The sequence below is a fragment of the Coffea arabica genome, chromosome 11c (genome assembly GCF_036785885.1).
Source record: "Coffea arabica cultivar ET-39 chromosome 11c, Coffea Arabica ET-39 HiFi, whole genome shotgun sequence".
NCBI lineage: Eukaryota > Viridiplantae > Streptophyta > Magnoliopsida > Gentianales > Rubiaceae > Coffea > Coffea arabica.
Window position 1 is genome coordinate 27,874,086 of NC_092330.1, and position 72,089 is coordinate 27,946,174.

Here is a 72,089-nt window from a genome sequence, read left to right on the forward strand (position 1 = left end):
GTTTGGACCCTTTATAAGGAGTATTAAAACCGGCCAGCTTAATGTTAAGTTGGGTCTTAATTAGCTTCTTAGTTAGTTAGTTAGATGGTTTAAGTCCTGGCCCGTTTAGATTGCAACTTGGCTATAAATAGCTGACTTTTAAAAGATTAATGGAATGAATTGGTGAATTTTTTCAGCAATAGTTTCTTGAGTGAAACAATTCTTTTGGGTTCTCAAAGCTTCTTTTGAACATGTTAGAGTAGTTTCCAAGGTGCTCTTCAATTTATCAATTAAGTAGTAACCTTGATTGTGGCATCATCCACCAATCTTAACGTTCTTGAGCTGTCCCTGTACATTTTGATTTTCTACTACCCAAATCTTGGTATCCATTCTAGATCCTTGGCGCTTGTTATGCTATGTGTAACATCTGAAATAGGCCGTAGAACATATCAACTGGCATCAGAACTAGATGAAGGTATCAAAGTTATTTTTTGTGTTTCTTGTCCGTGTCTTTGTCATTCTTATTCTAGAGTTTTTAGGGTTTTGAGTTTTGAGTCCAAAAAAAATTTGTTACTGTTCATCCGTTGTTATTGTTCATTTGTGGTTACTATTCATTCAAAAAAAGGAATTCCTATTTGTGTGCTATCTTTCTTGTGTGTTTTTGTATCTAGTTCAATAAAAAAAAAATCTACTGTCCAAGTTGTTCTTGTAAAAATCCAAAGGTTACCTTTAGGGTTTCTTCACTCTTTGTGTTGTTTCTTGGGGTGTGTGGGCTGTTGGCAATTGATTCTTAAAATATTGAATCAAGATTGTGCATTTCTAGAAGTTCTTGATTGAGTAACAATCAATCCTGAAGTTTCTTGAAACCCTGAATTCTGTTTCTTGAAGTTCTTCAAATTCTTGGAGAAAAACTTAGCTGCCCATTGGTGTTTCTTGAATCTTTCTTGAGATTCTTGAATTTCTTGATCAAAGTCCAACAAATCTTGATCTTGAAGTGTTATTTGGTCTTTTTGGAATGTTGATCAAAAAGTCCAATTGGGTTCAAGCAACTAGAGCAAAATCCAAGTTTTATCGAACCCTAGTTCTTGAAGTTCATGGTTGTTCATGAAAGAAAGAAAAAAAAAGATGTAGCCACAATTTGATTTTCCAAAAACACTCCAAAATACTTGATAGTTGTGTTTTGGAAGCTTAAAATTTGGTTGGACAAGAACTAAAACAGCTGCCCCTTTGTTTTTCCAAGTTCCAATCAGATTCACTTTCCAACTTGCTTGTTTGTCCACCATTGTCCTAAATTTTTTTTTGGAAACAGCCAATTGGGAAACTAAATCCTTGTGTCACAAGGAAAAGGGTGTATTTCTAGAATTTTTACCCAATTTCAAAGCTCACACATATAAATTTCGTTGTTGAGTCATTAGGTTGTAGCCTAGTGTCCGTTTCTTCATCCTTGTGCAATCGAGTTCTGCCATTTCTTTCACTCATTAATTCTAGAAAAATTCCAGCATATTTCCAGTACTTGTATCATCCAATATTGAGTCATTTTGTCCAATTTTCAGTCCTAATTGTTTGTTACTTCATAGAGTCTTGAAACCCTAATTCTTGCCGCAATCTTGGGGACCAATTGATCGGTTGATTCGCCTTGAGGAATAACTCTAATTTCTTCAAGAGGAGCAAGTAAGAGCCTTAACAATCTGTTTTGGTGAGACACGAGTGATTAAGTGTAAACACGTGAGGGAGTGAAGTGAGGTAAATTTTCTTTATTGTACTAACCTTTCTTGCAGGTTTACCTAAACATGGATGAAAGTGAATCAAAAGTTGACCTTGTACTTAAAATGAAGGGATTATTCAGAGATTTCTCTAGGCTAATTAACAACACCATTGAGGCCTTGCATGAGTGAATGGACAAGTTGGAACTCACACAAACTTCATCTAAAGGTGGCTGAGATAAGACTTCAATTGCTGAGACCAAAATTTCCAGCAATGACGAGGAGGAAGTTGCGAGGCATACAAGGCGAGAAAAGGATGTAGTTGGCCATGGTAATGATGCTGTAAAGAGGGTTAAACTTAAAATCCCTCCGTTTCAAGGGAAATCAGATCTAGAGGCATATTTAGAATGGGAACGTAGAATTGAGATGATCTTTGATTGTAGCAATTACACAGAGGAGCAAAATGTGAAGCTTGCTGCCATTGAGTTTACGAACTACGCATTGGTTTGGTGGGACCAACTTCAAACTAGTAGAAGGTGAAACAGTGAATGACAAGTTGAGATGTGGGAGGAGCTTCAAGGGTTGATGAGAAGGCGTTTCATCCCAAGTCATTACCATAGGGATTTACACCCAAAGCTACAATCTCTCACCCAAGGTAGTAAGTCCGTGGAAGATTGCTACAAAGAAATGGTGCAAGGCCCAAGTGCAACCTAAGAGAGAGGGTGAATTAGGTTGATCACACAAACTAAGCAAATAAAACAAGTTTTCATCCAGCAAAAGCACTCCAACTAATTGCACAAATTCACAATTATAAAACAAATGTAGAGCAATAAAGATTGCACAATTAAGTAACAAAAATGAAAAGAAAGACATAGAAATCTAAACCAAAACTTCCAAGTTTCTTCCAAACTTGAAGTTAACTCCAATCCAATAGCCTCTTCAATTCATGGTGTTGCAAACCACCTTGTACATAAGAAGGATCACTTTTTGCTCACCCTGAACACTTTTTAGTTGAGTCACAGAGTTTTACAACTCTTCTAATTAATCCTCACTATGCTACAATTGATTGCCAACTAACCAACCAACCAAGAGCTATTATACAAGTAAGACTCACTTTCACAAGGTTTTAGTTCTTCTCTTAAGAAATCTCACAAACCCAACTTTCTTCACACCTATACAACAATGAAAGTATTTTTCTATCCAAAAATCCCTCTAGAAAACTTGTATTTTGTGTAGGAAAAAATCTCTCTTCTTCTCATACTGGAGGTATTTATAGATGGTGGAACATTACTCCAAAAACTTCTCCAATAGTCAAAAAACTAGCTGTTAGAAAACAAGCTGTTAGGAGTATCAGACATCCGATCCTCTAATGTGTGCATCCGATAGTATACTCTCAGTTCTTATCGGACAACCAATGGAATTTTTGCGTCCGACAGAGATCAGAATGTTGAGATGTTCCCTTAAAATTTATTGGACGGTCTATCCAAGAAGTTTGCGTCCAATATGACTATTTGATAAATCTTTTTGACTATCAGACATCCTATACTCTTGTGAAGTGTCTGACAACTTTCGTTAGAAACTTTCTCAGTAATTATCAAATGTCCGATGCTTTGATGCGAGCATCCAAAACCTTCATTAGTTCTTTGCTTCATTTACTTCAAATCTTTTTCTCATTCTTTTAGACTTGATAACTATTCTAGACATTTTTTCATATAAAACCATTATTTTAAATCATCAATTTGTTTCATTATCATTTAAACCAAGGATTGATTAACGTAGGCTTTCAATCTCCCCCTTTTTTATGATGACAAACAAAGTGATGATTTCTTTGATGAAACAAATTCAAATAAACTCCCCTTGAGTACAAACCAACCTTCAAAGAAATATCATTCAATCTATTTCCCCTTTTGACATTATCAAAAAACAAATAAGTATAAAAGGATATTGTACATAAAGAAGAAATTTCAAGAAACTCCCCCTTTTTTTTACAAGTCATAAGCTAATTAAGAAATTGGGGTTAATCAATGACGTGCGCGGGGTATACATATACAATAAGCACATCCACAATTAAGTTTTACATTTATAATTCCTAAATACCCCACACGCGATTATCGCAAGTATATGAATCGTGAGCGATTATAGGGTATTAAGCATTGATCCCACAGGGAAGATTGCAATTACCTATGATTTTCAAACTCTTTTATTATTTAGACTATAATTATGAAGTAAAAGTAATATAATTAACACTAGAAAGCTCCTAGAGGTATGGAATTCCTCACTACTCTTGCAAATGAAATTACCGGTTAAGTGAATGTTACTATCTTGGCTAGTTATGGCGTAATTTCCTAATGTATGTGAAACCTATTCTTGTAGTAAATCAACTATACTTGTAACTAAGCCATACCAACTTTCGTGGTTATGAAATTAATTACAAACTCATTTCTTCTAGAAATTACATGAAACAAGTCACTTAAGTCACATAGGTGCACCTCTACTCTCGTGAGTGTACTCCCTAGGTTTATCACTTTCTTGAACTAGTTAAATTCCAATTCTCATTGCAAACTTAACACCTTTAGATAATCACAATTAATGGTCTATTAATCATGATTAGAAAAGCAAAAGTGATAAATAACTTGCTCAAAATAATATCATCAAATAACCAAATAAACATCACTTAACAAGATATAGCAAGTTCATCCATAACTCTAGGCATAAATTTTAACTAAACATGATAAAAAAAACACCAAACTTGTATTATAGTTAAACATGAATTCAAATACAAAAGAGAAAGTGATAGGAGAGATGCCACCCTTGTCACATGAGCTTCAAACTCTCCATTTTTGCTCCTCCAATCTTCATCCAAATCTAACTACAAATACAAGAAGGAAACACTATACTAACTACTCTATACTATCCTAACTAATGAATTAAAGAAACTCTAGTGAAGACTACATTTTCGGTGGAGTTTCTCTAGCCTTCCAAATTTATGAAAATGTTCTCCAAAGGCCTCTATTTATAGAGAATTCAAGTTCAAGATGAATTGTTTCTAGTTGGCAAAATTGACTCTTGAAACTCTCTTGAGTTGTTTCTCCAACTTTCTAGCCTTTTCTTGGTCAAATACATCCAGAATTGCTAACTGGAATTGAGTTGGAAAAGTTGTGTGAAAGCAAGGTAAGTTGATGAGCAAGTTGCAAAAAACAGGTGAGAATACACGACTGCAACCCACGTTTTCATTGAGTCGCGTTTTCACTTCTACATCCCTTCAACTGCTATTTGTTCAATGATGGAGGCCGAACTAACTCTTATGCAAAACATGAAAGTTGTAGTCGTTTCCGTTATATTTCCAATGCCTCAAGAATCATCTAATTTGGAGCTCTGTGGACCAAGATATGATCAAAATACCAAAAACTAGTTAGAGCTCTGTTCCAGCTTACGACCACAGAATTTGTGCTTCTGTATTCCGACCTTTTGATAATGAAAACGATTGAACTGGATTTTGATGTCTTCATACCAAATGTAGATATCTCTTATCTTCAAAATAGTTTAAGAATCACCTGATACGAATCTCGTTGGTGAGGAGATACGCGACCCAAGATCGCTTGTTGGATTTGACGTTGGATGCAAGAAACGGTGGCAGCGGAAACCCTACGACCCCTCTAATCCCCGTGACTACGAACTTGTTGATACTATCTCAACCCGTAATCAAACGAATTAGTGAACCTCAGGTAAGAGTAGAAGGCGCCACAATTCAAGTGCGATTCTTGAATTGATAAGCCGAACAAGAACACTAGAGTATAACTCTAAGTTGTTCAAGGTTTACTCGAAAGCTATGGAGAAAACTCTCTCAATATTTTTTTATCATAAAAGTGTCTGGCTTTGTGGGAGTAATGGGGTGCCTTATATAGGCTACAAGTAAACCCTAAACTATGAAGGAAAAAGGGACTAAAGGTGTGCTAATATGGGTCCTCGATGAGTCGGGCCTCATGTGGGCTTTCCCTCCAAGGCAGCTCACCTTAACAAATAATGATAACTAAAAAGCAATCTTACCCTTGGCATTTCTATGTGCAACATGCACTTAACCAATTATTCAATCTAATCAACTAATGTGGAATTAAATGACTATCATGCGAATCTCGCTAACTAGGGTTTGGTAAGACCCTAATACTCAGGTGTAGCTTCAATGCTCAATACCGGACCGCGATCACCTTCACTTGAGTATATGAATCCTTCAAAGAACTTGTGTATGGCCTGAATAAGTACACTGAGTTGCTCAAGAAGTCTCTTTGCTCGAGCTCTAGTAATGGATCCACTTGGGGCTTGCACGCGATCCTCACCCCCTTGATCACTCGAGCCATTGTAGACGTGATCACGTACTATGATGCTATCATTCCCCTCCTCTTGAGAAGGATTTGCCCTCAAATCAAAAGCATCATCCCGTGGTTGTAATTTGTTTCTCCTTTGAACTGGAAAACGTTCCTTGCGCATGTGTAACCACACCCAATCTCCAGGTTCAAGAATCAACTTTTGGCGACCCTTGTTAGCTTGCTTGACATATTGAGCAGTTCTCCTCTCAATGTTGGCCCTGACTTTCTCATGCAGTTGCTTAACAAACTCTGCACGTTTCTTACCATCCAAATGTGCGCGCTCATTACTAGGTAATGGCACTAGATCAAGTGGTGTTAGCGGATTAAAACCATAGACACATTCAAATGGAGAGAAACCAGTAGTAGAATGGATAGCCCTATTATAAGCGAACTCAACATGAGTAAACACTCTTCCCATGATTTCAAGTTCTTTTTTATGATGGCACGCAACAAAGTACCTAATGTACGGTTCACCACCTCAGTTTGGCCATCAATTTGGGGGTGACTAGTGGTAGAGAATAGCAATTTGGTGCCTAACTTAGACCAGAGTGTCTTCCAAAAGTAGCTTAGAAATTTAACATCTCTATCAGATACAATGGTCCTAGGAATGTCATGCAATCTCACAATCTCTTTAAAGAATAAGTTAGCAATATGAGATGCATCATCCGTTTTATGACAAGCAATGAAGTGTGCCATTTTAGAGAACCTATCCACTACCACATAAATGGAGTCATGGCCATACTTGGATCTAGGCAAACCAAGTATAAAATCCATAGAAATATCTACCCATGGTGCACTAGAAATAGGTAATGGGCTGTAAAGGCCATATGGGTGTACCTTGGATTTAGCTTTCTTACAAGCTAAGCACCGTTCCACTACCCGTGCAACATCTCTCCTCATGTGCGGCCAATAGAAGTGTTCCTGCAGCATGGCAAGAGTCTTATCAACCCCAAAGTGTCCTATAAGTCCACTTGAGTGGGATTCCCTTACCAAGAGTTCTCGGAGTGATCCATGTGGGATGTAAAGCCGATTGGTACAAAACAAGTATCCATCGGAAATGAAGAACTTACCTTGCCCAGTGTGTTTGCAAGAAATGTAAAGCTCACCAAAGTCACTATCTTGGGTATAGACCTCTTTAATCAGCTCAAACCCTAACAACTTAGCATCTAAGGAGGTGAGTAGAGAGTACCTTCGGGAGAGTGCATCCGCAACCACATTAGACTTACCAGCCTTGTATTTAATCACGTACGGAAAGGACTCCATGAATGCAATCCATCTTGCATGCTTCTTGCTCAAGGTGTGCTGGGCCTTAAGGTACTTAAGGGACTCATGATCAGTGTGTATCACGAATTCCTTAGGCCTTAAGTTGTGTTGCCACACTTGTAGTGCTCGAATGAGGGCGTACAACTCTTTATCATAAGTTGAATAGTTTAGTGCAGCCCCATTGAGTTTCTCACTAAAGTAGGCAATAGGCCTCCCACCTTGGTTCAACACAGCTCCAACTCCAATACCTGAAGCATCACAATCAATTTCAAATGTTTTAGAAAAGTCAGGTAAAGCAAGTACAGGTGCGTGCGTGAGTTGGTGCTTTAAAGCGCGAAAGGCATGTTCTTGAGATTCTCCCCAATGGAAGTTCTCATTCTTCTTGATCAACTCGGTCAAGGGTGCAGCAATGGTGCTAAAGTCCCTCACGAATCTCTTATAGAAACCCGCAAGTCCATGGAAGCTTCGAACATCACCCACGGACCGTGGTGTCGGCCACTCTTGAATAGCTTGCACCTTTTGATCATCCACCTTCATTCTCTGTGCACTTATAATAAACCCTAGGAACACAAGCTCGTTAGTGCAAAAATTGCACTTCTTGATATTGGCATAGAGCTTCTCTCTTCGAAATACATCCATAACAGCCCTAATATGCTCTAGATGCTCATCATAAGACTTGCTATAAATTAAAATATCATCAAAGTAAACTACCACAAATTTTCCTAAGAATGGACGCAGAACATGATTCATTAACCTCATGAAGGTACTAGGTGCATTAGTTAGCCCAAAAGGCATTACTAACCACTTATACAATCCATACTTAGTCTTGAAGGCAGTTTTCCATTCATCCCCCTCCTTAATCCTAATTTGATGGTACTCACTTTTGAGATCAATTTTGGTAAAGAACACAGCCCCATGTAACTCATCAAGCATGTCATCTAAGCAAGGTATAGGGTGGCGATACTTTACCGTGATGGCATTTACGGCTCTACAATCGATGCACATTCTCCATGTACCATCTTTCTTGGGCACCAGAATGACTGGAACAGCACGCGGGCTTAAGCTCTCACGTGCCCATCCTTTACCAAGCAACTCATCCACTTGCCTTTGCAACTCCTTAGTCTCCTCCGGGTTGCTCTTGTAAGCTGGTCGATTTGGCAATGAAGCCCCAGGGATGAAATCAATTTGATGCTCAATGCCTCTAAGTGGCGGCAATCCACTTGGCATATCTTCGGGGAAGACATCAGCATACTCCTGTAAAAGAGACTTAATCTCGAGAGGTATGTCAATATCAAGTTCATGCACATTCAGAGCTACTTCTTTGCTAACAAGCATAAGAAGTGGCTGCTCATCTCTCATTAACTTCCTCACTTTCTTGGCTTTTATCAGGAGCATTTGTTTTCCCTCAGATTTTACCTCACTTGCCGAGCTATCTATAGACTTTTTCCTCTCTTTTTTTGCCTCGACTCTCTCATTTTCTTTTCTTTTTGCACTATACTTCTCAAACTCTTGTTGCAATTTCAATTGGTCCTCATTCACTTGTTTGGGGGAAAGGGGAACTAGTGTGACTTTCTTACTGTTGTACAAGAAGCTATACTTATTAGTCACACCATCAAAAGTCACCTGTCTGTCAAACTGCCAAGGCCTACCTAGTATAATGTGACTAGCCTGCATAGGAACAACATCACATAATATTTCATCAGAATATTTATGGATTTGGAAGGATATAAGAACCTGCTTGGTTACTCGAACCTCCCCAGAGTTGTTGAGCCATTGGAGTTTGTAGGGTCGCGGGTGATCCCTTGTAGGCAACTTCAAGTTGTCCACCATGAGTGAACTAGCAACATTTGTGCAGCTCCCACTATCAATAATCACACTACAAAGTACTTGGTTGATGAAGCACCTGGTGTAGAAAATGTTCTCCCGTTGAAGCTCGTCCTCCTTAACACGTGCAGTTAATGCTTTCCTTGCAACCAATGCAGTCCCAAAATGACCCTCGGGTGCACTAAACTCCTCTTCATTTGGCGATTCCCCATCACTACCTCCGTCAAGAGGTGGTATGCCTTCGTACTCGGTTTCGTCCTTACTCACGATCTCACCATTTTGCATCATAATCATAGTCCTTTGATTGGGACATTGACTAGCAATATGGCCTCTACCTTGGCATTGGAAGCATCGAGTATCACGAGCTCTAGTTTGTACCCTAGACTCCTCAAATTTTGGAGTAGAAGAGGGCGGCTTACTAATACTAGGGTTGCCCACCTTACCTCCATCGAATCTAGGTTTTGGTGTAGGAACATTTGGTGAAGGCCGAGAATCATTCCTTGGTTGGAATGGGCGGTTGGTAGAGTAGGTGGTGTTGCCGAAATTCGATCGAGTGGTACCCCTCCTCTTGAGCCTTTGCTCGACCTTAATAGCCTTGTCTACAAGCTCATGCAACTCCATATAATGTTGAAGTTCCACTCGTTCAGCAATATCGGGTTGTAACCCGCTCAAGAATCTCGCCATGGTGGTTTCAGGATCCTCCTGTACATCCGCTCTAAGCATCAGGATCTCCATCTCCTTATGGTACTCATCCACACTCCGGTTGCCCTGGACTAAGGTTTGTAATCGGTGGTACAAATCCCTAGTGTAATGTCCAGGTACAAAGCGGGTGCGCATCATGGCTCGAAGCTCGGGCCATGGGACGAGCTCAGGTAGCCCATTTCTCCTTCTAAATTTCTTGATTTGGTCCCACCAAACCACCGCGTACTCAGTGAATTCCATGGTTGCCAACTGTACCTTTTGCTCCTCGGTGTAGTTTTGGCAAGCGAAGACCATTTCGATCTTGGATAACCATTCGAGAAAGGCTTCGGAGTCGGACCGTCCTTTGAATTCAGGGATGTTCATTTTGATTCCCTTGAACACATCGGTATGTCCAGTCTGGTTCCTTTGCCTTGGTCAAATTCGAGGTTCCTCGTCATCATCATCATTGTTGGAACCATCGGACTCCTCCACGTCCCTTCGCCTTCGCGTGGACTTAGAGGTTTTTGGTGTCCCAGAAGCTCGGAGTTGCAGTAACTCATCTTGAATGGGTTCTAGCATGCGTCGAAAACGCCTCTCCATCTTCTCTATCATCTGTTCAAAGTTCATGGGATGGGAAACTCCTTCGTTTCCACTAGACATGGAATCTGGAGTGTACCTGCAGGGGTTAGTAGCAAGAAAGGGGAAAAAAGCAACCTTTTTTTTTAATCACTTCACTCCCTAAGTGTATACGCTCACACTCGTGTATGGTCACTCAGATCACTCTAATAAGCTCACCCAAATATTTTCTCACAGCCCCTTGCAAAACCTTGAAGAAAGTAGAGCTCCTCAAGTGCTCAAATTTAGCTTAAAAATCAAGTTCACGCTAGAATTTGAGGTTCGTAAGAGTGGGGATTTTCTTGGAAAACAAAATTAGGACACTAGGAATGGAGTGGTAGAATATATTCAAGACTAAAAACTGGGAAAGGAATTGACACAAAAGTTGAAAAAAATTAAGAACGACACTAAAAAAAAAACTCTAACCGACAAGGAAAGTGGTCCTTTTGCTTTGTTGGAAATTTTTTTTTTGGGCCGTTTGCTAAAATATAGCAGGTGATGTAGCTAAAAGATAGGCAGGAGTTTAGGCACTGTGCAGCTATAAAGTTAGCTGCAAAAGTTAGCTAAAAATTAGCCTATCAGATGCGGCTAAAAGTTAGCCTATCAGTTTTGGAAGTCTTTGGCTTTTAGAAATCTTTCGGGTTTTGGAGACTAGGAAGCTGCCTTTTCTTTTTCTTGCTTGGTGTTACCCGATTCCCCTTACTGGGTTGCGGAACAAGATGGGCAGTTTATTTTGTTCCTTTCAAGATCAAATTGGCTGCTGTAACAGTTTTTTTTTTTTTATACAGCCAAAAGATGAACTATGGGTTCGGCTCAAACACACAAATTTCCAGGTTTGGTTGCAGCTTTGGTGCGGCCTGTTTTGGCGATTTTTAATGTTTGGGTAGGTTGTGATTCTTGGTTCCCAACAATTAGAGCTCAAAGTTCAGGTATGTTTCAATGTCACGCGCAAGAAAGTTTCAAGAATTCAAGATCAAACCACAATTTCCAGCAAATAACTTCAAGAATATCAAGGCTAATTTCCAGATTTCAAGAATATCCAAAAACCCTTCAAGATCTTCGTGAAACCAGCAAATTTGGTGCAAGAATTTTAAGAACAAGGTACCAATACTTTCCTAGATGATAAGCAACTCAAGAAAAATGACATGAACAGATTTGGAAACGACTAAAACTCAACAAGAAAGACGAACAGATTTTGGAAACTATCGAAACTCAGCAAGAAGGAATGAATAGATTTCTTCTTCCTTTTTTTTTTTTTTTTTACACCCAACGATGTAACTACCAAACAAACAGCCTAAGAATAACACAAATAATTCCCAGAATTTCCAGAAATTAAAAGCGGCACAAGAAAGTCACAAAATATTGACGGGCAAATTTTTTTTTTGCAAAGAATAAGACTGGCGGTCAGTTTGCATGTGGTTGCGGACAGTTTGCAGACTTGAAAACAAAGAAGACTTGAAAACAATGCCGACCAGACTTGAAAACAAAGAAGACTCAGACCCCTACACGATGTTCCTGGTTGTTTGTACACGACTCAAACAACACACGACGCCACACGCATGAAACCAGCAACGGGACAGAAACTAGAGCCAATGAAACTCCAACAACCTGATTCAAGGCTACTTGGTGCGACTCTCCTTTTTTTTTTTGTCTCTTTTTTTTTCTTTTGTTTTCTGAGCAGGACACGAGGACAGCAAGGAACAACGAGTCTAGACACAATAAACAACAACAAACGTGGTGACACAAAACTGAAGACTAACGCGAGACACGATGCACACAACCTGGAAAATTGCGGGCAGCAGCGGAAAAGACAAGGAACAAAAGGATTAGATACTATTTTTTTTTTTGATTTGATTACTTCAAGATCCAAACTCATTGAACTATGTCACAACTAAAAGGACAAGAGTCGCAGCAACCACACGAGAAAATAACATGGACAGGAATGGGAAAAATTGCGGACAGCCAAGGTAAAAAGAAAACTAGCGATTGGAATTTTTTTTTTTTGAAACTAACGAGACAGACCGAATTAAGACACCAAAGAGAGGGATAAACGATGTTACCAACAAGCTAGCTCTAATGCCAGCTGATACGAATCTCGTTGGTGAGGAGATATGCGACCCAAGATCGCTTGTTGGATTTGACGTCGGATGCAAGAAACGGTGGCAGCGGAAACCCTACGACCCCTCTAATCCCCGTGACTACGAACTTGTTGATACTATCTCAACCCGTAATCAAACGAATTAGTGAACCTCAGGCAAGAGTAGAAGGCGCCACAATTCAAGTGCGATTCTTGAATTGATAAGCCGAACAAGAACACTAGAGTATAACTTTAAGTTGTTCAAGGTTCGCTCGAAAGCTATGGAGAAAACTCTCTCAATATTTTTTTATCATAAAAGTGTCTGCCTTTGTGGGAGTAATGGGGTGCCTTATATAGGCTACAAGTAAACCCTAAACTATGAAGGAAAAAGGGACTAAAGGTGTGCTAATATGGGCCCTCGATGAGTCGGGCCTCATGTGGGCTTTCCCTCCAAGGCAGCTCACCTTAACAAATAATGATGACTAAAAAGCAATCTTACCCTTGGCATTTCTATGTGCAACATGCACTTAGCCAATTATTCAATCTAATCAACTAATGTGGAATTAAATGACTATCATGCAAATCTCGCTAACTAGGGTTTGGTAAGACCCTAATACTCAGGTGTAGCTTCAATGCTCAATACCGGACCGTGATCACCTTCACTTGAGTATATGAATCCTTCAAAGGACTTGTGTATGGCCTGAATAAGTACACTGAGTTGCTCACGAAGTCTCTTTGCTCGAGCTCTAGTAATGGATCCACTTGGGGCTTGCACGCGATCCTCACCCCCTTGATCACTCGAGCCATTGTAGACGTGATCACGTACTATGATGCTATCATCACCTCAATCTGATCATTGTAGCTCAAGATAGAGCAAATTATTCGGCTGGCCGTTAAACTTTTGCAATCATCGAGTTTTGGTCACTCAACTATTAAAAGTATGGTTTTGGCCACTAAAATGTATAAAGTTAAAACTCGTGGCCATTCTGTTAGATTTAGCCGTTAAGTTTGTCGATCTGTCTGTTCACACGATTTCCAAGACAAAATTCAGGGTCAATTTAGGAAGTTAAAAATAGCACTTGCATCTCTTCGTCCTTTCCTATGCATTTGTTCTTTGCCCTCCTTTTGTTTTTGCTTAAACCCAAACATCAAACATTTGAGAAATGAACAAAAACGGTTCTTGGTGATTCCTAGAACCACTCACAGCACCATTGCCAGTGGGAAGGAGTCACTTGTGGTACTCGACACCAAAGGGTCATTGCTTTGACTTTGAGGAGTAAGCAGTTGTCTGGAACTATATCTCATCAGGTCAGAAATCTAAGCTTCATGAGGTTTATCCAACTTGGGGAGAATCAATTCCATGGTAGGATTCCCCAAGAATTCGTTCGCCTCCTCAGGTTAAGAGTCTTGAACTTGTCGAGTAATGCACTTAGTGGAAAAATCCCAGAAAATCTGAGCCACTGCGCAGAGATGATAGCTATTGACCTAACCAGTAACAAGCTAGAAGGGAATACTCCAATCGATCAGCTAAACAATTTGAAGAAGTTTAAACCATTATATTTTACCAAAAGCAATCTGACAGGAGAGATTCCCTCTCCCATTGGGATCTTATCATCATCATTGATCGGACTTGGCCTTGACTTCAACAATCTGGAGGGAATTTGCCTCTGGAGGTGGGGCTTTTGAAAAGGTTGGTTCAATTATTTCTCGAATGAACGGGGATTCAATCCACTGAGGCTTCTCTCGAAATGGATGTGAAGGCTCAGACTTCTTGCTATCTTCCCAAGCCAGTTAGTGGATCGAGAGAGCTCCGCCCAAAGAGTGCCTACAGCCCGTGCTAGCCCAAGATCCGTCTAAGCATCCCACAGGTGATGAAATAGTACCGGCAACTGGTGGAGCTTCTAGGATCAGATCTGCAACTCCTTCTGTAACAGCTTAGGGTGGATTGGTTTGAATAGCCCTATTGACTAGGAGAGTCAGCATTCCGGCAGCTTTGACTCTGTTGCAGGAAGGACTACTTGGAGTTCCATACCATGACTTCCATGGCAATCTCCCAATTGATGTGGGTCTCACCCTACCAAATCTAAAACTAATAGCTGTTACGGAAAACAATTTCTCTGGAATCTTTCCCACTTCAATCACCAATGCTTCTGGGCTTGAGGAAGGAACTTGAGGAACTTGCCCTAAAGAAGAAGATGCTATTTTTAACTTCCTAAATTGACCCTGCATTTTGTTTTGAAATTCGTGCAGACAGACAGATCGGTGAACTTAACGGCCAAATCTAACAGAATAGCCACGAGTTTTAATTTTATGCATTTTAGTGGCCAAAACTAGACTTTTAATAGTTGAATGGCCAAAACTCGACGATTGCAAAAGTTTAGTGGCCAACCGGATAATTTGCTCCTCAAGATATAGCCGAAATACCACAAGGTGTCAAAGCTGTGAAATTTTTCTCCTTTTGTTCTTGATTGCATTTCCTCTTTTGCACTTCATATTCTCTTTTAACCACTTCAAATCATCATCAATCATCAAATTATCTTCTCAATACACTCCATTTGATGATTGAATCATTAAACCTACAAAACATGAAGTTTTTACCATTAAAATCCATATAAATGCAATTTTCACACTTTAAACTACAAAATGCATACTTTCACTAGATTCCTAGTTAATTAGCTATAAAAGTAGTTAAAACACACCAAAACTAACAATAAAGAACACTAAAAACATGTAAAATATCTACTTGTCAATCAAGATCAAGCAATTATATGTTCAAAATCATCATTTTGAAAAATATATTCACACATAGAATATATATGAATAGAATTTCAAAACAACTAGGCATTCCAAATTCATGTGTTCTATTCTCATAAGAGTGAAAATTAGGATATACATCACTCAAACATTCAAGTATCACCTATTTGCCTCATACATAATTTGAGGTAAGAAAGTTAAGTTTTAAAAGCATCTCAATAGCATTCCATCTATACATTGATAGTTTATCACTTATTTCTTTAATGCATCCCATAGATATGTTTAACTATAGGACACTTAACATTCCCAAACGAATAAAGTTTCTATATTTTATATTTCCACTTTAAGTAACTTTCCTATTTTAGAAAGTTTTTTCTTAGAAAGTTACTATTTTTCGTAAGTCTAACAAAATTTGGAAAGCATCCCAATTTAGGTCAATATTCTTGGAAAGTCAATCATTAAGAAAAGTTTAGTTAATTTAGTTAAGTCTTTCTTTTAGGAAGGCCATGCATTTAAAGAAATTCATAACTTTAGAAAGTCACTTATTTTTGAAAAATAGCTTTTATTTTAGGAAAACTTCTTAAAATGTCAATGACCTTGAAACAATTGTAATTGTTGCTATAACCTAATAGTAACTTGAGTACATTAAAAGGTTTAAAATTTAACCTTTATACTAAATGAGGCAATTCCAAAAAATACATAATAATTATGAAACTAGGCTGCTATATTAATAGTAATTAATACTTTTCTCAAAAGTGCTTGCCACTAGTAACGTCGTTAACGAAAATCATAACAAGTTGTTGTTGTCTTAGTAGCCTTTTCTTTTCAAATGGGAGTTTGTGTTTTCAAAAGAAACTTTAATAAAGCATTCAGGTTCACCTTTTCCTAAGATGCTACCACAGTCATTAAGCTAAGGATAACTAGTAATGATCATAAAATAACTTCGGAACAATTGTAACTTGTAATAATAGCAACAAGAATAGAACAGTGAATGCTGAAAATTCAGCCTTACACATGAATAGTTTAGATGTGATGACACTAAAATAGTTTACAAGGTTTCGGTCAGAGACTATGGATTGCTTCAGATTCGCATAATTTATAATCTATTTAAAAAAAGCACTAAAACTAAGAACCAAATTTGATTCATACTAACTATAGTAAATGTAAATGAATTGCTTCATTCTATCGACAGTAGTCCAAAAGGGCATTCGTGAACATTTGAAGCTACTGGTTAGAGACTACTCCAAAGATTACTAGTCGTCTTGTTACTTTATTCTGAATCCGTTTATAATTGGACTTCTACCAGTAATCATAATCCATGATAAATCCAAATCCATGTAATGAAATGTGCACAGTAATAAGAAAACTACTATGGATGAGGTGTGACCAATCATGTATGAGTTGCGTTCTTAAATGGTCTCACGGTCCTAAAACGATCTCTTAAGGAATTAGTGATATTACCATATTAATCAAGGCACATTCAAATAGATTGATCATGACACGAACTTATTAAGTGATTTAATCAAAAATTTCTCAAGTTTTGATGTTCTATTAGTTCTATTACAATTCATAGAGTTAAAATCTGAATTGACTTTACTAGATGAATAAAAAGAATGAAAATCTTAGAGCCTTGTGTTGCAGTCACGAGTTATTATTCGACTTCGAAGTTCCTTCTGTTCCCTCTTTTCCTCTTCTGAAAGCTTGCTTACCCTCTCCCTCAAACTCACCTCTGTGTTTGTCAATTTGACAGAGAAAGAAATATGATTCAGTTTTATGTGTAGAGTATATAAATCTAATGCTTACTTTAATAGGTGTTGTTTTGGAGAAAACAAGGCTCGATTGAAAAGGTAATACCCTAATTGCTGGTTAGTAATGTCATGTGAATGGGCTTGATTGATATTTAGTTGGTAATCAAATATTGATGATACTAAATGTAATTAGAATCTTACATTGAGAATTAAAGAATATGGACTGACAAGATTCATTAAACCTTATGACTAGTGTTTAGTAGTATGACAAGTGAATGATTTTTAGTGATATTACACTTGTGCTTAATAATCATTTATTATACGGTGATTAAAGCCTGAAAAAGGAACACTTACACGGGAAATCTGTAATATAATTGTAAATCTCACCAACCATTAAAGATATAGGAGCTTCAGTGCATAAGGCTACTCGTGTGCCATCAGATTTTTCTTTAATGCTACTCTGGACTTAAACTATGGTTATTCATGCTGCAAGTGCAAATCAGATTTTAACAAAGATAACTTTATCACATTTGACTATGGTGTTAAGAACATGGATACTTTTGATATTGTTGGATTTCAAGGTTTGAGTCTCTCTAGTTCGTTATGCAGTAACTGGCACTCAATTGTACTAGCTTGTATCGATTGTTCCATGTTTTTCTCGAGAATAAATTCCCCCGGAAAGATAAAAAACCATAATGGTGTCAAGGTCTACTAGTTCAAGTTGCACAAGAAACCTTTAGCTGTTGAATTGGGGTACCTATAATAGTGAATACATCTTAAAAGGAATATGGTATCGTAAAACTGTCCTTCCAGGTGTGTGCTGGACATGTGTGTATATATATATTGAGTAGGGATATGTTATGAAGGCACATATATCTTGAAAGGAATACGAGATCATAAACCTTCTATTTCTTCATTTTTATTAACCTCTCACCCTTTTCCACACTATTCTCACCCCCAACTGTTAAACTCAGGATTTAAATCCTAAACTTAATAGCGAAAAGAATTCTAAGAGCATTTTTGTGACTACTTGGCCAACTCCATTAGTTCATAAACCTTTTATTCCAGTACTTTTTCTTATATATTGAAAATAGCATTTTTCTTATCCTGATGGCGGATCACTCCACCAAATTTCACATACGCAAACAGATTTCGCAAATTCAAGCAAAGTTACACACTTGAAATTGGTTTCACACACTAGATTATCATGAAAGTAAAGTGAATGGGATGGCATATATTAGCACAATGAAGCATCGATTTCTACAGGTTGAAATTGTTCATCCTCAAGCAAGAACGACTGTAAGGAATTGGAATCAAAAGCAGATCATTTTTCCGCCTCATTGTCACGCCAAATCTTGCAGCCATGTTTAATTCCTCTTGTTTTAGATCACCAGGGAGCTTCCAATCAAAATGGAATAATAATTGTGCAAGTGTCAGCTCAATAGATGCCTGAGAAAATGATATGCCTGGGCAAATCCTTCTTCCAGCTCCGAATGGGATGTATTCATAATCATCCCCTTTAAAATCAATTTTCGAATCAAGAAATCGTGAAGGGTTAAATTTCTCAGCTTCACTCCAGTAATTGGGATCTCTGCCAATTGCCCATGCATTAACGATGATTCTTGCCTTCGCTGGCACTTGAAAACCATTGATGTCGCATTGTTCAGCACATTCTCTTGGCAATAAGAGTGGAACACTTGGTTGTAGCCTCAAGGTCTCCTTAATGATTGCATGCAAGTATTTGAGCTCATGAAGGCGTGATTCATCAACATTTCCTTTGTTATCAAAGTGATTTCTTACCTCATCTTGTGCCCTTTTCATTATTTGTGGGTTTCGAATCATTTCAGAAATCGCCCATTCGATGGTTGCTGCTGATGCCTCACTTCCAGCAGAGAAAATGTCCTGAAACATAAATAAGAATATGTGCGAATAAATATCACATATTCAACACTTAGATCCCTAAATGAACTCATGGTGTGATGATTGACTAAAATAATTAAAACTAGAATCTGGTTTTTTTTCCTTCTTTGTCTAAAGAAAATAAAAATTTGTCACTCGGACCATGTGACTATTCTCAGATAGAATATCCAATCACTTTGGATGTAATTGGACTTCTGGATTTGTTCCTTCTGTTGTTCACCTTCAAAAACTTTTGAATTAGGTTTCTTAATTGTTTATAATATATCTTGGTAGCAGTTTCGGTTTTGGTAATTCGATCATTTTTATGCACACATAAGGAATGGAAATAATTCGATTCAGAAAGGCGGCATGATCAACTAGATCACCTGTAAAAATGATTTTAGGGCAGTGAAAAATGTGTTGAAAAATTTTAGGAACTAATAGTGAACAGGATCATGAGGAGATGTTCTAGGATGCACTGTTCCGCTGTAACATACATCATGCATCTTTGAAGAGGGTTCAGTGAAGCTGTATCAATTTCGTCGTGCCACACATTAAGTAGGGGTGGCAATGGAGCGGGGGTGGGGCGGGGGAGATTGCCAGGGGTGGGGCGGGGGATCCCTCCCCCACCCCCTGCCCCGTTGCCTATTAATTCCCCCCGCCCCCACCCCCCGCTTGCCCCGTCCCACCCCGTTTCCCCCGCGGGGGTATTAAGTGTAATTAGGAATTTAATATAAATGTATTAATAAATTTAGTATAAATAATTAATAATTTTTATTAATAGACATGTATAATTAGTAGTATAATTGATAATATCATTATATATATAATTATGCACATATATATATATATCTTTTTTTTTTTCCCAAACGGGTGGCGGGTCAGGGGTCTAAACGGGGGGAAAAAATTCCCCCCGCCCCAGCCCCAATAGACTCCCACGGGCACCCACACTCGTTGCCATCCCTAACATTAAGTATATATCTACTTGCATGTTAATTTGCATGCAGCAGCAATAAAGACCTCAAAGAATCACTTTAATTTAATCATGTCTTCCTCCCCAAATTTTAGTCATTTTGTCATCAGCTGCTATATAAATTAATTTCGTTCACACATGGCTTAAGAAAACAATTCGCTGACGTCCATCTACAACTATTGTGCAAATCTCCCCGAAAATGGCTATAAATTATGTATCCATGAAAAATGATGCTGGTCGATCACCGCGGTGGAGCCAGAAATAAGTTTCACTGGGGCAAAAAGAACACACAATATGTTTGCTTATTGTTTTCCTCCAAATATAGGACATACCAACAATATTTGAATAATAAATTCAAAATAATAATAAATTCAAAATAATACAACTTTTTTTAAAAAAACAATACAACTATTGCATGAAAAATTTCACTTAAAGTGACATGCACAAATTCACTAATAAAAAAATTGCTTTCCTTCAAAAATTATATAGAACCATTTACAATTGTTTGGACACATTATAGATTTTAATTACAACCCAATTATATTGACCTGCTCAAATCCATCTACTAATAAGTGAATTTGGGTATGCAATGAACTTTAAATGGATTTAAATGGGTGACTCAATTAAATCCATTTAATTTGGATTGAATCATATTATACATTTATAACCTTTTGAAAATAATTGCACATTCAAATTCAATTTTGGGTGTTAAGTTGATTTGAATTTCTTACCAACCCAATAAAAATAAAATATCATTATTTCTTATCCAACAACATCCAAAAGAAGGCTAGTAAAATTTCAAGTCAAAAATGGGTAATTGAATATACTCATATCTATTTATAAAATGAATTAACCCAAAATCACCTATTTTGACACTTCTACGATAAATTTTCAAACTTTTGCACTTCAAAAAACTTCAAATTGTTTGCAACTCCACGAGAAGGTGACGGGGTTGAGGAGATGACTTGAGGAGAAGAAGAAGAGTTGGTCAGAAGATATATAGTAGATGCTTGTTTGTGCTGTAACAATAGATTGCATAATAAACTAAAGGAACACAGCTATTTCTAGGCAAATTAAATTTTGTTTTACTTAAAGTCCGTACAACTTTCAGCTACAATGCTTGACTTTTACGTAATAAGGTACAAGTTAAAGAGAAGCTAAATAATTAAAGCAAGAGGTTATTGGATTTCCAAAATCCATTTCCATCAAGTTATGAAATTAGATAAATGTGAAGTTTCAATTCTCAATTAGTGGGGGCAAAGATTAAAAGGTTAAAGAACTATAAGGGTAATTACACAATTTTGAAGGGGCCAGTGCATGTGCCCCCACTTCCCTATTGCGTGCCCCCAGTGTAATTCTGCCTCTGGTCGACCAATAGTTCATGGAAGAAAGGTCGGAGCCAAATGACAGAATGGCGGCTTTTATACCAATGGACCAGTAGTCAAACATATGGTTATGATCAACCCTAGAAAAAATATAAAAGTGAAGTGCAAAGCTTAAAAATCTAGTGATTTTAAGTTTAACTTACCAACATGATCGCTTTGATGTTTGTATCAGTTAGCTGAGGTTCAAAGTCCCCGCGTTTCTGAATATTGACAAGAACATCAACGAGATCCTCCTTGCATTCTCCACCCCCCTGTATTGCCTCTTTGCTGTTCCTTTTATGCTCATTGAGAATATTTTCAAGTATTTTGTCACTCTCCTTGTGTGCTTTCTCCAACTTAAATCTCATCGGAGCCATCACTTGAAACAACTTAACAGAAGGATACATATCAGCTAAGCTAAACCCTGTTGCTAAACCATTGGTTTCATCTAGAAGTTGTATAAATTCTTCTGTGTCTTCGTTTCTTTTGCCAAATGCTGAGCGGCTGGTGATGCTATAAGTGAGAGAGAAAATGCTTCTGGTTAGATTCATAATTGATCCCTTTTGTGAAGAAATCGATTTAATTACATTGAACACCTCATCTTCTCTAATTGATCGGAAAGATTGCACGGATTTTGCACTAAGAAGTTCCATGTTGCAGATTTTTCGTAATTCTCTCCAATATTTTCCATAGGGGGAGAACATGATATCAGCGAAATTATAAGAAACAATCTTGAATGCGGGATGATGAGAGGGTCTTGAAGCAAATGTGATATCATGTGTTTTATAAATCTCTCTGGCCATCTCGGCTGAAGTGACAATGATGTTTGACGTCTCACCAAGCTTCAGGTGCATCAATGGGCCATATTCTTTTGCCAAGTCTCTCAGCAAGTGATACAATGGGTTTGGGGAGCCAAAAAGTTCATGTATGTTTCCTATGATAGGCAGTGGATTAGGCCCGGGCGGAAGATTCAATCTTGAATTTTTCCCAGAGGGTCTTTTGAGAATTTTGACTACCATGAAACAGAAGAGAAGGAAAGCAAGGAGTAAAAGATTGACTGCCATTGAGGATTGAAGCGGGAAAAATGCAGCTCAAGTGTTGTTAGCCTAGTGATGCATTGAATTTATAGAGGATGATATATAAATATCGGTAATCTTTAGAAAGTGTAGGGGATTTGCACAAAGCATATTACAAGGGCTGTGTATCTTAACTATATCGGTATTTTTCAAGAAATTTTATATTGGTCCAAAATAACAACTTAACATATCTAATAGTTAGTCTAGAATCAACGAAAAAATTTTATGCAGATGTATAAAAGCTCCACTTGTTAATTCACATGCTAAATGGGGTTAATTTGACATGTTAAATAAAACCAAATGGAACCTTGTATACTCGCATAGAACTCCTCCTACAGCAACTACCATCTGACATAAAAGTTTCCGTATCGTTACTATAGGCATATTCTTGTCTTTCCTCAAGTCTCTTAATCTGTACTTTTAATGCAAGGGTAATCTCATTTTGGCTGGTGGTCCTTCAATCATTGGAAAAGGCATCCTTTTCACCTAAAAAGAATGAAATATATAATGCTTATGATATGCATTCCATGATAAAGTGTAGCGGACATATACTTTTACCTGAAAATTGGTATGTGAAGCGTGGCTTGAGGGGACGAACCATGACAAAGTACTGTGATATGTCATTTGCTTCTTTTGTTAGGTCAATTAGTTCCGCTAGGCTGTAATTTGTTTACAAATGAAACAAGTGAACTCTTTATTTCGTAGGAGAAATGCAGGTTTGTTTGGATAGTGGATTATTTTCCCAAATATATTTGCTTACATCACCATTATAATTTCTAATATAGCTTTTTATCTTTCCAATTACCTTTGTATCTCACATACATCATATCACAAAAAATGTTACAGTAAAAATATCTCGAATAATTTACAATCCCAACAAGATTGCAGTTTGGTCTTCAATAGTGGCACTTGTGTGATTTTAGTTCCTAAAATTTTGACCAAAATAAATACGATTCCTTATATTTGGCACCTAATGCAACTTTAGCCCCTAAAATATTGACAAAAAACAAGCCTGATCCCCAAACGTTTTTATTTTGAAACAGATTTAAGACAATTGATAGATTTTCCCAATTACTAATGTGATGACTATGTACAGTTACGTATTTGTAAAATTAATTTTTTTTAAAAAAAAAAAGAAGCAAAACGGCGGCTAACTTTGAATGACAACAATAACTCACATGATGATAAATCAGTAACTAATTCACAAAACATACAAAGAAAAAATGAAATTTTGTTAAACTATTTGAAGAATTTGAGTGTTAGGGCATTTTGCTTGGTGGCGGTAGGGATATAAAGCAATATTGAATCCTGGATCATGAATTGGACGCTACATCTAGCTTCAATTTTGTAGTTTAACCAATTTCTTTTCATTTGTAGTAGTTAATTAGTTAGCACGTGTCTTTTTTTTTTTTTTTTTGAGCAGCACGTTTGTTGCTGATTCTTAATCTTATTGTTTAAAGTTAGCACCATGTTGCTTCTTTAGTCCTAAACTTCATTAAATGCACGCTTTAGAGTACATGACTAAATTTTATTAGTAATTGAGAAAAATTCTTCAAATGTCCTAAATTTGCCTTGAATTGGATATGGTGGAAGCCAAATTTATTCTTAACAAAACTTGGAGGACTAAAACTGCGTAGGTACTAAGTAATGGTGACCAGATCTGCTTTTTGTTGAAACTTTAAGGACTGAAACAATAGATATGTTACTTATTGGGGACTCAAATTGTATTTTCCTTTAGTTTGGTTGTTCAAAACTTGGCTTACTTGCTTGCCTAGTCATTCTCCAATTGCCATTACAATTGATTAATATACGCAACGAAAATTGCCATCGTTAAGGTATTACCAAAATACTCGTAGACTTTGTTCGTGGCATATAGTGCAAAAAGTTAGAAATTGTGAGGTTATGATCAATGTCATTACATTAAGCATGCATTTAAAGCAAATGTATGCTTTTCATTAAGAGCTATAAAGGATTTTATATCTTTTGGAAAGAAATGGTCAAGATTCATGAACAAACTGGGTGGGAATAAATTTCTCGGAGCATAGTATGAGGAGAGAGACAAATGCATTGTTCAAAAGTTTCCGATGATAAAAAATAATACTTTTTTACTTCTTGAAACAACAAAATGAATTAAAAAGTACTACAGCATCTGTTAGATCACCAATCCCCTTTAGTGTGGGGTGGGAGGTCAAGGGTTCAACCCTTGTCTCCCATCAAAAAGTGTCACTTAATGTGGTTTTGCACTTAATGTGGCTTTGCTTAAAATCCATATGGATGCTGTGCACCCGTATGGTTCGATGGTGGTTTAGTCCCCGTCGGTTTTCCGTGGCCCTGTTGGTTCACCTCCCTAGATTAGGAGTAGGAGTAGGTGTAGATGTAGATGATGACAAGTGACCCAAAAAAAAAAAAATTTCTGTTAGATCATCAATAATTGATATATATGTCTACTCTCTACTCGATGCTGCAAAGTAGCTAACAAATATTCATATTATATTCGTGGAGTATATGTCTGTTAGTATAAATTAAAAAACTTTCCCCATTCTGTTCATTTCTCAAATACTCTAAAAAATAACTAGATTTTTGTCAACTAGATGCACAAAAGATGTAGTAAACTTTTCGAAATTTATACTTCAGGAATCACATTTAATTTATGATAAAATTTTAAAATTTTTATTAGAATAAATACATATGTTATGAATCATGTAAAAAAATAACAAAATTATTTGTGGTAGTCTCTTTATCATATATATATATATATATATATATATGCAGAAAATATCAACAATATAATAAAATTACAACTAATTTAATATCTCATCCACAAGAGTGTGAGTAAAAACTTGTATTAAATGGCATAACATCTAAATTCATAGCAAGTTAACCCGTACTTTAATTCCGAACTTTATATATATACTTGTGCTATTCACAAATGATTTTTCATCTATAATGCTATCGAAAATTTATATAATATTGGTCGTACATTTAAAAAATATATGTGTAATAATATTCGTACATAGAATTTTTTCAGAGCTTTCAGTAGAAAAATCAGTATATGGATAACGGACAAGAGATCAAAACGACAAAACGAGTTAGTTAAAACAAATCAAATTGTTTAATAAAATAAACTTTTTGTTGTGCCGACAATAATCCTCGTGTCATCTGCTGTCTTTTCTGTGATTGCCGTCTATGCTTACTTTTTCGGGCGAATTATGGATAGACTAATAAAAAATAAACGAATCATTTTCTTTTCCGTGATTGCCGTCTATGCTGACCTTTTCGGGGGAATTATGAATAGACTAATAAAAAATAAACGAACCACGTTGGCCAGCTTCGAGATCGTTGGCTTTTTTGTCTTTTTTCTTTTGGACTAGAAGACATAAATGCGCTTCGCGCGATGGAAATGTAAAATGCCCTGTCCACTTTTGTATACATGCAAAATAAAATATATGAAGTAATAAAAATTGTAATTTATGCAGAAAAAGTATGCGAATTATTAATAAAATTTAGAAGGAATGGATCCTTAAACAGGTAGTCTATGGAGTTAAACCGGTAGTCCATGGAGTTATGTCTGTTCCATGCTTTGTTTTGCATATGAAAACCATTTGCAAGAGAAATGGCAATAAATTGTATCTACGCTCAAGTACGACATCATAGCCATTTCTTTGGTCTCCCTACCCCACTTACCTTCATCTTTCCTAGTAGAAAACCAAGGCAGCCATTCAATTAATTCATTCTTGTGGAGATTATACACCATCCACATTTGTATATGGAACTTTGTTTCCGAAAATACTCTACAAAGACGAAAACAACGCTTCTGTAAACCACATTGTTATATCAAAGAACTTCCAAATTGCTCATCCATAGAAGCTACGACATATCCCGCGTAGAAAACACACACTCAAGTCAGGGGCAACAAAATTGACATTGCACGTAAACAAAAATTGTTGGAAACAGGTACCGCATCATCATTTTGTCAACATTACTTTCATTAAACACAAAACTCAATGGCCAATGCCTCTATTAATATTACAAAAATACCAAATCCGCACTAATTTGAAGGCTATGAGGGGAAAAACAGATTTTCTAGTCTTCAATTGTTTAAGCGATAAACAAATAGAGAGAACTCCAACATAGTACAAACTTAGTAACCCCCTTTGAGATCATTGACCACATTTTATGGAATTGGAGTTACAGTCTCCAAAGTTGCACCTTCTACCATGAAACCTGGTTTGGGCCCTTCAGGTTGCCTCTTAGTATTGTTGACCTCACCTCTTGCCTTTGCTGCAGCCTTCAATTCATCATTTTTTCTGTTCTATACTTGATTTCCTCATTGCATCGAGAAGGCTGAACATACTCTACGCGAACATGAATCCTCTTCCTGATAATCATATTATCAACCTGCAGGTAAAATTTGTGGAAGCAAAGATTAGCTTGCTTTCAAGATAATGGAATATAAAGTAACAATGTCATGATGTTGTGGAACAGGACCATAGAAGATAGATGAATAGAATAATTAACATGCAATTCTTGATGCATAAGGTCCAAAAGAAACCATACCAGTAACAAAATAACAAAGTTAGGCTGGATCTGTGTTGCTGGATCTTCATGATCATGTCCGTCATCTTCACTCTCATCTTCTTCATCCTTCCTCTTTTTATTAAGTTTCCCATTCTGATCTCTGTTACCTGTATTCTGATGCCCGTGACAGACATCTCTATTTCCCTGAACAGCCTTGTCTTCATAAGTAGACTTCCCTTGTTTCTTGGTATCAAACTTCTTTTTCCTGATAACATGTTGCCAAATATTCCTCAGCTCCTTAATTCGAACAAGTTTCACCAAAGTCACATGCACCATGCATGACCCCTTTTATTACAAGCTTGGGATCACTGTTTGCTGATAACACTGGCAGAATTCAAGGAAGTATTCATATGGAATGATCAAAGGGTTTCTATAACATAATGCCCAAACACTCAATATGCATATATTTTGAAAGACAAAATAGTAAAACGTTCTTACTTTACGCATTTGAGCAAATAATGCCAAAACAATGCAGATAAGTAAAATGACATGCTTCCTGTTCCCAAATGCACTCCAGAAAGGAGTAATCATAACATTCTCGAATGACATAGAAGAGAAAGTTTGTTTGCTTACTCATGACAGGAAGGTCCATTTCAAGTCCAACAAGCTCCAAAAGCTTATAGCCATCCATGTCAGGCATATGAACATCCCTAAGTACTAAGTCAAATCGGTCCTTATTTTCCCTCAACATCTTCAACACGGCTTGCTGGGTATTTTGAGTACTGTAAGTTGAATGAGACTGAAGAAAAGAAAGAAAAACATAAATGTTTGTACTAAAGTGAGCACTGTCATCATGAAGTTGAAGACACTTCAAATTCAGTGTGGAAAAAGTACCTGATACAGCCTTTTTTTGTTGTTTCCATCCCACACACTAACATAACCATCACAATCCCCAGTAGCAAATGTACCATAGCTGCATATTTAAATCAGTTTTGAGATAGATTACGGGAAGAGGCTAAAGATATTCAATCAATAGAAAATTGTAATAGATCCAACTCAATCATTCAACATAAAATAAATCAAGAAAAGATAGCTCCACTAGTGAAATATCTTAGCATTGATTTTCTTTCTTAACAAAACTTGAAAAAAAAAAAACAAAAAGGCCATACAAGCCAACTTCCAATGAATGACTGCTGAACAATAATCTCTTTATTGTGGATAAATGTATATGCAGCACTTATATGAGATGAAATGCAATTGAATTCAATGGGGTAGACAATGTCCCTTCCAGCTCCAGATTTTCGATGACACTTGAATGCATACCTACACATATAAACCATCATATAGTAGACAATTATCAAGGTCTGCCTGTTTCATTCTTGTTGAATTCTTGATATAAGAAATTTACTCATCTTATTCAATAGCCAACAGAAGTTTTAATCCACCAGATCATAAGGAATTACACACATGTCAATATCATTGCACCATGTTTAGTTCTCTAACAAGTAATTTTAAGGTGAGATGCAAGCAAGTAATAGTACAAAAAATTGGATAAGAGCCTCTATGAAGAGCTAACAAATTGAGGAGGACCGAACATAAGAATGGTATTGGTAAGGTACCATAATAGCTTAGTTCCTCATTTCTCTCCTCTATATTACTCTTCGAAGCAAAGTTGCCATAACAGTAAAACTTATGCAGACACACAAACTAAGATTGATCATACCCTTTATACTACTCCAAAACCGCCGCCTCCTATTCTAGTTTGAGGAGAGAAAGTGTCCTGTTGCTGACCTCAAAGAGTTGTATGAGAATAGCCTGACATTGCTGGTAGCAAGCTCTAACCATGCAGAAGCAGATAGAAAACCAGAGAATCAGAAGTGATCATATACAAAATCATGGAAAAGAGTTGTAGATTAGTATATGCACTATTCAGATGAAACCATAACACCCATCCTAAAATATGCAGCATAAATCTCACAAAAAAAATTCAGGTTCTTATATCTTTGAACTGAAACTGTTATCTAAGTTGTGAGCAGCTAAAGGCACTTATGTCCCGCTTAGATTAAGCTCAAACTGAAACCTGACTTTGGAGCTTTTTCTGATGTTAACTTTTTCTGAACCAAACAACTCTAAACTGGGTAACATAGCTACCTTAAGAATACATGGATCGGCTCCACTTATCAAGTTAGAAAAAACAGATGTTTCCTAAGGACGCATAGTTATGATGAGAAGCTTGAAGGTTGTGCTTGCCTGGGGAATATCTAGAGTTGAAAATTGGAAATCGGGAAACATAAATTCAGGTTCAATTGCTAATTGTAAACTGTTAAAGTTTTGAGCATGATATTAACAGCCTAATTTGTAGTTCAAGTTTGGAGACATTTGCTTTAGCAGATGATAACTAACAAAAAATTTCATGGCAAATCCCTTTTCACTCATTAATACCTCTCATTTTCATGCGTACAACACGCAAATCCCTCAAGAAAACAGAAATGGCTTATAGAGTATTTCACTTTCAACAAGAATGTTAAATCCAATCAACAAAATTATCACCATGCTCAAATTTAGCAATAATTGGGAAAAACCTCCATTCAAGCCTAAACTAAAAATTGAAATATTCTTGGTTCTTACCTCATGGCACATGTGCTTTATTCGTCCCTTGCAAGAACCAGATGCACTGAAACAGCTACTAAACCCCATCTCTCCTTTTACGCATCTGATGACAAGACCCCACCAAGAAAAATCTTACAATCGTTGATGCACCTGCTTCAAATCCAGACCCATTACCTCGTAAGATAAGACAACAGAGTATGAAAAACCGATTGAGGAAAAAAAAAGGCAAACCTTTATCCAACTTCCCGCAGGTTGTTTTGGACGGCAGATGAGGATTATACTCGAATTCGAGTGCCGGTGAATAAAGAAGTAAACTGTATGTAGTAAGATGGGATAGGGAGAGGAAAGGGCAGGGAAGGGAGAGGAAGTGTGAGGAAGAGCGGCGAGGATGAAAGGCGGGTCAGCTTAGGGTTAGGAAAAAGGGAAAAGGAAGATGCTTTAATTGATCTCTTTCTCTGTTTCCTCCAAGCAAGGATGGTCTGGAGATCTGGAGGAGTTGAGCCTATAAAGGGTGAGGGTCTGGGTCCGGAGGGTCTGGAGATCTAGGGAGGAAAGGCAGTGAGAGATGCCGATGATGGCGAGGATCTTGCTACGGAATTGAAAGGCCTCTCAAAGGCTGAGAGATAAACGAGAGGAAGAAGGTGCGGCGGTGGAGGAGAAATGGTATAAAAAAAAAGGGAACAGCGAGGCTGAACTTGAAGCAGAAGGAGGCGAAAGGGGAATCCCAGGGCCAGTGGGAGAAAGCGGACCTCTGATGCTAGGTAGAAAAGGAGGCGATAGAGGAGAGGGAGACAGTGCGCCGGCGGAGGAGGAGGAGGAGCGAATGGACAAAGTATGAGGATGTACGTAACCCTAGAGGAAAAGGGAGAGAAATTGAGAGGACAGAGCAACATTGTTGTGGAAAGAAGAGAAAGATAAAAGAGGAAAACAAATGACAGAAGAAAGAGAGAGAGAGTAGCTGCAGAGAGAAGGCAGCGGGAAGAAAGAATGCAGCAGAAGCACATGAGATACTGGCAGCGAGGCCAGGTGGGAAGCTAACGCGCGAGGCGCGAAGGACTAAATGCTTCTAATCCACATGCCGGGCACGTGAGAGGACGACGAAAGTTTTGGCTGAATTCTGTTGGGACGTTATCTACTTATGTTGATAAACGTCAAGAATAACTACTCATATATTATGAAAGAAGGGAACAAGCCTAACGTGACTATTGAAAATGGGAGGAGACTAAACTACTTCTAAATTAGACGAGTGTATTATAGCATCCGCTAAATTTAGAAAATTAAGGTCTTGTTTGGACAGTCATTTTTTGTCGAAAAATTGCTACTTTTTTCATGAACATATTTCCCTTTCACCTTTTTACCTTACATATATTAAATTGCTATAGCAATTTTTCTATAAAAAATTCAGAAAAATGCAATCCCAACACAACCTAAGAATATCTTTCATTTGATGCTAACTATGAGATTTGATTTCCCAACCAACATTCCAAGAGGGACTGTCCCTACTGGTGGCCAAAGACAAAGAGCTCGTGGGCTTTTTCGTGGTTTTGTGGTTTGGTAGAATCTTTAACCTAACTAAAATTTTAATAATATCAAAATGCAGGCCACCAAAAAGCATTTGTATTATTGATATCTACTTCGGTAGCCGAATTCTTTTAACAAAAAAGTAAAGCATTTGTACTTTATTAGCAGGTAGCAACATTCGAAAACAAAAAGATCCAATTCAAGATGACTGCATATCTTAATGGGATAATTTCAGAAACCTCCCTTGTGGTTTTCAACAATTTCACTCGGCTCCCTTGAGTTCTACATAATTACAGAAACCTCCCTTGATATGATAAAAATACAACAATGCCCTTCATTAATTGTCAACTCATTAAAAAATTTTATCAAATATTAAAGTTTTCTCATCTATTATCAACTAACAATTTAAACTACAGTCTTTTCTATTTAACTATCTATCGTCTTTCTTTTACATCTATTTTCCTTTTAAACTAATTTATTTATTATTATCAATCAAATGTGTACTATAACCACTAATAAAATTATCATACACACTAAAACACCAATACTTATATATCTTGGTATCTATTCCCAATTCTCGATTTTTCATTATTATTAAATAGTTTTCTTGCACCCATTTTTGTTTCCAATTTTTGATAGGCATTAGCAAATTGAAATTGTCAATGACAAATTGAGTGTTAATTTTATTATCAAACTAGATGGAGATAAAGATAGTGACAGTGATAAAAAAAAATAAAAATTAAGAACAGGAAGTGGAATAGGGACTAAATATAAGTTATACTATTATGGTTGCCATGAAAAAAAAGTGTTCTTGGTATATATTTATAACTGCATTGTGTTTCTATATTTGATTTACAATTATTGATGTTATTTCTATAGAGAGAATTTGATTGATTTTGAACTATGTGCCAATGAAGTATATTGGATATTGATATTAGCAGTAATGGTTTACATTATTTTGTATTAAAAAGGTGGCAGTCATAAAATTGAAATTTAGGGATATTGATGAATATTGTTGTGTATTAAGTAAAATCTGATTTTGATATGAGATTATAGGTAATTTTTTGGGCATTTGATGTAGCATTTTATAGTTGATACAATGGTCTGCATCCGAAATTTTTAGGTAAAATAGGAATATTAGAACAAAAATTAGTATTTATTTAATGGTGATTTGGATGTTAATGAAATAGAGATTGTAAACCATTTTTTTCTTTATTTTTTGTCGTGAATTATAGCTCAAGGGTATTATAGGAATTGTGAGAAAATGTATAGCTTTTTGGGCCTAAAATGTTACTTAAATAGTAAAAATAGGGAAGATAGGTGTAATTTTTAGAATTCGAGGGGAGCTTTCTATAATTGTTAAAAACCTCAGGGGAGGAATGTGAAATTAACCCTATCTTAATTCTCAATCATTGCGATTGAAGCCCCTTCGCGTTGGAACCGAATAGATCAATATAGTATGCATTTTACATTAATCTAGAAAGTTCAAGAATTTATATGCCTTAAGGTTAGGTAAGAAGATATAAAATACGACTATGATTAAATGAGTTAAGTGATAAAGATAAAAGCAAATACCCCAGTTTATAACCATCCCCTATTTTTTATCTCTTCTGTGGATAAAGTTAATCCTAGAACTAATAGTACTATTTGTTATGGAATCTGATGTTGATGTTTGGCTTAGTATAGTAATATTATAAAGTGAATATGTTTATACACTTATAACTTTGATAGAGGTACAAAAAGCACTACAAGCTCATACAATTTTATTGGTAAATGTACCCAAATTCCAATTCCATCCAATAGTCTCTCATATTCATGGACATTTTTTTCCCTTCGACGCTTTTTTCCATTGACTGTTTTCAAGTAATACGCAGTCACGTTTTTAGAAGAACCTTTCCTTTTAATATTTTTGTGAAAACAAATTTCTGCATAAATGTGGGCTTTAATCTTAATAAATTTTTATACAATTTTGCTATTCCGTTTGATCTATTTTCTTTCATGGAGAGATAATAGCAAATCTTAATGGTAATATGAATAAGGATAGATGACCGATGATGTTGCAATAAATGCAAAAGATAGATCAAAGGATGGACCAGTCTAACAATTTGGCTCAGTCTCATATGCATCTGTCTAGAACCTTGAGAGGCAAGTAGGTCAGTTGGCTGAAGCAATGACTAAAAGAGAATCGGGGAGATTGCTAATAATACAGAAATGAACCTAAAAGAGGCTACTATAGCAGTCGTTTGGGGAAGGTGTTGGAGAACCTTGTACATAAAGCTAAAGAGAGACCTATGAAGCAAGATGAAATTGAGAATGAGAAGAAAAGTGATGAAACTGGGAGTAAAATGCAAATGACAAACAAGGAAGTTTATAAGGAAGATCACTCTATCAAGATGCCCAAGATTAAAGCATATGTGTTATCCATTCAATATCGTCAAAGTTTGAATTACAAGGCAAACAAGGGTCATTACTAAAAGTTTATAGAGATGTTTAAAATGCTTCAGGTGAACGTCCCATTTACCAAGGCTCTTGCAAATATGCCAAATTTCTAAAAGAAATTGTGTCTAATAAGCAAAAATTAGAGGAATTTGTTGTAGTTGCCTTGGTCGAGGAATGTAATGCTGTGCTACAGAATCATCTTCCTACAAAAATAAGGGATCCAGGGAGTTTTACAGTGCCATGTTCTTTTGGAAATTTTTTTTGTTAATAGGTGCTTATGTGACCTTGGGTGTAGTATTAGTTTGATGCCTTTATCATTTTTTAGAAAATCAAAATTTAGTAAGCTTGCTCCTACAATGATGGTGCTTCAAGTTGCGAATCATTGGGTGAGATATTTAGTAGGACTGGTAGAATATATGCTCATTAAAATTAGTAAATTTTATTTTGCTACTAATTTTCCACTTCTTGAAATGGAAGAAGATATTTGCAAGCCTATTAGTTTGGGTAGAGCATTTTTAACCACCAGAGGGACTATTATTGATGTTTTAGCGGGCAAGCTTGCACTAAGCATAGGTAAAGATAAACAAGAGTTTAACATTTTTAAAATACTTAAATGTTCTTCTACTAATGAGTCTTATTGACAAATTGATGTGTTAGATACTATTTCTAACGAAGGTTTAGCTTTTAAGTCATTTTATGATTCATAAGAGAGTGCCATTGCATTAAGTTTAGATGAGAATATAGAGGACATTAAGCTCTTAAACTTTTTGAAGCTCTTTTAGAAGGGTAAGTAGAGCTTTCATATGTAAAAAGTCATTGGTTTGAAAAAATTGCCGTAGTTAATGAAAGTTTTTATCCCAAATTGGAACTTAAATCTTCACCTGCACATTTATTGTATGTTTGCTTTTCTAGAATCTTATGATCTTGTTATTATTTCCTCTTTATTAAGCCAAGTTGAGACTAAAAAATTGTTAAGAGTGTTACATGAACATAAGATGAGTATTGCTTGGAGCATTTTAGATATCAAATGTCATATGGGATTTTAATAGGGGAAAATGCTAAACTTTCAGTTGAGAATCGGAGAAGACTCAACCCCAATATGAAAGGAATAGTTTGTGCAGAGGTAATTAAATTACTTGATGTAAAGATTATTTATTCTATTTCTAATAGTTCTTGGGTAAACCTTGTACAGGTAGTATCGAATAAGGGAAGAATGATAGTGGTAAAAAATGAGAAAGATGAACTAACCCCCACACACATTATCGCTAGATTGCGTGTCTGTATTGATTATAGGAAATTGAATGCTGCCATAAGGGAGAACCATTTTACACTGTTGTTTGTCAATTAAATTCTAGAAAGATTCGCCGGCCAGAAGTTTTATTGCTTCCTACATGTTTATTTGAGTTAAAATCAAATCCAAATTATTCTAGAGGACTAGAAAAAGACAATCTTCATTTGCCCATATGGTAGATTTATGTATAGAAGAATGCCTTTTGGACTTTGCAATGCGTCAGCTGCCTTTCAACGGTCCATGATAGCCATTTTCTCTGATGTGATGGAAGATATCACTGAGGTTTTTAGGATGATTTTTTTGTATATAGTTCCTCTTTTGATGCTTGTTTGAATAATTTGAATAGTGTCATACAAAGGTGTAAAGAGTCTAATTTGGTATTAAATTAGAAAAAAAATGTCACTTTATAGTTTGTGAAGATATTATTTTGGGCCATAAGTTTTCTAAAAAAGGCATAGAAATGGACAATACAAAGATAGAGGTAATTGAGAGATTACCCTTGTATAGCTCTATCTATGCTATTAGGAGTTTTCTTGGTTATGCTAGATTTTATAGAAGAATCATAAAAGATTTTCTCAATGTAACTAAACCTTTATGTGCCTTGTTGCCTAAAGTTGTAGTTTGTGTCTTTGTTGATGCTTGTCTTGAAACTTTTAATAAGATAAAGGAAGTGTTTACATCAGCACCTATAATCATTGCACTTGATTAGAATTTACCTTTTGAATTAATGTTCTAGTAAAGTTCTTAATGAAGTACATGTGAATTATGCTAATACTAAGAAAGAGTATCTAACTATTGTATTTGCTTTTGAAAAGTTTTGCTCTTATTTTGTTGGTTCTAAAGTTATTATCTATAATGATACTTTGCTATCAAGTATTTGTTGTCTAAAAAGGATGCAAAACCCAAATTGATTTGTTGGATCTTATTATTGCAATTGTTCGAATTGAAGATAAAACATAAGGACTCGAATTTAGTAGCAGGCCACTTGTTAAGATTAGAACAAGTGGATACTTTCGATGATTCACGGATAGAGGACAAGTTTACAATTGAGCAATTATGGGCCATTCATCATGTTAAGGCACCTTGGTTTACTGATTATGTTAATTATCTTGTATCTAATATTATACTTCATGATTTAACTTTTTAGAAACAAAAGAAATTCTTTGCCAAGGTGAAGCAAAATTTCTAGGAAGATCCTTAATTGTTTTGATAGTCTCCAGATAGAGTAATAAGAAGATGTGTACCCGAGGAGGAGATATCCTTAATTCTGGAGCATTATCATTCATCTTCTTATGGTAGTCATTATGGGTTAGAAAGAACTATAGCAAAGATGCTATAATTAGGATTCTTTTGATCAAAATTATTTAAAGATACCACATGTTTTTTTATGGCACGTGACAAGTGCCAACACACTGTAACATTGGTCGCAGACAGGAGATGCCACAAATTGGAATTTTGGAAGTTGGACCATTTGACGTTTGGGTCATAGACTCCATGGGCCATTTCTGTCTTCTCATAGGAATCTGCATATTTTGATTGCAGTGGATAATATTATGAAGTGGATAGAAATAGTGGCATTGTCGGATAATAAGGGCCAAAGTGAATATTTTCACAAGTTTTAGAGTGCTCTGTACAATATTGTATGAATGAGGATAGATGACCCAAATAGCCACTAAAATTTTTGCTTAACTACACTTTATCCTCCAACTTTATGGTAGTACTAATACTATATTGTTATAATATATCGTAGTAATAATAGCATGGAAAATACGGTTAAATTTCAATAAATAGTGTGACCATCTTAAAATGGTTATACATGACAAGAGATGTGGGAGTTTGGCTGCAGAAGCCACAATGAATACACGAAAAGAATGACCCTGGGCAGAAAGTCTATAAATATTATCAATTTTTGAACTTCGACACTCACACGCCTACCCACTGGCCCATTCTAAATGAGGGAAGTTTTTATGGCAGGGGTTTGAAACATGTATAGTTGACGTTACATGTAATTGCTGTACTTTTTCATGATTTGATCACTCACATGATTTTATTGTATTTTTTTGATGATACAAGGTTACGTAAGCATATAACAAATCATGAAATATAATACAATTATGTAAATATACATTAGAAATAGTACAATAATGTATAAATTGAATCTAAAGTCAACCGTGTGTGCCCGAAACCCATATAGCAGATGAGCATCCAAAAGCATTGATAAGCTAACTGAAAACACTTTGAGCAATGATCCGCATGGATACCAGTTGTCAAACCATAAAGAAGCTGATTTTCCATTCCTCACCACAAATTTGGTATTACGCTTCCACTATGTTGAATTCCAATGTAGCAAAATCAATCCATATATCTAAAAGGATCATATAAAACCCTAAAAAGCATTTCGTTTTCCAAACTACCCTTGGACACTCATTTCATAAGGTAACCCAAAAAAAGGAGTAGAAAATCAAATAGAAGATAAGTTTATTTTTTAAAATTAGTTATGGAATTGATGATGTAAATCATAACAAAGTCAATGAGAGAACTACATGCCAAGAAATCATACAAAAAAATGGCCTATTCTGCTCATCAAATGAAGAGATTCATTTTTAGATGCTGTTGACTATAATAATGTTCCCTAATTCATAATTGCTATGGAGGGTATTTTTTCACTCTTTTTTCTTTCACAATTTCAATCTCTCTTTAAAATTGAACTTGCTTTTTTTTTAGATCATGTGGTCCATAATTATTTTCAAATGTCAAGATTCAAATATCAGTCCGCTCAATGGTTTCGTTAAAACGAACTCTATAACTTGCTACAAGTAAATTTTTAGAATTAATTTCTTTCAATTCTTTTTACTAAATCTTCAACATTTTCAGTTAAATTTGTTGTATCATTTTGTATGAGCCATGGAAGGGTAACTTCCAACTGAAAGTACTTTTTTGCATTTTACATCAATTTACAATTAACATGGGCAGACATTGTTACTTCAAAAACTCAAAATAGGAGAGCTAAATGTAATATTTGAAACTTCAAGTGATTCAAGTGAAATTTGAAATTGTCAAAAACCTTAGGGGAAGTCAAGGTTTCTAAAATTATCTCTAATAATATACGTGTTCTATGCTAGTAATGTAATGAGCAGTCTCTTTTATATTGAGGTTCTGAATTTTCTTTAAATTAAATGGTTGTTCTTCTTTAGTTTCCTCAACTAGCGTTTAGTCAAAAAATAGATTAGCACGTGGTAAAATGAAGAAAAAAGGTTACTCACCTATTTTAAATAAAAGGAAGAGGGTTTGCGAATGGTCAAATTATTATTCCAGGTATGAGGAGAACAATTAACTTGTAGTGAGTCATTGGAATTGGTCCAATTGTTAAAATAGTTCTTTTAGAATTCTTTTCGCTATCAAGTCAAGATTCGACTACCAAGCTTAATAATTGAAAGGAAAAATTGTTAGGGTCCAAGTGTGGAACAAACATCTATTGAGATATCAAGTACACAACAATTTAATGATAAATAAGTCATAAGTATGAAAAATAAACGACACACAATATTTAACATTGTTCGACTCCACCACTGAGCCTACGTCCACGGAGAAAAAATTCGTTCTTTATTATGTGAGGAATATCCTATACAAGAATATAATTTGGACCCAATCCCAACTCTTATATACCATCTCTCATCTCCCAAAAATCCTCTCTCACACCTCATATATAAAGCTACATATTGCCTTTGTATGCTCTTGTGTGTCTCTATGTAATATGTCAACCCATCTATTTATAAAAAATATTATTTGGCCAAAAAACAAATAACAACAGGAAACCAGTAGCACTCCTAGACTTGTACAGAATAGGAAATAATTTCTAAATCCTAAATAAAATAGAAAATTTCTTGACTAATATTTTAGATAGCTAAAACCAATTAGAAAACTAATTACTTTTACACAAATTTAAAAACCTACCTAAAAGAAATTAAGCCAATTTCCTAACAAATCTCCACCTTGGTGAATATTTCTTTTAGAAACCATTTGTCTTTAACTACCAAGTAATATGATACCGAACTACACATCCGAATCAATATAGTCCTGATACCAAATTGATTCAATTGGCAAATGAACATATGTAGTTACCCTGAATTCAACCTCCAGTTAATTCATGAGAAAGTGTCTCAATTTACCATCTCTCTTTACAGGATTTCTTCTCACCACCATATTTGCAACTCAAGATCCCCTTCTGTGAATTCTATTTCTAACCATTGAGACAATCAAGTAGTAAAATCACCATACTTCTTTCCATCCTCAAGACTGTCTCATCACGTGTGGTTTCCAAAACTCCACCTAAAATGAAAAACTCGTAACTGTTAGAGTCTTCTGGCATATAGAAATTGATACGAACCCAAACCGCGATTGGAAGAACTCATATTCCAACAAAACAGGATCTAGACAAGCGACTCTAAGGTTTGTACGTGCGGAACCCTAAACCCCCTTAGAATCCCTTGGATGAGAATTAAGATTGATTCTTAACCCTCAAGAAAAGATTAAAGGAACTTATGGTCAATGGTAGAACGGCACCACGAGCAAGTGTGATTCTTGCTTCATAAGCCAAGAAGAACACTTAGAACAAAATCTAAGATATTCAAACTTAACCAAATCTTAAGAGAATACCCTTAAAACTGAAAACTTGTTTATTGATGAATAATCCCTAACAAACTCGGCCAGCCTTGTATTTATAGGCTTTGGTAGCCCTAAACCTAACTAGGAATGGAAAAGGTTATTAACTCCTAAACCTAACTTACTAAGGAAATTAACAAACGAATGGAACCTGCTAAATTCGGCCCTAATAGACAAGGGCTGGTCGGCTAAGGCCCAACATGGGCTGCCAATCCTTATTCTCAAGCCTACATTAGACTCTCAACTTGGCAATGACGCCCATCAAGCAATCCCTGCTTTCTTTAGTCAATTGTGGCTTCGCCAAGGACTTGGAGTAGGCTCACCATTGTTTGATTATCCTCTTGCATCATTCCAATGCATGTATGAACAATTTGGAGAAATGTTTGGAGGTTCTCACGCATCTTTCTTGTCCTTGCTCGAGTCATCGGTCCAAGGTTTATTGATGGTGCACGTAGGTCATCCTTACTCGAGCCCTGTGAAGTGACGACTTGAGTTCTTGGAGGTTCCTCATCATTCCTCTCCTCTTGAGAAGAATTTGTCCTCAAATCGAAGTCGTCACCTACATCAAACGGAAGTCAGCGACATTGAAGGTTGAGCTAACACCATACTCACTTGGAAGGTCAAGTTGGTAGGCGTTGTCATTGACTTTGCCAAGAATTTGAAAAGGTCCATCATCACGAAGCATCAACTTGCTTCGACGTTTCTCAAGGAAGCATTCCTTCCGCATGTGGAGCCAAACCTAGTCTCCAGGTTCGAAGAGTAGTTGCCTACGCCCTTTGTTTACATGTATGGCAAATTACTCCGTGCGCCTTTCAATGTTTGCCCGCGCCTTTTCATGAAGGTGCCGTACTACTTCGGCCTTTTTCTTGCCATCAAGGCTAGTATGTTCACTCAAAGGTAAAGGCATGAGATCTAGTGGTGTTAATGAGTTGAAACCGTACACCACCTCAAAAGGAGAAGACTGAGTAGTAGAGTGGGTAGAACGGTTATAAGCAAATTCAATGCATGGTAAACATTCTTCCGACGTTCTCAAGTTGTGCTTAACTAAGGCACATATCATGGTAGACACGCTACGATTAACTACCTCGGTTTGGTTATCGGTTTGAGGGTGACTAGTAGTTGAAAACAACAACTTAGTGTCTAACTTAGACCTAAGTGTTTTCCAAAAGTAGCTTAGAAATTTAACATCATGGTCAGAGACAATAGTGCGGGGAATACCATGCAAGCGGACTATTTCCTTAAAGAACAGGTCAGCAATGTAGGGTGCATTATCAGTTTTGTGACATGCAATAAAGTGTGCCATTTTGAGAACCTATCCACTACAACAAAGATGGAGTCATGTTCTCTTTTTGTCCTAGGTAAACCAAGAATGAAATCCATAGAAATATCAACCCATGGCTTGCTAGGTATGGGCAAAGGCATGTAGAGACCATGAGGATTTACCTTGGATTTGGTGCGAAGGCATTGAATGCATCGTGCAACCTCTCTCTCGACATCTCTCCTCATGTTGGGCCAGCAAAAATGTTCCTGCAAGATTGAGAGAGTTTTAGCTATCCCAAAGTGCCCCATTAATCCTCCACTATGAGATTCTTTAACTAGTAATTGATGAATTGAACATTTGGGAATGCATAATCGGTCCAAGTAGTGAAGGAACCCGTCGGCTATGAAGAACTTTTCTTGGGCCTTTTGCTTGCATGCTTCAAACACTAACTTAAAATCATCATCAGTTGAGTATAGATCCTTGATAAGCTCAAAACCAAGCAATTTAGCATCTAGAGTAGCAAGAAGTGTATACCTTCGTGAGAGTGCATCAGCAACTATGTTGGACTTACCGGTTTTGTACTTAATAACATACGGAAAAGTCTCTATGAATGAGATCCATCGCACATGCCTCTTACTCGGCTTGTTTTGAGATTTGAGAAATTTGAGCGACTCGTGGTCAGTGTGGATGACGAACTCCTTGGGTCAGAGGTAGTGTTGCCACACTTGGAGTGCTTGAATTAAAGCATATAGCTCCTTGTCATAGGTGCTATAGTTCAACATTGCTCCATTTAGTTTCTCACTAAAGTAAGCCACTGGTCGTCCGCCCTGAATCAATGCCAATTCCTGACGCATCACAGTCAATCTCAAATGTTTTAGAAAAGTCAGAAAGAGATAATACAAGTGCATGTGTGAGTGCGTATTTTAGAGAGTCAAAGGATTTTTCCTGATCTTCACCCTAATGGAACGATACATCCTTTTTAATAATGGAAGTTAGAGGTGCTGCTATTGAGCTAAAATTGCACACAAAGCGTTGGTGGAAGCTCGTAAACCCATGAAAGCTCCTTACTTCTCCAATGGTGATCCGCCTTGGCCATTCTTGGATGGCCTTGATTTTACTCTCATCCACCTTAATGCCCTGTGAACTTACAACAAAACCTAGAAATGCTAATCGGTCAGTGCAAAAAGTACATTTCTTTAGGTTAGCATATAGGCGTTCCTTTCGAAGTACTTCTAACACAAGCTTAACATGTTGCAAATGCTCCTCTAGACTTGTGCTATAAATGAGAATATCATCAAAATACACAACTACAAATTTGCCTAAGTACTCACGTAAGACATGATTCATTAATCGCACAAAGGTACTTGGTGCATTAGTAAGGCCAAAAGGCATGACTAACCACTCATATAACCCGTACTTAGTCTTAAACGCAGTTTTCCATCGTCCCCCTCTTTGATTCTAATTTGATGATACCCCTATTTCAGATCAATTTTTGTGAATATAACTGCCCCATGTGATTCATCTAACATGTCATCTAGACGGGGAATGGGATGGCGATACTTTACCGTTATGGTATTGATAGCTCAGCAGTCCGTGCACATCCTTCAAGATCTGTCCTTCTTTGGCACAAGGATGACTAGAATAGCACAGGGGCTTAAGCTCTCTCTTGCCCATCCTTTGCCTAGAAGTTCCTCCACTTGCCTTTGAATCTCCTTGGTCTCCTCGGGGTTGCTTCTATAGGCAGGTTGTTAGGTAGGGGTGCTCCAGGTATGAGGTCTATTTGGTACTCAATACCCTTTACGGGTGGCAATCCACTTGGCACATCATCTGGAAAAACATCTTCATAGTCCTGCAAAAGCTTGGTAAAAGAACTAGGCAATGAAGAGCCAAAGATGTTAGTGTCACTCGACACTTCCTTGGTGTAAAACAAGAGCATGGTTTGGCCTCCAAGTAACCCTTTCCTCACATTTTTGGCTTTTGCGCTCAAAAATATTTTTTCCTTTTTTTTACCTCATGATCCGTCCCATTTTTTGCCTTTTCCCTCTCATTTTGCACGGATCTTTTCCTTTCTTTTCTTTCAGGTTTTTCGATTTTTTTCCGCTCATCAACTTTCTTACATTCTTGCTAAATTTTCATTTGGTCCTCATACACTTGCTTAGGTGTGAGTGGTGCAAGGGTGATCTTCTTCCCTTTATGTAGGAAGGTGTACATGTTAGTACGACCATCATGGCTAGTACTTCTATCAAATTGCCATGATCTACCAAGTAAGATATGGCTAGTCTGCATAGGTACTACGTCACAAAGAATTTCATCTTCATAAGCACCAATTTTAAAAGAAATAAGTACCTGTTGAGACACTCGTATGTCTCCACAGTTGTTTAGCCATTGTAGGCGATATGGACAGAGGTGCTCGCGAGTTTGAAGTCCTAAAGCCTCAACCATCACTGAGCTCGCAACATTGGTGCAACTCCCAGGGTCTATCACCAAGCTACACACTCTACCATTTACATGACATCTGGTGTAAAAGATGTTTTCCCTTTGGATCTCCTCTTCTTTCATGTGTGCAGCTAGTGCGCGCCTTGCAACGAGTCCTAATCCCCCGGACTCCTCCAATGGTGGTTGGACGACCGCCTCAATGTCATCCTCCTCTTCTAGTGGCGGCATTCCCTGATATTCTTCTTTGTCGTCGGATATTACTTCTCCACTTGGAAGTACGATCATTGTTCTTTGATTTGGACATTGGCTAGCAATATGGTCAAGTCCTTGACACCTCCAACACTTGGTGTCGCGGTTCCGTGCTCTAGGAGGTTCGTTAGACAGCTTGGAAATGGGTCTCCCCTCCTCCTTGGACGACATGGTTTTTGGCTTGGTGGGAGTGGTATAGCTTCCCATCGGCTTGGTCTCCTTCCTTGGAGTCATAGTTCGGTTGTATGATGGTGAAGGCATGGAGAAGGTTCTAAGTTGACCCCTCTTCTTAAGCCTTCGCTCCACCTTCAAGGCCTTCTCGAGCATATCCTTTAAGTCCACATAATGGTGCATTTCGACCTCATCCGCGATTTTCGCTCGTAGACCACTAAGGAATCTTGCCATGGTGGCTTCTCGATCCTCCATTATGTCTGCTCGGAGCATGATCACCTCCATCTCCTTATAGTAATCTTCGACACTTTGATTTCCTTGCCTTAAGTTTTGTAACTTGTGGTACAAGTCACGATGGTAATGGCTAGGAACAAAGCGTTTGCGCATAAGGACCTTCAACTCGGACCAAGTGGTGATCTCAATGTCTCCACTACGCCTTCGATTAGTGGTAATTTGATCCCACCAGATGATGGCATACTCGGAGAATGCCATGACTGCGAGTTTCATTTGCTGCTCCTCTGTGTAGTCGTTGCAATTGAACAGGAGTTCAACATTTTTTCCCCACTCGAGATAGGCATTTGGGTCGGATTTACCTTCGAAAGGTGGTACTTGCATTTTGATTCCTTTGATTGCCTCTCCTCTAGGTCTGTAGCTCCTGTTGGCTCTCCTTGTGCGTGGTCCAACCTCATCGTCGAAGTAGTTAGAGCTATCCGATTCCTGTTGGACTGATCTCCTTTGGTTCCGACTCCCTTGTGTCCTGCTTTGGGTAGCTTTGACTTTGTCAAGTCGTTCATGGACAATTTCCAATTTTTGGTCTATGATTCGGCGGATATCTCCTTTTAAAGATTCGGCAAAGAGTTTGAAATCAAAGGCCGAGGGACTATCTCCTGCGTTAGACATGCTTAGGAAGCCTGCAACAAAGGTTAGTTTTGAAAATAATTTCCCTCGCGCACTCTCTTAGTGTATACCCTCATGCTCGTGTATCACACACTCTCGTTTATAGGCTCACACCAAAATATTCTCAAAGCTTGATTTTACCTTGAAGAGGTTAGATCAGCTCAATAAGTGGTTCAATGGCCTACCAAGGTAAGATCACTTAGCACGTGAGAGGAGTTTTGTTAAGAGACTCGAAATAGATTTTGGCAACTTGACCCAACAAATACAAGTGACGGTAGATCAGATTTGGACACGAACGAGGCAAGTAATTGATTCAATGAAGACAGATTTGGAACTTAAGAACAAGGTGCGGACTGATCAGCTATGAGACAAGAAGATAAGTGACGCAACCGACTCAAATAAGACAAGAAAAAATAATGGCGGACGTTTGTGGATCCTAGATAGACTTACTCGACTTGCACTAGGCTGTTTTGAGAGTGTAAGACAAGGCTTTCTTGGAACTTTTTTGGTAGGTGTTGCGACTGGATGTAGGAGTTTCCTACGTGGCACAAGGCACCAACTAGATTTGGTAGTCCAAGTAGGACTAGGATTTGTGTACAAACCCAAGTCAACTAGGTGTCCCAATTCCAATCAGTTTCTTATTGTAGTAGGAAGTCCGAATCTGGTCTCTTGTTTCTTTTTTTCTTTGTTACGTTTTCTCTTTTTTTTTTTAACGCAAACCAGATTGTTTCCTTTTGTTTTTCTCTCCTCCCAAGCCAGATGCAACTCAAGGCAGGTTCGGCTATCACTTGGACAAGAACAACCGCCGCTTCAAGATTCAAGAATTAGATTTCAAGAACTTTAAGAGCTACTCACGGTTTCCCAAATTTTTGTCCAAGAACTTGTTGGCAATTTCAAGAATTGAATCAAGACTCTGAAGAATTAAGGTAAGACAGCCGTATAGTAGTGCAAGATACCAAAATATCCCAACCCTCTTGTTCAAGAAATCCGAATTGCTTTATCATTACTAGTGACCAGAATTCTGTTTTTTTTTTTTTTTATTTTGACTCGACAATTGAAGACTCCAAGATACAGCAACTAAAGAGTAAAAACTGGATAGAAACAATTTATTGTATTTGGCAAACAACTAGACATAACAGCGGACAGCAACGGAACAAGGAAAACTAGCAACACAACCAAATCAGGTTTTTTTTTTGTGTTTTACGTTTGGACAACAAGACAGATTTGAAGCGACAAAATATGACTCAAACAAAACAAGAAAATGTAGGATATAACCTGCCATACCACCTAAAGAACATAATTCGAATCTAATAACCATTCGAGATGAGGTACCAACCGTCGGAATTGTGAGAAAGTCTCCAACGATTCATGTCCAAAATCAACATTGGATTCCACATTTTCCTTAACTTTTGAATCACCTGTCTAAATTCACCGTCAAGTGTTTACATACTTTTCAACTTCCTATCTTTCACCATCAATACTTTTTGTGAAACAAGGATGTCACCCGTTAAATTATTCAATTGGTAACAACCACCAACCCACTTGATCTCAGTAGTTAACCAAGATCCAACCATGAATCCCGTTTTGATGCCAGTTTGCTGGGATTTAAATGCTTGTGAGCAGCCTAATCTTGCAACCAAGGTTTGATATTATTTGTTAGGATTCAAACACGAAACAAACAACTATTGAGATATCAAGTATACAACAATTTAATGATAAATAAATCACAACCATAAAAGATAAACAACACACAATATTTAATGTGGTTCGACTCTACCATTGAACCTACGTCCACGAAGAGAAAATCTGCTCTTTATTATGAGAGAGAAACCCTATACAAGAATACAATTTAAACTCAAGCCTAGCTCTTGTATACCATTTCTCATCTCCCAAGAACCTTCTCTCAGACCCCATATATAAGACTATATGTCGTTCTTGTGTGCTCTTGCGTGTCCCTTATGTGTTTCGTTGTAGTATGCCAACCCACCTATTTATAGAAAATATTATTTGACCAAAAACTAAATAACAAAAAGAAACTAGTAGCACTCTTAGACTTGTAAAGAATAGGAAATAACTTCTAAATTCTAAACAAAATAGAAAATTTCTTGGCTACTACTTCAAGTAACTAAAATCAATTAAGAAACTAGTTACTTTCACGCAAATTAAGAAACCTGCTTAAAAGAAATTAATCTAATTTCCTAACAAAAATGATACAGGGAGGATAGAAAAGGCCATAGTCAAGTTCAGGATTCAAATTCTGAACCTGACAGTTGAAGGCGAAAATGATGTGGAGAGGATGGGACGGGGAAAAATGCATCAATTTTGCTTCAAAAAAATGAGTTGAATTAAGGCACGAGTCATTTGCAAGTTTTAAAGCTATGCGCAAGACAGAAATATTATCTGGTTGCCTATCTACCCTTGCACTATTATGTTTCGGTATTTCTTATTACTCCATTTTCAAAAAATAAAAGGAACTTTGATTGCCTATCTAGCCTTTTAAGGTATTAGCCTAGACAAATACTTGCATGGACCGGTCCACCAGGAACGTTCTTGCTGGTGGCCAATGACTAAGAGAGCTTGAGGTCTCTATTCACAAGGAACAAGAACGGACTAATGCTTTACGAGAACTAGTGCAGGAAATCATTGGTTATCTTGTTCGGGTAGTGAGAGACCGAACAGAGAACATTTTAACCGAATGTGGGATGCTTGTGGATGAAGTAGTACAAGTGAACGTAGTGTAAGGATCGAAAACAACCTAAGAGGGGGTGAATTAGGTAAATTAAAAACCAATCAGGTTATGAGACATTTTTTGGCTCAATATGAAATTTACTCTCTTTTCTAGATGACCACTCAATGAAACAGTTAATAAGAAAGCAAGATTGCTTGTGAGTAGAAGAGATGAGCAATTTATATTTGCAAGATAGTAAGTAAAAGGGAAGAAATAGCAAACCAAATTCTAAACTCCTCTTGAGGTTGAATATTACTTTATAGAGTAAACTTCTTCAAGTTGATCAAATACAACCAATATTTGTGTACAAAGGAAGGATCACTTCCTCCTTATCCCAATCCACACTTGGTCAAGTTAGGAAGTTTTACAATCACTCAGATAACCTTCACAGAGTTACACTATTGAAGTATTTTTCTCACACAAGAAAAGTTTATACAAGATTCACACATCTAAGAGTACAATCTTCCTTATAGAGTATTTTCTCACTAAAATCACTCTTGATCTTTCGTAGTTTCAATGTGCAAAAGTTTTTTAGAAGTGGTTGACCATGTCCTATTTATAGGAGACCAAAAAGTTTCTCTATTAATACTTCCAATGGATAGAAGGTAGCTGAAGAGTCAACTAGTCGGTGGTAGTGTTTGACGTTCGGTAGTCCTGTTTCTTGCGTTCGACAGCAGGCAGTGACCTTAAGAGATGTTCTTCAATTCTTTCGGATGTCCGGTACCTTTAATGTTTGCGTCTGAAAGCATATAATGAAATTGAAAAATCTTCTTCAATCCTTTCGGACGTCCGGTACATCCAATGCTTTGCGTCGGAAGTGCCGTATTGTTTATCGAACGTCCGGTGCTCTAATGTTTTGCGTCCTATCGAGATCAATGAGTTTAGAGGAAATGTTTTAATTCCTTCGGATGTCCGGTGATGGAGTTCATCATGCGTCCGAAGTTACGTAATGATTATCGAACGTTCGATCCTGATTTCAAAAGCATCCGACAGCTTTCAGTAACCTTTGTTTCTTTCAATTGTACTTGAACTTAGAATCTGATTTGCTTCATAGCTAAAAGTATATCTTGAAAAGATATTAGTATCATCCATTTTGTTTTGTAAACATAAAAAATTAGGGACTAACATTAACAATCTCCCCTTTTTTGATGATGACAAAACAATGGATGGAGAAAAAATAATTGACCCAAAACTCCCCCTTATTCAATGCATCAAAAAGTTTTTGAGTGCTAAGATTTTTAAAGACGGAACAACTCCCCCTCAGAATAACTATCCCTTACACATTAACCATTTATACAAAAATCTTAATATCCCAACGGATCCCAATATCTATTTCTCCCACTTTTTGTCATCATAAGTTGAGTGTAACAACCCATCATTCAGAGAATTATGACCAATTAACCAATCATTCAATATCAGCAATCCAGCATCAGCAATCATTATCAATAGCCAATATCCAATACATCAGAAATGTATTCCACAAACTCAGAGATCAGCAATCACAAGCATATCAATCATTCAGCACTCAGTAGCCACAAAAAAATATACCAAGAGGAGTTAACCAGAAACCATCAAAGTTATATATTAGCAAATAAATTAGAAACCAACAAAGTTAACTAGAATTCAGTAGTACAGAATACTTGAATCAACAAAAAAGGAAGTACAAAAGATGCAAATGCCTAATATGAAGTGCCATCCTAAAATGAAGCGGAAATATCTAAGAGTGCCTAAATAGTGATCTTGGACGATCCAGTCTTTCTTCTTGTAAGGCGAAACTGAGCAGGATCCACATCTTCTTCAGTTTCCTCATCATCATTACTACTAGCTTCAGTTGCAGGAGATTTGTCCTTATTTTGTGGCTGAGAACTTGAGGCATGAACTCCAGGAGTGGACTCAGTATAGGGCCCTTTGTCTTGTGGGACGAGGGTAGACTCAATTGGCTCTGTCCGAAACTCCTTCTAATCTACATTTTCATCTTCTTGAGGGACAGGAGGTACAAACAGATTTATTTTGTCAATGAAAGTGATTTGTTGCTCAGGTGACATGGTCATCATCAGACCATTTTCAAGAAGGAGAATGTGTTGTTTGAGTTCCTCAAGTAAGGAAGTGATTTCATGAGTGGGTGAGGAAGGCTGAGAGGATGATTTTTTGGGATGGATGATAAAGGGTGAAATATATTGAGACTGGTCTCAAGGAGGTCTAGGGTGACAGGAGTTTCATAACGATTCTTTGTCCTAAACTCCAAAATAGACTCCTTATAGCACCAATGACCATCAAAGAATTTCATATTTTTTCTTTCAAAATAAGCCATTGAAAAGATGATTGATGCACTCTCTTTTGGAGATATGCCAGTGAAAGAAATCTTAAAATGGGCAAAGATTGGAGTTAGAAAATTTTCATAGGAAAGTTTCCTACGGCTATCAGTGCTGATTTTGAGCAAAAACTTGTACATAACAAAGCCAAAATCAATTTGGATCTTTTCAAGAAAGCAAGAAAACAAGTAAAGCTCCATTTTGTTGGTATCAATCCTATGACCATCAGTAGGAACCAACAAATTTGAAATTATTGAAAAGATGATCAAATTTTGAGAATTGAGATCCTCCAATTTTGCCTCAACAGGAGTGTTAAAGTGTGTTTGAAAATAGGTCATCAGTTTTGCAATATGAAAGTGATGATAGGCAGAAGGAAACTCTTCATAAGAGAAAAAGTTTATAATTTTTCCTTTAAAATCATCTTCAATTTTGGTCTTTAAGACCGTATTAATAATGTTAGGATTGAATGCAATATCAATTAAATTGACACGAGAAACAAGGTTAGTGTGTGAACTACCCTTCCTAAGGTTAGCAAAGAACTGATGAAACATATCAGGATAATAAGTATTGGATAAGTTCAGAATATGAGACCATTTTTGGAATTCAAAGAGGTTAAGAACTGGTTCAAGGTCAAGCTTACGGAATTCAGAGGGGACAATGGTCCTTTGAGTGATGAAACCCATCTGTGAAATCCATTCAAATCTCTCACTGGCATCATCATCAATAAATTTGGGCAATGGGGTTGGCTCTTTCTCAGTTTGAGCAGCAGATTGCCCTCTAGTAGGACGTTTCCTCTTTTTACCGCGAGTCTCTGTCCTTTGTTTAGGTGATTTCCTAGTGGAAGGCTCAGCAGTTGGCTGTTCATCATCACTGACATTGGGCACTTCAGTTGGCTGTGCTTCAGTTTGATTTGTTCGTTTCATTCTAGCAGGTTGTGTCCTTTTCCACCATGTGCCTTAGTTCCTTTTCTGGGTAATTTCGTGGTGGAAGGCTTGACAATTTCAATTTCTTCATCTCTTAGCCTGGTAGAGCGTCCGGTACCAACAGATCCTCCTCTCACTCGAATCATGATGATATGCAAGATGTTTTTGTTGCAGAGTGCGATGAAAATATGTATGAGATGGATTAAGATTGCAGTAGAGACTACAATGTACGTGTGAATCTTCCAAAGAGAGTGAAATTTGAGTGACTAGGGTTTTTGTTGAGAATTGGGATTGATGGAATGGTTGGCAGTTGGAGGAAGTTATGAGTGCCAATGAATACACAAAAGGGGTGTGATGGTAATGAATAAATCAATTTCTTGGAACTTGTTCAGAGGAGAGATTAATTTAAAATTTAAAAATGGGAGAAGGGGAAAGGGTGCGTCCGAGATCAACGGTTGAATATGAACTAAATGAGGGAGATAACTGCTTTATAATACGCCTCTTTTGGGTGTCGGATGGTCGAACGAAAAGAAGGGTCCGACACTCCTGTCCGAACCAAAATTTTTTTGACAAAATGACTAAGAACACTGTCGGACGTCCGATAAAGTGTGACCAAAGGATTTTTAGAAAATCTTTTCTGAAACGCCCTATTTTATTCTCAAGAACACAAATTGATCCAATGGTAAGATTTTTGTAAGAATATCAGTAATTTGATCTTTTGAGCAAACATATTGTACGCAAATTTCACCCTTTTGGACAAGATCACGAATGAAATGATACTTTATGTTTATATGATTTGTCCTAAAATGTTGAATGGAATTTTTTGTTAAATTTATGATACTTGTATTATCACAATACACAGGCACACAGTCATACTCCAATCCAAAATCATTTAAAATACTTTTCATCCACAATAATTGAGCACAACATACACTGACAATAACATATTCCGCTTCAGCTGTAGACAAGGATATAGCATTTTGTTTCTTACTAAGTCATGATACTAGACAATTACCAAGAAAGTGATATGTACCACTTATACTTTTTCTATCTACCCTACATCCACTAAAATCAGCATCCGAAAAATCACATAAAGAAAATTCATGACATCTTGGATACCAAAAATCATAGTTCAAAGTTCCCTTCAAATATCTAAAAATTCTTTTCACAGCAATTAAATGAGATTCTTTTGGACAAGATTGGAAACGAGCACACAAGCAAACAACGAACATAATATCAGGTCTACTTGCGGTTAAATAAAGTAAACTATCAATCATACGTCTATACTTCTTTTCATCAACTTTTATACCTTCTTCATCCCTGTCAAACTTGGTAGATGTGCACATAGGTGTTCCAACTTGTCTTGAATCCTCCATTCCAAATCTTTTGACCAGCTCTTTGATATATTTTGCTTGATTGATGAACGTACCTTCCCAAGTTTGAACCACTTGGAGCCCAAGGAAGAAATTTAATTCTCCCATCATACTCATCTCAAACTCTTTTTTGCATAATAGTAGAAAAATCCTTGTACAAGCACTCATTAGTAGCACCAAAGATAATATCATTCACATATATTTGCACAATTAAAAGGTCATTTGAACTTTGTTTAGTGAAAAGAGTGGTATTCACAATACTTCTTCTAAAATCATTTTCAATCAAAAAATCATTTAAACGTTCATACCATGCTCTTGGAACTTGTTTCAATCCATACAACGCATTTGAGAGTTTAAACACATGATTTGGATATGCCTCATTTTCAAAACCGAGAGGTTGGTCAACATAAATCTCTTGATCAATAAAACTATTTAAGAAAACACTTTTAACATCCATTTGAAATGATTTAAAATCCTTGTAACATCCAAAAGCCAAGAACATTCTAATTGATTCTAACCTAGTTACGGGAGCAAATGTTTCATCAAAATCAAAAGTAATGTGTATAGCCTCCTCTATAATCAATGTTCTACGATTATAAACTCTGAAACCTCTTTTGTTTTCACAATATCCCAAGAAAATTCCTTCATCAGATTTCTTGTCAAACTTTCCAAGATGTTCCTTGATATTCAAAATGAAACATTTACAACCAAATACTTTGAAGTAGCTGACTACTGGCTTTTTATCATACATGAGCTCATAGGAAGTTTTGTTCAAAATTGGTCTTAGAAGAATTCTATTCATGGTATAACAGGCTGTGTTTATGGCTTCAGCCCAAAAATATTTTGGTAAATTGCATTCACTAAGCATGGTTCTAGCAGCCTCTTGGAGAGTTCTATTTTTTCTTTCTACAACTCCATTCTGTTGAGGAACTCTAGCAATAGAGAATTCATGGGTAATACCATTGTGATCACAAAATTCTGGAAAACCACAGAACTTAAATTCTGTCCCATTATCACTTCTAATTCTAACAATTTTCAAGCCAAGCAGATTTTGTACTTTAGCAAATAATGAGGTAAAATTCTTAAAGGCATCATCTTTATGAGCAAGGAATATTACCCAAGTATATCGAGAGTAGTCATCAACAATCACAAAACAATATCTCTTACCACCAAGGCTTGCAGTCTGTGTAGGGCCAAATAGATCAAGGTGCAGAAGTTCAAGTGGTTTTGAAGTGGAAACACATTTCTTAGGTTTAAAAGAGACCTTGACTTGTTTTCCAAATTGGCATGCATCACAGATTCTGTCTTTTTCAAATCTGATTTTTGGAAGACCTCTAACAAGTTCCTTTTTAGAAATTTCTTTCAGCAAGTCCATATTGAAGTGACACAACCTTCTATGCCATAACCATGGGTCCTCATTTGCTACTTTGAGACATTTGAGATATGAGGAATCAAAATTTTCAAGATACACAACATAGACATCATTAACTCTTTTTCCTTTGAAAATAATGTTGAACTTTGAGTCAAATATAAGACATTCAAGCTTTTTGAATAATACAAACAGATTCCTATCACACAATTGGCTAACACTTAACAGATTGTAGCTCAAATTATCAACAAGAAGAACATTGTGGATAAAAGTTTGATCATTCTTACCAACATCGCCAATGCCAACAGTTTTAGCATTGTTATCATCTCCAAAAGTTACCTTTCCACTTGCTTTTTGCTTGAGTTTAATAAATTGTGATGCATCACCAGTCATATGTCTTGAACATCCACTATCAATGAACCATTTTGATCCTTTAGCACTGTAATCCTGGTTCACCTACACACAAACCCACAAGATAATACTTGGTACCCTTTACATGTTGGGTCCTTGAGAGTTAGTCTTATGTTTGACTATCCACATGCATCTCATCCCATTCCTCATATTTTTCTTAACATGACAGTTGCTGTACATGTGGTCAGATTGATAACAAAAGTTGCATATTGACATAGGATTAATCAAATGAACAGGTTTAATAAATCTGACTTGCCTTCTTCTGTGGATAGCAAACTCATTTGTATTTTGGTTCAGTCTTATTCGATGAGTATTAACATAAGGTACAGTGTCAATTTTTTGAAGATGATTCTGTTTCACATGATGTAACAATTTACATAAATCATCCATCCTTTTTCTCAGGCTGCATTGCTCACTTTTGAGTAAGTCACAGTAATTTTTCTTTTTGTAAAGTTCAGCAAGCACATCAGTTTCAATCCTTTTCAGGTTATCATTTTCATGCTTAAGGCATTTGTTTTGTCGAAAAAGATTTGCATTGTCTTGTATTAGAAAGCTGATTTTTTGCTTCAGTTCTTTGTTTTTAGCATAGGATTCTTTCAAGCTGTCATGCATTTTTTCTAGAAAAGAATTGACATCATCATCAGATTCACTATCACTATTGATTTGAGAGTTGCATTGTGTTACCTCTTCATCTCCAATGGCCATGAAAGCTACTTGAGCAGATTCCTCTTCTTCTTCAATTTCGCCTTCTGAGTTGCAATCATTCCAGGTAATCTGGAAATTGTTGAACTTTGGTTTTCGTTCAATCTTGTTTTCCTTCTTTTTCTTCATTGGACACTCATTTGCATAGTGTCCAGGTTGGCCACATTCAAAACATTTATCATTCTGCTTCTTGTTGAACTCTAGTTTCCCTCTATTCCTGAAGTCATTAGTCTGATTCTGGAAGGAGTTGCTGGATCCGCCTTTCCTGAATCTTCTCTTATTGAGAAATCTTTTGAAGCCTCTTGTGATGAGTGCAATGTCACTATCATCACCTTCCAAGTCATTTTCATCCAGTGAGGCTATTTCATCTTCATCTTGTGAAGTTTTCAGAGCAATACTCTTCCTTCCTTTTGTGTCTTCTTCTTCCTGCAACTTAGATTTAAGTTTCAGTTCGTAGGAGGTTAGAGAGTTAATCAGAGATTCAATGGATAAGGAATTTAAATCCTTAGCTTCCTCTATAGCAGTCACTTTGCTTTCCCAATCCTTCGATAGAGCATTCAGAATTTTTCTGTTCTTTTCACCTAGAGAGTATTCCTTCTCGAGTACCTCTAAATCCTTGATCAGATCATTGAATCTACAATACATTTTGTCGATGTTCTCATGAGCCTCCATCTTAAAAGATTCATACTTGGTGACCAGAATGGACTTTTTCTGTTCTCTTACGTTGTCACTGCCCTCATGGATTTCTCTTAACTTATCCCACATTTCTTTGGCAGATTTACACCCTTTTACTCTAATTGACTCATTTGAGTCTAAGGCACTGTAAAGAACATTCATGGTTTTGGCATTCAATGTGAGATTGGTTCTGTCTTGAGCATTCATCTCAGCTCTCGTTTTTGGCCGCAACAAACCTGTTTCTGCATCAAGAAAGTTAGCATCATGCGGTCCTTCATTCACAATAAATCACAGCTCAATATCAATGGATTGCAAGAAGATAATCATTCTTTCTTTCCAGCTAACATAATTGGAACCAGTAAACATGGGAGGCCTAGTAACAGATTGCCCCTCAACAAACATAGCATGACTGGTTGTCATCTTACTCCAAGCCGTTTGAGCTTAATCTCTAGGAGACCAAGCTCTGATACCAATTGTAAGGATCGAAGACAACCTAAGAGGGGGGGGTGAATTAGGCTTTCAAAAACCTGCTAGTAAATATTCAACCTTTTTGGACAGACAGCCCTTCTTTTTCAAAATGCTTCTCAATGAACAAGATAATATAGTAGCACAGGTATTAGTGAGATGAGGAGAAGAGCAGTTTATATAGAAAAGCAGTAAATGAGAGTTAAGAACCAAACCAAGCTTCAAACACAACTGATGTTTGAACACCTCTATTATATACCAAGTTACTTCAAGCTGAATAGACTTGCAACCAATCTTATGTGTACAAGGAAGGGATCACTTCCTTCTTGCCCCAAAACACACTTGGTCAAGCAAGGAAGTTTTACACACACTCGCAAACCCTCTCTATGCTACACTATTGAAGAAGCTATGTCACACTTGAAAAACAGCTGCACGAAGATTGCACATGCAAGGAATACAAATGTTTCTTTTGAGTATTCTAGCACTTGAATCACTCACAATCTGATGTAGGCTTGATGTACAAAGTTATTCTGAGGTGATTGACTTTGTTCCTTTTATAGGAGACCAGAGAATTCCTCAATTAATGCTGTCAACGGGTAGAAGGCAGCTGAAGAGTCAACTAGCCGTTGGTGCTGTCGGACGTCCGATGGTTGGATTTTATGCGTCCGAACGAGATCAATGAGTTCTGGAAGTTTTCTTGAAATCCTTCGGACGGCCGATGCGTTCAGAGTGTTGTGTCCGAAGAGTAGCAATACTTGTCGGACGTCCGATACACAGATGTTGAGCGTCCGATCATGATTAGTAGTCATCGAACCTCTGGCTTGTCTTCTTCGGACGTCCGAGGCTGAGTTCTTTACTCGTCCGAAGATGCTCAAAGGATATCGGACGTCCGATACTTTCCTTTTGTGCGTCCGACATCATCCTCAGCAATCTTCATACTTTTTGATCTCCTTTTTCTGCTTTAAAGCCTCAGACCTGTTTGGTTCATTTCTGAAAAGGATTTCTACAAGAGGTATTAGAAATATCCATTTGTTTTGTAATCATCAAAAAGATATGAGTTGAGATAAACAATCTCCCCCTTTTTGATGATGACAAAACAATTGGATAGAGCAAAAAAAATGTAGCAACTCCCCCTGAGACTGACTCCCCCTAACGAGGTGCATAAGTAAATTTAACACAACTCCCCCTGAGACTGACTCCCCCTAACTAGTTGCTCTACACCACCAGTGTTAAACCAAATCCAATTCCAATTCTCCCCCTTTTTGTCATCACACAGTATACAGAAGCAATATTAGAAGCAATATTGTGAGGACTCGCAAATTTCTTGTATTTTTCTCAAAAATTCCCTTTTATTTGAAAATTATTTGGTAACTATTATTTCATGTTATCCATGGTTCAATCACCCTAGAAAAGTGCCAATAACCATAGGAAATTAGGGTTTTCCTATTCGTTTTCAATTCAAGGTGAAATTGGATTTTTCGTGTAACCGCAGTATAATTATCCGGTACCGAGTAGGGATCAAATTTGGTGCTTAAGAGTGACTTTTAAGTGAGAAATAATATGTGATTAGAAGTAATGATAAAAAGTTAGGGAATAGGGAGTAAAAACCCTAGTACGTGCGATTTAAGAGAAAACGCGTCACACCGACGTGTACCGTGTATTACCAATTGAACCATCACTTGACCACCACTTTCTTGCCATACAAGTTTATCATTAATGGAGCAAAATATCTTCCCCCTCTTAGCCCTCCTATTGGCCGAAAATTAGAGGTTAGAAATGCAACAAGAGAGAGAAAAATTTGTGGTCAAGATTAGTCCAAGTGTTAGCCAAACTTGTGGCTAGAATTAATCCTTAGCTTTCCAACCTTCTTATAACACAAGCTTAGCTTAATTTCCTTCATTAATTCTGCATCTTGGCCGAAATAAGAGAGAGAGAGAGAGACAAAGAGAGTTCATCTCATTCTCCTTCATTTCTTCTCCAAATCTTGAAAAGTTTCTTCTATTCGCGCAAATCTACTCCGATTAAGTTGTTATCTAGCACAAAGGCTACCTACCGGTGTAATTTTCTTGAGGAACAAAGGCCTTGCACACTTGTTTCTAGTCTCCTTGGAAAGGTATACATGCTGGAACCTTGACTCTCCGATTAAATTCACGATTAGTTGCTATATATGTCACATATGGTTGAATTATTGAGGTATGTGGTGAAATAGAGGCTTGGGTCATGATTTTCCATTTTATTGGAATATTTTTCAGCTTTCCTATGATTTTTCTAGTGCTTAAAATTTGGGGCTTTGATGTTTAAAGTTTAATATGGGAAGTTAAGATGGTGAAGCAAGCCAAAAACAAAGAAGTTAGCAATTGATTATAAGAATTCCAGATTTCTGGAAATTTTTCCCCTTTTCTGTCCGGTTTTGTAGCTTCATGTTAGAGGCCGATTTGGCCTAGGGTCAAAACATGAAAGTTGTAGAGAATGGTATTTTGTAGGTGCCTATAAAATTTCAGCCTAATCGGAGCTATGTAGACTGTGAAAAGACGAAAATACCCTCGCTGATCTAGGTCACCTTCCAGAATTCCGCGTGGACAGTTTAGTCTTGTTGGTTGTGTTTATTCACTATAATCCGTTCAGATTTAGTCTTTTGTTAAAACATTAAAGTTTTAGTACCCTGTCTTAGCTTTGTAACGCCGCCAAGAAAACCTTAAACGGACCTCGGTAGACTGAGATATGGTCACTTGAATGCAGTGCGGTTGATTAGCCGAATAGTTGAAACCAGGTTATGTGAGTTGGGAATTTGATCAGGTTAAATTGAAAATTTGACTAAGTGATCTTCATGAACATTGTAGCCCTGTGTCTTAGCTTCGAAACAGCATAAGTTGCGACTCAATCCGACAAGCGTAGCCTCGGATATGTTATTTCCCCATCCACATGTCAAATCTGTCTTTTGCTAAATTGAATTTCTGCACTTGTTATTACTGTATTTCTTATTCTTATGATATTGTGAGCCTATGGAACGGCTCTTGACTTGAATTGCTTATGTGTGATGTTGGGTTGTGGTTGAGGAAAAAAAATCATGAAGCCATAAATGGCTGGAAAATTAGGTAAACACAAAGGGCATGCTGCTCAAATTTTCGCCCAAAAGCTAAGTTCTATTTGAACTTGTATAATACTATGACCGTTTTTCCATCTTAAAAACATGATCCTTCTTCAATTGGAAACTCCAAATATTTACTTACTCTTACCAAATAAAGAGGAGTAGTTTAGGATTTTCTTGAGTATTTTGTCCTCTCTTTTTCATGAATTTCATTAAGACAATTAGTCTACAATATCTACTTGAATATGAGATAAGTTTCAACCATATAAACGATTCCAAAAACGGTATTTCTTAGTCTATCTAGTTGGATTTTGACTTGTCTTTAGTTCAAGTGTTTCCATTAGAAAATTTTATAACCCTTTTGAGTTTGGTTTTATGTGTGGTCTATGAAACCCTAGTTATTTTTGTCCACGGGTCCAAATGTCCTCGTTCCACTTTAAAGTCTTTTATTACGTTCTACTCATCATTCGTCGAGCCTCTTTGATTGCACCTAATTGGTTGTGATAAATGAGCTGTAATATTCTTTTCGTTTAATCTTAGGTTTTCTCGGTGATTAAAGATAATATCCGGAGAGATATTTTGCCATTGTTTTTCATACATAGGTGAGTGTTCTATATATGTTTTGTTTCTATGACTATGTGGATTGTTGGGTCTATGTGATTATTTGTGACTATTTGATTAAATGTTACTTGTTTTCTATGATTTCTAAAATGAACTTTTCTAGGTGAGTGTGTACTTTATCGCACTCGACCTAAATAAATATGAAATTTTCAATGATTTAATGATGGAAACATTAGTTGCGCATGATGTAAGCCTTTTGGCTGAATTGGGCCCTGCCCTTCGTTACCGATCGACTCGAGCCAGAAGCGGACTCGGTCGGGCGATATGGTGACCCTGGGTGAATTTGGTATACTCGAGTATTACCTTGTAGTCCGGCTACGTCCGGATGGGTGGAGTCCGGCCAACGTCCGGAAAAGGGGATGAACGAACAAAAGGATGAACGAGGGATTCTACTTACACAAAAATGTATTTTCAAACGATTGGAGAAATAAGGGGAAATGTCAGGGGAACGAACGAACAAACAAATAGCTCCTCGTGAGCCTGTATCCTTTTAATGAATGTATTATCATTGCTTTATATTGGACATGTTTTCTGGATTAAATGTTATTACATGACTAATGTTCCTTGTTTAATTACTTGTTTATATATATAGAACCTCACTGGGCTTTTTAGCTCATACCACGTCAATTGTTTTCCTTAGCAGGGGAAGGCGAGCAAGGACGAGCGTTCTGTATAGTCTAGTTGATCTAGTTTTTTTGGCCTTGTAATGGTTCTCGCCCTAGTGCTTGGCACGGGCTGGTTGTATGAGGAATGAGAACCCTTGTATATTCGATGTTTGTACTTGAATGGTAAAAACTTTGAAGACTTCTGGTGTGTAGAAGTTTCTTATCTTTTACTTGAGCATCTATTGTCTATGGATGTATATACATGATTCGAGTTCCATAGTGAGTGAGTCCTGGCGAGAGCTGGGCAGGCGACCCGCTGAACCCTGGGGTACGCCCTAGGGGGAAGTGGGGCCGTCACAGGTGGTATCAGAGCTTAGGCTTCAGATCTCTGTAGTGTATCCTAGATTAAAGATTAGGATACCGGACTGTGGGATTTGATTGGACTTGAAAGTTAAGCGATTGAGGGATAAAATTTATAGTTGCTTCGCGTGGTTTCTACGTGGAGTGATCCTGGACTAAGTGGTGAATAAGTATGAGGGACTAAGTGAAGCTATGAATTGCGAATGTTATAGGTCTTTAATCTTTTCCATGGTATCTGAGGATCATAGATAGGTATGTCAGGTAGGAATTTCGATTGTAGATAGTTTGCTCTTGAGACTGCAGCTCGAGATGTGAATTATCTTATTTCGGATTCTTGTGCCTGAGTACTCTAGAGTTGAGGCGCTGCTAAGTACTTGAGACTTGCATTTTGAGAACATGAACAGGCTTTGTCTGACTAGAATGAGCACAAGAGATCAGGGACATTTAGTTTGGATAGTAAGTGACGTGAGAGACCGGACGGGCTGATACGGGGACGACTTCACCTTTTCCTTTTGATTTACCTGTATATTGTTACTACATGACGTTAGCATACCTGTATGTACAGGGGTATCTGTCCAACTTGATATGTATTTGTGTATTTGCTTATCCGTCATCTTGGTATGGCGTGTTATGTGGGTATATGTTTATTTGAATATTTGGTGCCCTCAATAGTTACTTTAGTAACCTTATCGTGTTTATTTACTAAAAGTTTCGGACTCGTCTGAGGCAACTGAAGGTAAAATTTTGAGGACGAAATTTTTTTAAGGGGGAGAGAATGTGAGGGCTCGCAAATTTCTTGTATTTTTCTCAAAAATTCCCTTTTATTTGAAAATTATTTGGTAACTATTATTTCATGTTATCCATGGTTCAATCACCCTAGAAAAGTGCCAATAACCATAGGAAATTAGGGTTTTCCTATTCGTTTTCAATTCAAGGTGAAATTGGATTTTTCATGTAACCGCAGTATAATTATCCGGTACCGAGTAGGGATCAAATTTGGTGCTTAAGAGTGACTTTTAAGTGAGAAATAATATGTGATTAGAAGCAATGATAAAAAGTTAGGGAATAGGGAGTAAAAACCCTAGTACGTGCGATTTAAGAGAAAACGCGTCACACCGACGTGTACCGTGTATTACCAATTGAACCATCACTTGACCACCACTTTCTTGCCATACAAGTTTATCATTAATGGAGCAAAATATCTTCCCCCTCTTAGCCCTCCTATTGGCCGAAAATTAGAGGTTAGAAATGCAACAAGAGAGAGAAAAATTTGTGGTCAAGATTAGTCCAAGTGTTAGCCAAACTTGTGGCTAGAATTAATCCTTAGCTTTCCAACCTTCTTATAACACAAGCTTAGCTTAATTTCCTTCATTAATTCTGCATCTTGGCCGAAATAAGAGAGAGAGAGAGAGACAAAGAGAGTTCATCTCATTCTCCTTCATTTCTTCTCTAAATCTTGAAAAGTTTCTTCTATTCGCGTAAATCTACTCCGATTAAGTTGTTATCTAGCACAAAGGCTACCTACCGGTGTAATTTTCTTGAGGAACAAAGGCCTTGCACACTTGTTTCTAGTCTCCTTGGAAAGGTATACATGCTGGAACCTTGACTCTCCGATTAAATTCACGATTAGTTGCTATATATGTCACATATGGTTGAATTATTGAGGTATGTGGTGAAATAGAGGCTTGGGTCATGATTTTCCATTTTATTGGAATATTTTTCAGCTTTCCTATGATTTTTCTAGTGCTTAAAATTTGGGGCTTTGATGTTTAAAGTTTAATATGGGAAGTTAAGATGGTGAAGCAAGCCAAAAACAAAGAAGTTAGCAATTGATTATAAGAATTCCAGATTTCTGGAAATTTTTCCCCTTTTCTGTCCGGTTTTGTAGCTTCATGTTAGAGGCCGATTTGGCCTAGGGTCAAAACATGAAAGTTGTAGAGAATGGTATTTTGTAGGTGCCTATAAAATTTCAGCCTAATCGGAGCTATGTAGACTGTGAAAAGATGAAAATACCCTCGCTGATCTAGGTCACCTTCCAGAATTCCGCGTGGACAGTTTAGTCTTGTTGGTTGTGTTTATTCACTATAATCCGTTCAGATTTAGTCTTTTGTTAAAACATTAAAGTTTTAGTACCCTGTCTTAGCTTTGTAACGCCGCCAAGAAAACCTTAAACGGACCTCGGTAGACTGAGATATGGTCACTTGAATGCAGTGCGGTTGATTAGCCGAATAGTTGAAACCAGGTTATGTGAGTTGGGAATTTGATCAGGTTACATTGAAAATTTGACTAAGTGATCTTCATGAACATTGTAGCCCTGTGTCTTAGTTTCGAAACGGCATAAGTTGCGACTCAATCCGACAAGCGTAGCCTCGGATATGTTATTTCCCCATCCACATGTCAAATCTGTCTTTTGCTAAATTGAATTTCTGCACTTGTTATTACTGTATTTCTTATTCTTATGATATTGTGAGCCTATGGAACGGCTCTTGACTTGAATTGCTTATGTGTGATGTTGGGTTGTGGTTGAGGAAAAAAAATCATGAAACCATAAATGGCTGGAAAATTAGGTAAACACAAAGGGCATGCTGCCCAAATTTTCGCCCAAAAGCTAAGTTCTATTTGAACTTGTATAATACTATGACCGTTTTTCCATCTTAAAAACATGATCCTTCTTCAATTGGAAACTCCAAATGTTTACTTACTCTTACCAAATAAAGAGGAGTAGTTTAGGATTTTCTTGAGTATTTTGTCCTCTCTTTTTCATGAATTTCATTAAGACAATTAGTCTACAATATCTACTTGAATATGAGATAAGTTTCAACCATATAAACGATTCCAAAAACGGTATTTCTTAGTCTATCTAGTTGGATTTTGACTTGTCTTTAGTTCAAGTGTTTCCATTAGAAAATTTTATAACCCTTTTGAGTTTGGTTTTATGTGTGGTCTATGAAACCCTAGTTATTTTTGTGCACGGGTCCAAATGTCCTCGTTCCACTTTAAAGTCTTTTATTACGTTCTACTCATCATTCGTCGAGCCTCTTTGATTGCACCTAATTGGTTGTGATAAATGAGCTGTAATATTCTTTTCGTTTAATCTTAGGTTTTCTCGGTGATTAAAGATAATATCCGGAGAGATATTTTGCCATTGTTTTTCATACATAGGTGAGTGTTCTATATATGTTTTATTTCTATGACTATGTGGATTGTTGGGTCTATGTGATTATTTGTGACTATTTGATTAAATGTTACTTGTTTTCTATGATTTCTAAAATGAACTTTTCTAGGTGAGTGTGTACTTTATCGCACTCGACCTAAATAAATATGAAATTTTCAATGATTTAATGATGGAAACATTAGTTGCGCATGATGTAAGCCTTTTGGCTGAATTGGGCCCTGCCCTTCGTTACCGATCGACTCGAGCCAGAAGCGGACTCGGTCGGGCGATATGGTGACCCTGGGTGAATTTGGTATACTCGAGTATTACCTTGTAGTCCGGCTACGTCCGGATGGGTGGAGTCCGGCCAACGTCCGGAAAAGGGGATGAACGAACAAAAGGATGAACGAGGGATTCTACTTACACAAAAATGTATTTTCAAACGATTGGAGGAATAAGGGAAAATGTCAGGGGAACGAACGAACAAACAAATAGCTCCTCGTGAGCCTGTATCCTTTTAATGAATGTATTATCATTGCTTTATATTGGACATGTTTTCTGGATTAAATGTTATTACATGACTAATGTTCCTTGTTTAATTACTTGTTTATATATATAGAACCTCACTGGGCTTTTTAGCTCATACCACGTCAATTGTTTTCCTTAGCAGGGGAAGGCGAGCAAGGACGAGCGTTCTGTATAGTCTAGTTGATCTAGTTTTTTTGGCCTTGTAATGGTTCTCGCCCTAGTGCTTGGCACGGGCTGGTTGTATGAGGAATGAGAACCCTTGTATATTCGATGTTTGTACTTGAATGGTAAAAACTTTGAAGACTTCTGGTGTGTAGAAGTTTCTTATCTTTTACTTGAGCATCTATTGTCTATGGATGTATATACATGATTCGAGTTCCATAGTGAGTGAGTCCTGGCGAGAGCTGGGCAGGCGACCCGCTGAACCCTGGGGTACGCCCTAGGGGGAAGTGGGGCCGTCACAAATATCATCCCATCAGAAGCAATATCAGTATACACAGTAACAATATTCAGCACAATTTGGAATCAATTAGAAACATTCAAACATAAACACATAACCAACTATAACACACATTCAAAACATTCATAACAAAACACTGAATTATAACATTTAGAAACAGAAAATATTGCTAGATATTACAGACCAGGTGTTCAGCACTTGATACAAAAGTGCAATGCAAAAAGATGAACCATAATCCTAGATAAAGGTGCAGTGACCTAGTAGTGCCTAGATGGTGATTTTAGATGATCCAGGCCTTCTCCTGGCCAGACGATACTGTGCAGGATCCTCTTCTTCCTCAGTTTCTTCATCACTATCTTCAGATGCTTCCTCAGTTACTGGAGCCTTGCCTTTATCCTTGGGCTGAGAACTAGAAGCTGGAGTAGTCTCATCACCAGTGGTTGGCCTTGTGGGCTCAGTTCTTGGTTCTTTCTGATGAGCAGCTTCATTTGTTTCAGGTATAGGGGGCACAAGAAGATTCCTTTTTTCAAGAAAGGAGGATTGTTGGGCAGAGGTCATGGTAATCATGAGACCATCTTCAAGAAGCATAACATGCTGTTTGAGGTTTTCAAGCAGGGAGATGACCTCAGAATTGGAAGAGAAGGACTTACTGGCAGACTTTCTGGGATAAATGGTGAAAGGAGATATATACCCTGACTGATCATGGGGAGTTCTAGGAGTGACAGGGGTTTCATGCAAATTTTTTCTTCTAGACTCGGCTACAGTCTCTTTGTAGCACCAATGACCCTCAAAAAATTTTAGATTCTTTCTTTCAAAGTAAGTTTTGGAGAAAACTGAAGATGCACTTTCTTTTGGAGATTTGCCAGAAAAGGGTATGTCAAAATGAGCAAAAATGGGGGTCAGAAATCTGCCATAGGAAAGCTTCCTACGACTATCAGTGCTGATTTTGAGCAGAAATTTGCACATTACAAATCCAAAGTCAATGCGGATTTTTTCAACAAAGCAGTAGAAAAGATAGAGTTCCATTTTATTTGCATCTGTTCTGTGACCATCAGTTGGCACCAACAGATTCGAGATGATAGTGAAGATGATCAGATTCTGAGGACTGAGATCATCCAATCTTGCCTCAGCAGGGGTGTTGAATTTGGATTGAAAATAAGTCATGAGTTTAGCATTGTAAAAGTGATGATAGGCAGAAGGAAATTCCTCATATGAAAAGAAGTTTGCAATTTTTCCTTTGAAACTGGGTTCAATGCTGGTTTTCAAAATGGAGTTCACAATGTCAGGAGTTAACATGATGTCCACAGAATTGACCCTAGAGATGAGTTCAGTGTGTGATTTACCCTTTCTAAGATTAGCAAAGAATTGATATAGCATGTCAGGGTAAAAGACATTAGGAATGGTCAGAATATGGGTCCATTTCTGGAATTCAAACAGTTTGACAACAGATTCAAGATCAAGTTTACGGAATTCATAGGGAATGATAAGTCTTTGGGTGATAAAACCTTTTTGAGAGACCAACTCAAATCTGTCTCTGGCTTCATCATCAATGAATTTCGGAAGAGGAGTGGGTTCTTCAACTGGTTGAGACACAGGATCCTTTCCAGAGCGTTTCTTGCTTGAAGTTTGTGTGGCAGATGCTTCCACATTTTGAGCCTCAGATCTAGTCCTTGGAGACTTCCTGGTGGAAGGTTCATGAGTCTTCTTACTCCCAGTAGTGTTCTCTTCATTCTGCTGATCATCAGTGGGATCAGCAGACTGTTTTTTTTTGGATTGAGGAGTGCTCTTCCTCTTAGCGGACCTCTTTCTTTTAGCAGAGGATCTTGTGACAGTTTTATCTCCCTGGTCAGCCTGTTCTGGTTCCTCATTTCTACCAACAATGTTCTCATCAGAGTTCTGCCCATCCAACTGTTCATCAGATGATTCAGCAGTTTGGGTATCCAGTTTTCTTTGGGCAGTCTGCTTCACCTTACCACTACGGGTTACAGTCTTCTTTTTGGGTGCCACAGGAGGTGGTTCCAAAATTTCAATATCTTCATCCCTAAGTCTAAAGGATCGTCCGACACTAGAAGATCCTCCTCTCATTCTAACCATGATGCAATGTGAATATGTTTTTGGATAAGGAGTGTGGTGTACAAAGAAAGAGTGCAGTAAGAACCAACTGATGAATACTGAGAAGCCGCAAGGAGAGGGTTATATGATTTTAGGGTTCGTATGTAAATTAGGAATTTTGGGGTAGTTGGGTGTTAGGAGTGCCTTTTATGAATGATTAATGAGCAGGAGAGGTGTAATGGAGTTGGTTGAGGTTGAGTCAATTTCTCGAAACTTGGTTTGAGGAGAGAGGAATTTGAATTTCAAATTTTAGAGAAACTGAAAGGTCGCGTCCGAGACTTATGAAGGAAAATGAATTGAGAAGAGTGGATAACTGTCTTATAGGACTCATTTTTTTGAGTGTCGGACGTCCGAACGAAGTGATGCGTCCGACACAACCGTCCGAGCCAGGGATTTTCTGGACCTTGGATGAAGAACACTGTCGGACGTCCGTTCCAATTCATCGGACGTCCGATAAGGATTGACTGGAAATAAGACTCAGAACATTTTTTTCTGTAACACCCAATTTAGTTCTCAAAGGCACAAATTGATCTAGCGGAAGAGCTTTTGTGAGTATATCAGCGATCTGTTCTTTAGAACAAACAAACTCAACACGAATTATCCCCTTTGAGACAAGATCGCGAATGAAATGATGCTTAATATCAATGTGCTTAGTCCTAGAGTGTTGAATGGGATTTTTTGTTAGATTAATTGCACTGGTGTTGTCACAGTACATGGGTACACATTCATACACTAAACCGAAATCATTTAGTGTGTTTTTCATCCACAACAATTGAGCACAACAAGCACCAGCAGCAACATACTCAGCTTCAGTAGTGGACAGTGAGATAGCATTTTGTTTTTTACTAAACCAAGAGACCAAGCAATTTCCAAGAAAGTTACATATACCAGTAGTACTTTTTCTATCTATTTTACAACCTCCAAAATCAGCATCAGAGAATCCACACAAAGGAAGTTCATAACATTTTGGATACCACAAGCCAAAATTTAAGGTTCCTTTAAGATATCTCAAGATTCTTTTTACTGCATTCAAGTGTGATTCCTTTGGACAGGATTGAAATCGAGCACATAAACACACAGCAAACATGATGTCAGGCCTACTAGCAGTTAAATAAAGTAAACTTCCAATCATACCTCTGTACTTCTTCTCTTCAACTTTAATGCCTTCCTCATCTTTGTCTAGTTTGGTAGAGGTGCACATAGGTGTCCCAACAGGCTTTGAATCCTCCATTCTGAATCTTTTCAGCAACTCCATGGTGTATTTTGTTTGATTTATAAATGTTCCATCATGGGTTTGAATCACTTGGAGTCCAAGGAAGAAATTCAGTTCTCCCATCATGCTCATTTCAAATTCTTTTTGCATGATTATGGAAAAATCCTTGCACAAATTTTCATTAGTAGCACCAAATATGATATCATCCACATATATTTGCACTATCAGAAGATCTTGTGAGCTTTGTTTTGTAAAAAGTGTAGTGTCTACAATGCCTCTTTTAAAACCATTTTCAATCAGAAATCCACTCAGACGTTCATACCATGCTCTAGGAGCTTGCTTTAATCCATATAAAGCTTTTGAGAGTTTAAACACGTGATTTGGATAAGATGCATTTTCAAAACCAGGTGGTTGGTCAACATAGACTTCTTGATCTATAAATCCATTTAAGAAAGCACTCTTAACATCCATTTGAAATAATTTAAAATTCTTGAAACATGCAAATGCTAAAAACATTCTTATGGATTCCAGCCTGGCTACTGGTGCAAAAGACTCATCAAAGTCTATTCCCTCTTCTTGAGTGTATCCTTTAGCCACCAGTCTAGCCTTATTTCTAACAATCTCCCCTTTATCATTCAATTTGTTTCTAAACACCCATTTTGTGCCAATGATAGGATGGCCTTGTGGTCTGGCAACCAGAGTCCAGACTTTGTTTCTTTCAAATTGGATTAACTCTTCTTCCATAGCTAAAATCCAGTGCTCATCATTCAAAGCATCAACAACATTTTTTGGTTCAATATGTGATACAAAAGCAAGATTATCTACCAGGTGTCTAGAGGAACGAGTCCTGACCTTTTCAGAAGGATCACCAATTATGAGCTCCCTGGGATGATTATGAGCAAATTTCCAGGCTCTTGGAAGATCATTAGGAGTAGTGGTATCTCTATTATTCACTTCTTCAGCTGGACTGATCTGAGCATCATTATCCTTTGAATCAGTTTCTGGTGAAGCAAAGTCATGGTCATTGATTGCTAGTTTCTTTAGTCCTTCTTGAACACCTGTGTCATCATCTTCACCACAACTCATAGAAATGTCACCATTAGATTCATCAAAAGTAATGTGTATAGCCTCCTCTATAATCAATGTTCTACGATTATAAACTCTGAAACCTCTTTTGTTTTCACAATATCCCAAGAAAATTCCTTCATCAGATTTCTTGTCAAACTTTCCAAGATGTTCCTTGATATTCAAAATGAAACATTTACAACCAAATACTTTGAAGTAGCTGACTACTGGCTTTTTATCATACATGAGCTCATAGGAAGTTTTGTTCAAAATTGGTCTTAGAAGAATTCTATTCATGGTATAACAGGCTGTGTTTATGGCTTCAGCCCAAAAATATTTTGGTAAATTGCATTCACTAAGCATGGTTCTAGCAGCCTCTTGGAGAGTTCTATTTTTTCTTTCTACAACTCCATTCTGTTGAGGAACTCTAGCAATAGAGAATTCATGGGTAATACCATTGTGATCACAAAATTCTGGAAAACCACAGAACTTAAATTCTGTCCCATTATCACTTCTAATTCTAACAATTTTCAAGCCAAGCAGATTTTGTACTTTAGCAAATAATGAGGTAAAATTCTTAAAGGCATCATCTTTATGAGCAAGGAATATTACCCAAGTATATCGAGAGTAGTCATCAACAATCACAAAACAATATCTCTTACCACCAAGGCTTGCAGTCTGTGTAGGGCCAAATAGATCAAGGTGCAGAAGTTCAAGTGGTTTTGAAGTGGAAACACATTTCTTAGGTTTAAAAGAGACCTTGACTTGTTTTCCAAATTGGCATGCATCACAGATTCTGTCTTTTTCAAATCTGATTTTTGGAAGACCTCTAACAAGTTCCTTTTTAGAAATTTCTTTCAGCAAGTCCATATTGAAGTGACACAACCTTCTATGCCATAACCATGGGTCCTCATTTGCTACTTTGAGACATTTGAGATATGAGGAATCAAAATTTTCAAGATACACAACATAGACATCATTAACTCTTTTTCCTTTGAAAATAATGTTGAACTTTGAGTCAAATATAAGACATTCAAGCTTTTTGAATAATACAAACAGATTCCTATCACACAATTGGCTAACACTTAACAGATTGTAGCTCAAATTATCAACAAGAAGAACATTGTGGATAAAAGTTTGATCATTCTTACCAACATCGCCAATGCCAACAGTTTTAGCTTTGTTATCATCTCCAAAAGTTACCTTTCCACTTGCTTTTTGCTTGAGTTTAATAAATTGTGATGCATCACCAGTCATATGTCTTGAACATCCACTATCAATGAACCATTTTGATCCTTTAGCACTGTAATCCTGGTTCACCTACACACAAACCCACAAGATAATACTTGGTACCCTTTACATGTTGGGTCCTTGAGAGTTAGTCTTATGTTTGACTATCCACATGCATCTCATCCCATTCCTCATATTTTTCTTAACATGACAGTTGCTGTACATGTGGTCAGATTGATAACAAAAGTTGCATATTGACATAGGATTAATCAAATGAACAGGTTTAATAAATCTGACTTGCCTTCTTCTGTGGATAGCAAACTCATTTGTATTTTGGTTCAGTCTTATTCGATGAGTATTAACATAAGGTACAGTGTCAATTTTTTGAAGATGATTCTGTTTCACATGATGTAACAATTTACATAAATCATCCATCCTTTTTCTCAGGCTGCATTGCTCACTTTTGAGTAAGTCACAGTAATTTTTCTTTTTGTAAAGTTCAGCAAGCACATCAGTTTCAATCCTTTTCAGGTTATCATTTTCATGCTTAAGGCATTTGTTTTGTCGAAAAAGATTTGCATTGTCTTGTATTAGAAAGCTGATTTTTTGCTTCAGTTCTTTGTTTTTAGCATAGGATTCTTTCAAGCTGTCATGCATTTTTTCTAGAAAAGAATTGACATCATCATCAGATTCACTATCACTATTGATTTGAGAGTTGCATTGTGTTACCTCTTCATCTCCAATGGCCATGAAAGCTACTTGAGCAGATTCCTCTTCTTCTTCAATTTCGCCTTCTGAGTTGCAATCATTCCAGGTAATCTGGAAATTGTTGAACTTTGGTTTTCGTTCAATCTTGTTTTCCTTCTTTTTCTTCATTGGACACTCATTTGCATAGTGTCCAGGTTGGCCACATTCAAAACATTTATCATTCTGCTTCTTGTTGAACTCTAGTTTCCCTCTATTCCTGAAGTCATTAGTCTGATTCTGGAAGGAGTTGCTGGATCCGCCTTTCCTGAATCTTCTCTTATTGAGAAATCTTTTGAAGCCTCTTGTGATGAGTGCAATGTCACTATCATCACCTTCCAAGTCATTTTCATCCAGTGAGGCTATTTCATCTTCATCTTGTGAAGTTTTCAGAGCAATACTCTTCCTTCCTTTTGTGTCTTCTTCTTCCTGCAACTTAGATTTAAGTTTCAGTTCGTAGGAGGTTAGAGAGTTAATCAGAGATTCAATGGATAAGGAATTTAAATCCTTAGCTTCCTCTATAGCAGTCACTTTGCTTTCCCAATCCTTCGATAGAGCATTCAGAATTTTTCTGTTCTTTTCACCTAGAGAGTATTCCTTCTCGAGTACCTCTAAATCCTTGATCAGATCATTGAATCTACAATACATTTTGTCGATGTTCTCATGAGCCTCCATCTTAAAAGATTCATACTTGGTGACCAGAATGGACTTTTTCTGTTCTCTTACGTTGTCACTGCCCTCATGGATTTCTCTTAACTTATCCCACATTTCTTTGGCAGATTTACACCCTTTTACTCTAATTGACTCATTTGAGTCTAAGGCACTGTAAAGAACATTCATGGTTTTGGCATTCAATGTGAGATTGGTTCTGTCTTGAGCATTCATCTCAGCTCTCGTTTTTGGCCGCAACAAACCTGTTTCTGCATCAAGAAAGTTAGCATCATGCGGTCCTTCATTCACAATAAATCACAGCTCAATATCAATGGATTGCAAGAAGATAATCATTCTTTCTTTCCAGCTAACATAATTGGAACCAGTAAACATGGGAGGCCTAGTAACAGATTGCCCCTCAACAAACATAGCATGACTGGTTGTCATCTTACTCCAAGCCGTTTGAGCTTAATCTCTAGGAGACCAAGCTCTGATACCAATTGTAAGGATCGAAGACAACCTAAGAGGGGGGGTGAATTAGGCTTTCAAAAACCTGCTAGTAAATATTCAACCTTTTTGGACAGACAGCCCTTCTTTTTTAAAATGCTTCTCAATGAACAAGATAATATAGTAGCACAGGTATTAGTGAGATGAGGAGAAGAGCAGTTTATATAGAAAAGCAGTAAATGAGAGTTAAGAACCAAACCAAGCTTCAAACACAACTGATGTTTGAACACCTCTATTATATACCAAGTTACTTCATGCTGAATAGACTTGCAACCAATCTTATGTGTACAAGGAAAGGATCACTTCCTTCTTGCCCCAAAACATACTTGGTCAAGCAAGGAAGTTTTACACACACTCGCAAACCCTCTCTATGCTACACTATTGAAGAAGCTATGTCACACTTGAAAAACAGCTGCAC

The 72,089-nt window shown here is 37.1% G+C and overlaps 3 protein-coding genes across 4 annotated transcripts; all 3 read right to left on the reverse strand.

Annotated features, from left to right (window-relative positions):
* Positions 1–5,840: 5,840 nt before the first annotated feature.
* Positions 5,841–10,198, reverse strand: LOC140016519 (uncharacterized). The gene is made up of 2 exons (XM_072070055.1): positions 6,505–10,198; positions 5,841–6,346 (listed from the first exon to the last, which is right to left on the reverse strand). The coding sequence occupies exons 1-2, from the start codon at positions 10,196–10,198 to the stop codon at positions 5,841–5,843; spliced, it is 4,200 nt and encodes a 1,399-aa protein (XP_071926156.1).
* An 8,017-nt stretch (positions 10,199–18,215) lies between these two features.
* On the reverse strand, positions 18,216–22,306 carry LOC113716077 (tabersonine 16-hydroxylase 1-like). Its single transcript, XM_027240379.2, has 2 exons — positions 21,409–22,306; positions 18,216–18,910 (listed from the first exon to the last, which is right to left on the reverse strand). Exons 1-2 carry the CDS (start codon positions 22,261–22,263, stop codon positions 18,269–18,271), a joined length of 1,497 nt encoding a protein of 498 aa, XP_027096180.2. The 5' UTR covers positions 22,264–22,306; the 3' UTR covers positions 18,216–18,268.
* A 3,982-nt stretch (positions 22,307–26,288) lies between these two features.
* Positions 26,289–30,553, reverse strand: LOC113716793 (two-component response regulator ORR23-like). 2 transcript variants are annotated; one of them, XM_072070423.1, is made up of 7 exons: positions 29,680–30,551; positions 29,467–29,598; positions 28,562–28,675; positions 27,733–27,811; positions 27,472–27,637; positions 26,878–27,222; positions 26,289–26,718 (listed from the first exon to the last, which is right to left on the reverse strand). In XM_072070423.1, the coding sequence occupies exons 6-7, from the start codon at positions 27,172–27,174 to the stop codon at positions 26,611–26,613; spliced, it is 405 nt and encodes a 134-aa protein (XP_071926524.1). In that variant the 5' UTR covers positions 27,175–27,222; positions 27,472–27,637; positions 27,733–27,811; positions 28,562–28,675; positions 29,467–29,598; positions 29,680–30,551; the 3' UTR covers positions 26,289–26,610. The 2 variants fall into 2 exon arrangements, with proteins under 2 accessions (XP_071926524.1, XP_027097038.1); XM_027241237.2 differs by lacking the exon at positions 28,562–28,675 and having other exon boundaries at positions 26,878–27,103; positions 29,680–30,553.
* Positions 30,554–72,089: the final 41,536 nt, after the last annotated feature.

Bases quoted from the DNA above. Each gene is read 5' to 3' on its own strand.
- LOC140016519 (XM_072070055.1), bottom strand. From the start codon at position 10,198: ATGAACATCCCTGAATTCAAAGGACGGTCCGACTCCGAAGCCTTTCTC. The intron at 6,347-6,504 runs GTACTTTGTTGC...CACTTGATCTAG, and splicing joins GGTGGTGAACCGTACATTAG to TGCCATTACCTAGTAATGAG.
- LOC113716077 (XM_027240379.2), bottom strand. From the start codon at position 22,263: ATGGTAGTCAAAATTCTCAAAAGACCCTCTGGGAAAAATTCAAGATTG. The intron at 18,911-21,408 runs GTAAGTTAAACT...TTTATGTTTCAG, and splicing joins ACATCAAAGCGATCATGTTG to GACATTTTCTCTGCTGGAAG.
- LOC113716793 (XM_027241237.2), bottom strand. The intron at 27,638-27,732 runs GTACTTTTTCCA...TCTTTTCTTCAG, and splicing joins ACAAAAAAAGGCTGTATCAG to TCTCATTCAACTTACAGTAC. The intron at 27,104-27,471 runs GTAAGCAAACAA...ACATGTTATCAG, and splicing joins AATGGACCTTCCTGTCATGA to GAAAAAGAAGTTTGATACCA.